General features: G+C 31.3%; 7 protein-coding genes across 11 annotated transcripts in view; 3 read left to right on the top strand and 4 right to left on the bottom strand.

Moving 5' to 3' along the window:
- Nucleotides 1-11,945: 11,945 nt before the first annotated feature.
- TK1A (Thymidine kinase) lies at nt 11,946-14,198 on the top strand. Its single transcript, XM_089718687.1, has 4 exons — nt 11,946-12,228; nt 12,314-12,458; nt 13,146-13,267; nt 13,723-14,198. The coding sequence occupies exons 1-4, from the start codon at nt 12,071-12,073 to the stop codon at nt 13,994-13,996; spliced, it is 699 nt and encodes a 232-aa protein (XP_089574813.1). The 5' UTR covers nt 11,946-12,070; the 3' UTR covers nt 13,997-14,198.
- A 1,382-nt stretch (nt 14,199-15,580) lies between these two features.
- Nucleotides 15,581-20,158, top strand: LOC105641479 (Aminotransferase-like, plant mobile domain family protein). Of its 3 annotated transcripts, none has more exons than XM_012226029.4 (7): nt 15,581-15,701; nt 16,270-16,378; nt 16,643-17,287; nt 17,468-17,635; nt 17,747-18,136; nt 18,230-19,591; nt 19,756-20,158. In XM_012226029.4, the coding sequence occupies exons 2-6, from the start codon at nt 16,295-16,297 to the stop codon at nt 19,562-19,564; spliced, it is 2,622 nt and encodes an 873-aa protein (XP_012081419.1). In that variant the 5' UTR covers nt 15,581-15,701; nt 16,270-16,294; the 3' UTR covers nt 19,565-19,591; nt 19,756-20,158. The 3 variants fall into 3 exon arrangements, with proteins under 3 accessions (XP_012081419.1, XP_089575202.1, XP_012081420.1); XM_089719076.1 differs by having other exon boundaries at nt 15,605-15,697; XM_012226030.4 differs by lacking the exon at nt 15,581-15,701 and adding an exon at nt 15,718-16,178.
- A 636-nt stretch (nt 20,159-20,794) lies between these two features.
- LOC105641480 (Phototropic-responsive NPH3 family protein) lies at nt 20,795-23,330 on the bottom strand. The gene is made up of 4 exons (XM_012226031.4): nt 23,051-23,330; nt 22,897-22,966; nt 21,649-22,800; nt 20,795-21,571 (listed from the first exon to the last, which is right to left on the bottom strand). Exons 1-4 carry the CDS (start codon nt 23,143-23,145, stop codon nt 20,930-20,932), a joined length of 1,959 nt encoding a protein of 652 aa, XP_012081421.1. The 5' UTR covers nt 23,146-23,330; the 3' UTR covers nt 20,795-20,929.
- A 5,605-nt stretch (nt 23,331-28,935) lies between these two features.
- LOC105641482 (putative serine/threonine-protein kinase WNK11) lies at nt 28,936-31,845 on the bottom strand. 3 transcript variants are annotated; one of them, XM_020682250.3, is made up of 4 exons: nt 31,707-31,797; nt 31,250-31,320; nt 30,252-30,755; nt 28,936-29,655 (listed from the first exon to the last, which is right to left on the bottom strand). In XM_020682250.3, the coding sequence occupies exons 2-4, from the start codon at nt 31,259-31,261 to the stop codon at nt 29,227-29,229; spliced, it is 945 nt and encodes a 314-aa protein (XP_020537909.1). In that variant the 5' UTR covers nt 31,262-31,320; nt 31,707-31,797; the 3' UTR covers nt 28,936-29,226. The 3 variants fall into 3 exon arrangements, with proteins under 3 accessions (XP_020537909.1, XP_012081423.1, XP_012081422.1); XM_012226033.4 differs by lacking the exon at nt 31,250-31,320 and having other exon boundaries at nt 31,707-31,845; XM_012226032.4 differs by lacking the exon at nt 31,250-31,320 and having other exon boundaries at nt 30,252-30,816; nt 31,707-31,815.
- Nucleotides 31,846-42,276: 10,431 nt separating this feature from the next.
- LOC105641483 (DGCR14-like protein) lies at nt 42,277-44,266 on the bottom strand. Its single transcript, XM_012226034.4, has one exon. It carries the CDS (start codon nt 44,010-44,012, stop codon nt 42,498-42,500), a length of 1,515 nt encoding a protein of 504 aa, XP_012081424.1. The 5' UTR covers nt 44,013-44,266; the 3' UTR covers nt 42,277-42,497.
- A 2,891-nt stretch (nt 44,267-47,157) lies between these two features.
- On the top strand, nt 47,158-51,308 carry ZAP1 (zinc-dependent activator protein-1). The gene is made up of 5 exons (XM_012226036.4): nt 47,158-47,480; nt 48,832-49,522; nt 49,617-49,764; nt 49,853-50,011; nt 50,635-51,308. Exons 2-5 carry the CDS (start codon nt 48,940-48,942, stop codon nt 51,173-51,175), a joined length of 1,431 nt encoding a protein of 476 aa, XP_012081426.1. The 5' UTR covers nt 47,158-47,480; nt 48,832-48,939; the 3' UTR covers nt 51,176-51,308.
- A 746-nt stretch (nt 51,309-52,054) lies between these two features.
- Nucleotides 52,055-53,904, bottom strand: part of LOC105641485 (scarecrow-like protein 21) — a 3,433-nt gene continuing 1,583 nt past the window's right edge. The window contains exon 2 of the mRNA XM_089719841.1: nt 52,055-53,904. This exon is cut by the window's right edge and continues 253 nt beyond it. Within this exon, the coding sequence (XP_089575967.1) occupies nt 52,236-53,879 (1,644 nt within the window). The 5' untranslated portion in view covers nt 53,880-53,904 and the 3' untranslated portion in view covers nt 52,055-52,235.

Raw genomic sequence — 53,904 nt, 5'->3', positions numbered from 1 at the left:
AATCTCATAATTTTAGTATTGTCAAAATCGAAATCTCTTCGGCTCCGGTAAAAAGTCTTGTTATTAAAAAGAATTAAAACTTTGTGACGATCAATTTCTTAATTTTAGTGTTTTTAATATCAAAATCTCATTGCCTCTGATATAAAATCTTTTTATTGAAAAGAAGACGGTCAATCTCTTAATTTTAGCATAATGATTAAACCTAATCAATTCAATTTATTACATGAAAAGTAAAAAAGAGTTTATGCTGATTTTCAAATCGCTTAGTTTATTTGTAGATTATAAAATGATAGTTCTTTTAACGAGTGACTTTAATTTCTTTTTAGATACAAAAGGGAGAACAAAGCTCAAGAAAAAACTATAAATCTTATGATATAAAATCCACCAATGTCATGCATCAACCACCACTAACCAAAATTAATAGAGGAAGTTTTAGACTGTGCATATCTACAGGATAACTCCCGACCATCTTGGCCAGTCTATCTACTGAAAAATCAAGAGATGAAGAAAAAACTTATTGCAAAAAAAAAATCTCATTAGTGTTGTCATAATTAAAATCTCATTAGCTCTGCTAAAAAATTTTGATATAAAAAAGAATTGAAAGTTTTGACTGTGAATCACTACAATAATGAAATTTCATTATTAAAAAGAACTGAAAGTTTTTAACTGTTAATCTCTTAATTTAGTGTTGTCAAAATTAGAATCTCATCGATTATGTTATAAAATCTTGTTATTAAAAAGAACTGAAAGTTTTTACTGTTAATCTCTTAATTTTAGTGTTGTCAAATTCAAAATCAAAATCTCATCAGCTCGATAAAAAATCTTGTTATAAAAAAGAGTTTGAAGCTTTTGATTGTCAATCCTTAATTTTATTGTTATTAAAATTAAAACTTATTAGCTCAGGTATAAAACTTTTTCATTAAAAAGAATTAAAAGTTTTTAACTGTCATTCTCTTAATCTTAGTATTACCAAAATCAAAATTTCATCGACTCCAATAACTTATTATTAAAAAGAGTTAAAATTTTTTTACTATCAATCTCTTAAATTTAATATTCTCGGAATCGAAATATCATCAGCTCGGGTAAAAATTTTGTTATTAAAAAGAATTGGGAGATTGTGACGATCAATTTCTTAATTTTAGTATTTTTAATATCAAAACCTCATCAGCTCCGATATAAATCCTTTTTATTAAAAAGAATTAAAAGTTTTTAACTGTGAATCTCTTAATTTTAGTATAATAATTAAACTTAATTCAGTTCAATTTATTGCATGAAAAGAAAATTGATTATGTTGATTTTAAAATTGCTAAGTTCACTTATAGATTATAGAATGACAGTTCCTACTGCTCGTGAATGTTTAATGATTAATGAGTGATTTTAATTTATTTTTAAATACAAAAGGGAGAGTAAAGTTGTCACGATCCAAAATCGTGGCCGGACCAGCACTAGGGCCAAATAAGTTTAAGGCCCCCGAAGCCCATAGTAAGCGTAACTCATATTAATTCACTTCTTTAAAACCGATTCTAAGAACAATAAGCTTATAATACGACGATATTAAATCATACCATCAAATTATATCTCTGTCCAGCTTCCATTTTTCAAATAATTCATAGCTTGGGCATGTATTCCATATGCAATTCACGTCATCCATAATATGAGCAAATTGGTCAATCGTACTTTTAGAGAGTCAATTAGAAAATTCCACAGGTTTATTAAACAACACATTGATAACTTTTATATGGTGAATTGTAATACATGACTCTCTATCTGCGAAGTTTAGTATAAAGATGAATATATTCTTATACACAATACTGAATACTCAAATGTTATCAAAAACCGGCCATGTCTAGTAGACACTGTGCTGGTCCAATGAACCGCTGGTTCTGGTTCATTGAACCGCTCGTTCTAGATGTTTAAAATTTTGAACCGGAACCGACCCTTGAACCTCTGGTTCCGGTTCAGGCACGGTTCCGATGAACCGACGGTTCGAATTACGGTTCCGGTATTACACAAATTTTTTTTAAAAAAATAAAATTTTGATTCTGAATTCGTAAATAAATAATAATTTTAAAATGTCTAGTTTTATTAACTAAATAAATTGTTATAAAATTTTAAAAGAAAAACTTCTATTAACTTAGAACTATTATTACATTAAATTTATAAATTTTGCTAATTCACTCATATAGAAAATTATAATTTTTTATTTTGGGCTTGAATTAAATTGAAATAATTTAATTGCCTATGTATCCTCTTGGGAATTAGAGGAAATCAAAATTCACGTAGTTCTTTTTTTTTTATTATTACAATAGAAAATAACCTCTCAATTATTACAATTAATTTTAGTCATCGATGCCACTAGTCCATATTAATGAACCGGAATCATCATTATCGCTTGAATTTTGTTGGTCTTGAGTTCTCAATGCCGCTCTAGTCCAATCGTCAACAACATTCTTGCATTTTCACATTATTTAGCGATAATTTTGACCGTGTTGGATCTAAAATTTGTCCACCCGCACAAAAAACTTGTTCCACTGCAACAGTAGAAATTGGACAAGCAAGAATATCTTTTGCAATTGAAGCGAAGAGTGAAAAGCGATTTGCATGCTTTTTCCACCAATCCAAAATGTCAAATTTTGTTGAGTCTTCATCCGCATCATCACTTAAAAACTCAAAATCTGTGCTAATATATATCTCAATTTCTGTGTATGAATGTGGACCCTCCCCTGGTTTTTTTGAAACGTTTGAATCAATTTATTCCACGCTTTGAGCAACTCGCTTTCCCTTGAAGTTTTGTGAATTGTGTGCCATGTTTTTAAATGGAATTATGGAAAAAAAAATGAATAAATGGAATATGAAATTAATGGAATGAGTTGGAAATTATTATTTCCAAATACTAAGAAAATTATTTTAAAAAATCAAATGAAGTAAATTTAGGAATGAAAAAAATTGAGATTAGAAGAAATTTTGAATCGGATGTATGAAAATAAAAAATAAACAATAGATAATTCCAATATTAAGGAAAATAAAGCAATAGAAAAAATAATGAACTATGTAAATTTGAAAGAATTTTGATTGAGAATAAGAGGAGAGTTATAATATAATTGGTTGTGAAAAAAAAAATCAACTCATCATATTTATACATATTTTTCATTTATTAGTTTTCCAAATTGTCCCTTATGACAGAAAATAATAACTATATTTTTGGATAATTTAGTAAATTATAATAAATAAATAAATAATTGATTAAAAATGAATAAAATTTATTTACTAAAAATAAAAAAAAAATTAAAAGTCACCTATCAAGTATCAACTAGCCGTCTGTACCTTTTTTTGTACACATAAAATTATTTTTTTTTTACAAATAAACTATTCATGTATCATTTTTTTTTATACAAACTGAGTGAAATTGTGTACTTTTTTTCACCACTTTTTATAAATTATGTACCATTGTGTACTTCTCTTCGCCATACATCAAATCAGCTACAATCAAATCAAGTGAAATAAATTTTTTTATAAAAAATTTTAAGCAACAAATAATTTTGTTTGTGCATCCGGTTCAAACAGGACTGGAACCGCCGGTTAATGTTCCGGGCCGGTTCAGGTTTATTTTTTAACATTCACATGAACTTTAACCGGCCCTTGAACCGCCGGTTCCGATTCGTCTACAGTACGGTTCGGTTTCGATTATAACCAAACCGGCGGTCATGCCTAGTGTCTACCTCCTGAGAAAAATTTAAGGAAGATGTGAGTTTCACAAACTCGGTAATAATAATAAATAATGCATATCCCAAATGGGCACACAGGATGCTTTCCACATTTATTATGATGAACACTCGACCAGTCAAGTACATGTCACAACATCAGCAGCCAAAAATAGTATCACCTTCAGATAATCACATCAAATGGAGATTGGTCAGTGTCTCCAACAAGTGGTCTTCACATATGGCATGTCATCTCATACGTATGCACCAGGGAGCCGATCCCTCATACCCGGCCAACCGGTCTAATCCTCACTTGACCAGTCCTCTCATTTTTTTTTTTTCATTCTCTCTTTCTTTTCCATTACCATCAAGAGGTCACCCTGTGGTTTTACCATATCATATTTCATTAGATGCACACGAGGGCGTCGATCTCCCATACATGGCCAATAGTCCCGGACCATATCACAATCAAGATTATTAATTTCCTTTCTTTTAAGAAAATGGAAATTTTTTAAAAAAATATTTATTTATCTGAAGATCTTCTTTTTGTATTTGTAAGAATATTCTAAACTAAAATGTAGAAGAATAATGAGTTAAGTCTCTCATAAACTGTTTAAGACTCAATCAAAAAAAATTCATTCAATAAATTTAACAAATTGAATTGGAGTCTGCTTATTAGGTTCTTTTGAAAAATGAGTTTGAGTTTAAAACCCTTAAGATAATCTTTTAGCAATAAATTGTAGATGCGTGGAGCTCTAATTGTTTACCACCTTACCAAATTGAGAAGAAACAGAGTGAAATTGTAATTTTTTTTTTTAATGTGACAGAAAGCTCAACAAAAATGTCATACCAAAATTAGGATAAAAGAATGTAAATTAGAAAATGAGCATCTTTAATTTCTTCGTGCTTCCCACGAAAGGAACTTTGGTCTTTCCACTAGCTAGCTGGCTTAATAGCTCACACAAACAAAATATAGAATGCCTATGATAACCCTAGTTCATCTAACAAAGGTCCATGACTAAATCACACTGTAAGAAAGGTCATTATGGTAATTCAGCACCGAGGAGTACAAAGGTAATTTGATTATCCATTGGCTTGGGTTAGTGGGTAACATGGTCGGTCTCCAGCCTGCCACTAGTTGGATTGGAGATGATGATAATAGAGAGAGAAAACTGAATCACATGGGATTTGTGTATTAGCATAATATTAAATCATAAAAATAAATTAATCTTGATTAATGGTGTTTATTCCCTTTATTGTAATCGCCCAATCATCTTCGTGGCTTGGGTTTACTTTTTAGGTTGCAAGAATATGGCACATGTACTTTGATGAATGTCTACTGCCTTGGAACTTTTGCATGATTTTTGGAAGAAGCAAAACTTTGCATTTTCTACATTAAACTCTTTTCTTTTTATTCTTCATTTTTTTTTCATATAATATGCATTAATATATAATATAAATTGTCTAGGTAAATGTATGTTGGTCTATGGGCAATAAAATTAGTTGTTAGTTATTTTAGTAGTATTTAGCTGTTTTTGTAACTTTTCATAAGATACTAAAAGTTAAACGTTATAGGAGATTAACTTTTTATAAAACGCTACCTTAACCTCTAAAAGCTAATTCATAAACTGTGTTACCAAATACCATAAAAAACAGTATTTAGCGTTTTAAAACTAGTTCAAAAATTATGTTACCAAATACGATAAAAAATAGTGTTTAACATTTTAACCGGTCAAAACATTAAAACTACTTAAAAAGTTCACATTAATCTTACAGCTACTACGTAAGTACAATTTTTAAAGAAAACCTAGTTGAAAATAATATTGCATTATATTTAATAAATCTTTCAAACAAATTCATTTGAATATATCATTACTTAAACTATTATACTGGCATTTAATTAATATAAAATTTTCAAGTGAACTCAAATTTGAAACTAATTAAGTAGCAATATATGTTGAAAAAAAAAAGGCCTCATACATACACTCTGCCCATTATTTTTAATTTCACATTTACTTTTAGTCGAGTACCGCTAAATACTTAAATGCACCCGTAAATTTTGTTACTTTAATCTTGTGGCACCCTTAATTTTTATTTTAATCTATCAAATACTTCAACTTTTAAAATTATACATGTTAAATACTTCAACTTCCAGAATTATTTTATTGAATATTTCAACTTGCAACATTAGATCAATTAAACACTTATTACATAATTAAAAATTGTAAAAATTATTATTTCAAAAGTTATGTTAATTACATATCAAATGAATATTTTGCATATAAAAATCAAAAAATCCTAAAAACTATTACTAATAGTATGAAAAAATATGCAATGTTATTAAAATTTATAAGTTAAAATGTACGGTAGGTCATTGATAAAGTTTAGGATGCCACAATATTAAAATTACAAAGTTTGAAGTGAATTTATGTATTTAGCCATTGGAGTTCTATATTAGAGAATTATCATTTAACTAGATTGGATAGATAAACTCATTTAGCTCTCAAATTAGACAAAATGATTGTTCTTTTATTAAAGAATTACCCAAATATCCCTATTTAATTATCCTAATACACATTTGAAGTTTGTTTTTTTTTTTTTTTTTTTTTTTTTTTTGGCGTTTGTGTTGCAATTAGTAGCTTTTGTCTCTTTCGTACAATTAAAATTGGAATAATGTATAATTTGATATCTCAATTTGTTTAGTAGGATTAAACAACTTAGATTTAATTTTTTAGGTTAATTTAGTTACTGAATTTATTTAAATCAGATTTAATTTTTTAGATTAATTTAGACGTTCAACTTATTTTAAAATTATAAATTAATGAAATGATTCAATTAAATAAAATTGACTTTTATTCCTTCTTGTTCTGTACTAAAAAACACATTGATCAAACTTTTCCAACACTTTTGAATAGAAATTTAAAATCCATAAAAGCATTATTTCTTCAAATACAATAAATTTATAACACATATAACATAATTTTAATATGTTCAATATGAGAAAGGCATGGATTTCATATGCAATAACTCAATAATAAAAGTCAATTTTAAAATATTCAAATTAATATGTATTTGTAAACTCAAAATCATTAGTCAAGGTAAAAGTCAATGTGAAGATGGATACAATATATATCGTTTTTCTCTATTTCGTATTTAATCAATTAGTTTTAATAAATTATAAAGTTTGATCCCAATTATAGCATTAAATGTCTACAAGTACAATGAAAAATTAGCGGCTAAATTAATCTAAAATGTTATATGTTATGTTTTTAATCATTTTAAATAAGTTTGAATATTAAATTGACCTAAAATGTTAAATATGATCTTTTTAATCATTCAAGCAAATTCAGGGGATTAAATTGACTGAAAATATCAAATCTTGATGCCCATAAAACTTTAGTAAAAGGTAAAAAAAAAAAAAAATTAAAATCATAAGATGTTTTAAAATAATCATTAATGTATTGATAAAAAAATAGGTATCTATAATATATTAATTATCATATAGGTATCTATTTATAATATATAGTTAAACATCCCATAAATTAATAATCTCTCTAAAATATATTTTTTTTTTCCATTCCCGACTTGGGGCCAGTTTATAAAATTAATAATTTTGATAAATTAATAAGATAATAATTTTTAGGAAGATCTTTATATAAACCTATAGTATTGTCAATATCATAAATTACTAATTCTCTATAATTACAAACATAAATAGGATAATTTATTAAAATATGAATCTTTTTTTTTTTTTTGAAATTTAAATCTAGGCTAGGTGGATTTCATCTCTAATTTTCCTTATTATATATGTGGTATTAAGTATGAACTGTCTTTTTAAATTAATTCACGAAATATGATAATTATATTAGTGATAACGTATAATCATCTTTTATATAATTAATTTATATTCACTGAATCAAGAAAACACTCTTTAAATTGATAAATTATTAATTTATTGATTAATGAATTTCTTTCTAAATTAATAAAATTTTATGGTCCAAACATTATTAATTTATAGAGGTTTTATTGTATAATATCCGTAATATAAATTTAAAATGTAAGGAGTTAAGTCAAGCTAATTCTGATTTTAAGAAAATTTTATCTTATTTTCAATTTTTTTTTATTTTCAGTTATTTATTTATTTTATTACTTTATACTTTTAAATAACATTATTTCAGAAATTAATTATTTTTTACTTTATTTATGTTGTTATTTCCCTATTCATCTCAACCTCAATGAAACAATGATAATGCATAAATAACGGGCCTATTCTTCATGCTTTTATAAATGGAAAAATTATTGATATATGATTACATATTTATTTTATTTTATTTTTTAAAACTAATGTAATAATAAAAATTTATTATTTATATTGACAAAATATGAAAATTAATATTAGTTTTTAGCATTTTAGTAATATAGACAGATATAATATTATATCATATGCAAAAATATTAAGTTAACCTTCATTCCATAGGCGTCAACACTTGCTTTTCCCTCTCTCTTCCCCTCCCATAACTTTCATCAAGTGTACAGAAGAAGCAAAACGGAACTAGCAAAGATAGTCTATTCCTCCAACGGTTTTGCTACCATCACCGTCGCTATCATCTTCTTTCTTTTGTAAGTTCAACTCGCACGTTATGTACCATTTTTTCCATAAAAATTAAGAAGGAAGAAAAAGTAAATAAATTAAGAAAATACAATAATATTATTCTTTATATATAATATTCATTTTAAGATGTACGAGATACGTTTGTACTGAAAGTGACTCTTCTCCTTGAGCAACATTCATCGAATTGGTAATAACTATTATGGCGAATAAGATCAACCTCGAGAGTTTGCACTCCTTATATCTTCTAGAATATGTGAGAAGACCATCTAAACTATAATTGGTTGACTTAAGAGAAAATAAAATTATATTCTCTTTTTGAAAGGAAAATATAATTATATTTAAGACTTTTAAATTGGTGTAAAATATTTAATTTTATTAAAGTTTATATAATTACTACAAAATGCAATTATAAATTGGGTAATAAAAAATGGTTAGACTTTTATGAATAAGTAATCCATTAGTCAATTTGTGTTGCTTCTAAATGGAAGATAAAATGGCTTTATATCTAAGACTTCATCTCATTTGTCTGTACTATATTGGTCAAAATATTTATCTCATAATATAAAAGTCAAATTTTATTTTCAGCTCTTTGAAGAGATCACCATCATGCTTTTAGAGAACCTAATTTTAATGAGATTAGCTTGCAAGTGTCGCTTCTTCTTTTTTTTTTTTTGGGTTCACATATTCTTGATCAACCTTCGACTGACATCCTCCTTTAACTGCCGCACAATGTTACAAGCATAACTTATTCTAAATGGTGTAGTTTTTAGTGTTTTTTCTTTTCAAAATAAAATAAAATAAAATCAAATCAAAAATAAAAAATTCAATTCTTATCGACTTATATCTCCTTTAAGACTCATCTAAAAAACAATAAGAATTGTAACATTTAGTTTGCAGTAACTTAGTTAATGGTTAGAGAATTCCAAGTTCCTTAGTGTAAAATTGATTTTTTTTATATATATATATATATATTCTTTGAAACATGTATTGGGCGAAAATAATACTAGACAGCGTGAAAACTCTTGTAATTGAAAAGATTTGAACATAAAAATTTTTACTCTTAATATAAATGAAAAGAGTAATTAAACCACACTTGATTGAGTTCTGAATTGCTACGTTGAATCCAACGAGTTCTTACTTTCGGTTATATGCATAAACTAAATAACTAATCTGAAATCTCATAAAGGCCAAGTGAAATTGGGTCTGGCGTGAATGGATTAGTCATAGGCCCAAGTCGAAGGATCCATATTAACTCAGAAATTGGGCCTCATAACCAACGGCCCAATTATAGGAGATTATAAATCGACATTCACCAAAAGAATATTCACCACCCGAAAAATCCTCATTGGATTATGTGAACTGTGAACATCTCACAAGAAAATGAAACCTTTCGTAGTTTCTAAGGAAAAATTTTTAGGTAGACTTAATTTACCACATTAGCTATAAATTTATCTAATGCTTTTTCTTTTTTTTTTAATTCCCATAATAGTGACTCTTAAATTAACGCAACTATGTTTCTTAACTATAATTAAACGGAAAATATGAAAAAATTAATAAGAAATAAGTTAGAAAAAAGCATACTGTTGATGTTGTTTTATTTTATTGAAGCTATTGATGTGATTTTATTCGATGGGGTGGATCTATAGATGATGTGTAGACTAAATCTACCTAATAATTTTTCGTTTCCTATAGATCCCATAAAAGCAATAATCTTAGCAAACCCCCTCCCCCCTCTCTCTTTTTCTTTTTTCAAAAATTATATTTTACCCCCTATATTTTAGCATGATTAATTACTTTATCTTTATATTTTTTTTTATTGGCTTTTTCCTTATATTTTAAAAGTTACATCATTTGAGATTTAAGCCGTAATCCAAATTACAGAGAAAAAAATCACAAAGCTACCGAGCTGCCAGGTTGCCATCAACAATGACAACTTTACACTAAGAACAATAAAAATATATAGAGATAGAAAGAGACAACTAGACTTTATCCATTCAATGAACACGAAATCTAATGGAATCAAAAAATTTACATTAAACAAATGAAAATTTACATAATAATCTTTTCTTCCATTTTAATAACAACATTTGCTATTTTTTAATAATTAAAAAATGAATAAAATTCATTGATTTTCTAAAAATACATAATATAATATCTAAATTATATTTTTTAAATGTAAATATAAAAATAACTACACTTAATAAATATAAATAGAATTAAAGAAAAATTAATATAGTCTCAAAATTTTAAATAAGCACTTAAAGTGGAACAAGATAAAATGTCTATTTATTACTATTAAAATAAAATGAAGTGAGTAAGTTAATAAAGAATCAAATAATTTCCGATCATGATAAGAAAAAAAAATGTGATGCCTTATAAATATTTATTATAATTTGATTTTCTCATATTTATTCTTTATTTTTTTAAATGATATTTATTCTTTATTTTTAAAAAATGTAAGAGCGTGCCAAACATTAAGAGCTTGTAAATTAATCATAATTTAAAAAAAATGGAAGAAAAGTGGTATTTTATTTATTACTCATTTCAATTACAATATATATGTATATATAGCATCAAAGATCACACATAAAATGGAATAAATAAATAAATAAATAAAACTAAAAATATTAATTTTTGTTAGTATTAGAGAGGAGAATGAGTCAGATGAGAATTTGAAGCTGAATTTAATTTTAAATATTAATTATCAATTTAAAGTTAGAATAATTATTTATTGAGTTTTTCGTAAAGAAAGGATAATCCTATACTAATAATTATCATCACGATATAGAAGCACATATGCAGACAAAAAGAAAAAAGAAATTATAATTTTTGCTTTTATATATATATATATATATATAGGCTGAAATAAAGAGGAGATTTAAAGCTTCTCTCTACAATCACCATTGTATTTCTCTTTTTTTTGAAATTTTTGAAATTTTTTTTGAATTTTTATACAATTTGATTGGATGTATATTTTTTATAAATTAATTTATTATTATTATTTTTTAAATCAACATATAAATAATTAGATCTTTTTAGAATTTTAAAATTTAATTTTCATTCAGATAAATACTAACCAAGAAAATATTAATTTCAATACAACATAAATTATTTTCTAATCTAACTTATTTACTCTTTTTTGTTCAATGAATTTAAATTTTTTATCTCTCGTTTTGAAATATCATTCTTGTTTTCATTTTATAAAGTCCATTAATTAAAAAAGAGAAAAATATTTTACGTGATTAAGTTTTGAATAAAAAAAATGTATGTTAATTATCAATTTGATTAATATTAAAATAAATAATAATAATATTTAAACAATAACCGCACTAGAAGCACGGAACTGGCCAGTAATAAAATACTAGTCAAACATAAGAGGCGTTGTTAAAGTAAATTAAAATTTCGTGGACCTACGATTTATAGGGTGCAACCCACCATATGGAATTACAAATTTCCACACGTGATATAAAGATTTAAAAAGGAAAAGATATGCCGACCAGTTGATCACTGATCGTACAGCTCCGCCAAACCTTTATTTTGGAGCTTTCCCTCCAAAATTCCAATTTCTTCAAATCCAATTCCTTTCCCTCCATTTGTTTAAAATAACTCTGAAACGCCAAAATTCGAAAACCAATTCTCATGCTATTTATTTGAAAGAAGAAATCCACTTCTCCCACCACCAGTTCTTCCTTCCTTAAATCCCCAAATTCTCAATCTCCTCTCTGTAAACCCTAATCTTCGACCTATTAAATACTCAATGACTTCTTTCAGGTCATCTATTTCATTGACATCTATAGATGGACAACACAAGGCATTAGCAGAAGTTGGTGAGATTCATGTCATTGTGGGCCCTATGTTCGCCGGAAAAACCACTGCTCTCCTCCGTCGGATTAAGTCTGAAAGCAGCAAGGGCAGGTGTGTTATTTTGGTTAAACTGTGGGTCAATTTTCCTTTTTATATTTTGCTGGTTCAAGTTGGGTCTTGATAAAACTCTGTGCAGAAATGTGGCAATGATAAAATCAGCCAAGGATACAAGATATGCTAAGGATTCAGTTGTTACACACGATGGCTTGAAGTTTCCTTGTTGGGCGTTGCCTGATCTAACATCCTTTCAACATAAGTTTGGGGATGACGCTTATCAAAAGGTGCTTGCTTTCCCCGATCCAAAATTTTAACTTTTCTTAAGCAGCCTCTGATGTTGTTGTTATTTGATTGCTCGTTTATTTATCACTGATTCATAATAACGCTGGAATTTGTTTTTGGTAGTTAAATTTTATTTAATTGTTATTTTTAACTTTTAATGATCTAGTTGGGGCCATGAGAAATTGAAATAGGTTTCGTTTACTTGTTTGTTTAATTATGGATGAATATAAGAACTAAATTATAATTTTTAATTCAATAAATGCCAGCCCATATGTTGTGGGAACTGGAAAGTTTAATACATAATGCTTTTATGAGTTGGAAGATGCTGGAAATTCGTTTGATTTGGTTGATTTAGGGGTTTTTAATTGTTTGGTTTATTTCAGGAAAGGGGAAAAAAAGTCAAGAAATAAAGATTTGGAGGAATAAACTCAAACCCAGAACTTTTAGCAGTAGGCCAATTAGGTTTCTGAAGGAACAATAATAGCCCACTTCTGATTCCACTTTTTGCTAAATTTTGGGTTAAGTGGAAGAGAGTTAGAAATACTGCTCATCCAGTTATTGCACAAAAAAGAAAAAAAAAAAAAATCTGAAATTAGTTATTTGTAGAACGAGTTCTGCATGTTCTGATAAATTGGCAAAAATGATTTATTTATTTTGTGTCTTATCAAATTACCGCTTCTTGTTGACAGCTTGATGTCATTGGTATTGATGAAGCTCAATTTTTTGAAGATCTTTATGATTTCTGCTGCAAGGCTGTTGATCATGATGGAAAAACTGTAATTGTGGCAGGCCTTGACGGAGATTATTTGAGGTGCTGCTTAACATATGAACTTTAGTTAGTATTCTTACTAGTGTTCAAATATTCGATCTGTTTCTATTGATTTGGTACATGTTTCTGGATATTTGTCTTTTAAATTGTATGATATATTGATAATATGTTACTATTGACCAATATTGATTGCTATGAAATATTTGCAACTTGGTGAAATGGCTGTTTGCTGTTTCAAAATATTTTTGCCGGCAGCAGCTTGCAAATCAAAGGTTCTAAACTTCTTTTTGGCTTCCAAGAGACATTTACTTGATCCCTTTGACTTCAGGCCTCCATAACTTGGTTTTCAAATCAGTAACTTTTTGTTAGTTTTTTCACAAATCTTCAATTTACAAGAGTTGGTTCCTCTGCTTTTGACTTGTGGTCTTTCTTTCACTATGTACAATACACATAAGCATTAGCATTCCTATTAACGGGAAAACCACTTTGATTGGCAGGAGAAGCTTCGGTTCTGTGCTTGACATAATTCCTCTTGCTGATACTGTAACCAAGTTGACTGCAAGATGTGAACTCTGCGGCAAACGAGCCTTCTTTACCTTAAGGAAGACTGCAGAGACCCAAACAGAACTGATTGGTGGTGCTGATGTCTATATGCCAGTTTGCCGGCAACATTATATGAATGGACAAGTAGTCAAGGAAGCTGCAAGAAATGTCTTGGAATCATGTAAAGTTCAAGCCAACTCACATTCTGAGATAACTACAGTTGTGTAGTTAAACTGCTCAGTTCCTAACAAGCTAATTGTGCTTTATTATTTGCCTATAGTTTTTTTTCCCTTTTTTTTTTTTTTTTTTTGGAAGTAAGTTATCTATAGTTTTTATGCTATGTTGCAACTTTGTTGAATTTACTGAACAGCCAATGCTACTCTCAGTATATGTATATTGTTATTATATATAGAATGGGTTTTCTGGTAAATGTGTTGCTAGTTTATTTTATTTATTCATTCAATACTTGGTTTCTCTAAATTATGAGGATCTCTGAGTGTTACATCATTGTCTTCCATATGCTATGCTATGCCTGATTTACAACAATGGTTGCATCTTATTAGATGGGCATTTTTGTCCTTATTTGATAATCTATGCTTTTGCAACTGATTTAGTATAAATTGCATCAATTGGAGTTGATAGTTAGGAGAATTGAGAAAAGTTTAGGATTAAATTTATGCATTAAGTTGATAATTATCATATTTTTCACTGGTTGATATTTAATATTGTTGTAAGATAAGGTCTTTAATGAAATGATTTCATAAGTTGAAGTGTTAACATGTGTAATTTATAAATTAAAGTGATCAATGTGTTAAAATAAAATTTGAGGGTGTTATAAAATTAAAATAATAAACTTTAAATTTATATATTCAATTTATAAATATTATTACTTTTGTATATGAAATTAACAATATTATTCTTTGATTATTTAATATTTTATTTATATAATGTATATGATAAATTTGTAAAAAGTAATTCATTGATAATAAAATTATGTTACTTAATAGGTATAAGTTAAGAAATTTAAAAACACAACAAAGAAGTATGTTTTTATATATTAATAATTTTATAGTAAAAATTTGTAAAAATAAAAAATACTAAATAAGTTTATACTATTAAAAATAGAAATAAAAATTTGAGAGAACAATGAGAAATAAAAAAAATACATCAGTTTAATAGGTTTAAGATGATTAAAATAAAATATTTATATTATTAAAATATACATAGTCTTCTAGATATCATATCATATTTAATATATTTTTTGTAATTAGTTAAAGTGTTTAAAATACAATTTTTTTATATCTAATAATTTTCTAAAATATCCTTAACATTTACAATAATTTTATTTTAAATCCTACAACTCAAATAGCCTCTAGAATAATAAAAAAATCCAAATATTTAGAGTTTTAGGAAAAAATTATATTTATTCAATATAGTTTTTATATACTTAAGAATTCATTTCAATTTTCATCATTTCTTTGAAAAAAATCAAATATAATTTCTTTAATTTTTTTATTTTATTATTTTTTTTAAAAAAATTTGGCAAATTGTGCCAGCAACAAGCTCATATATCCTAAGATAGGCGGATCAAGTAATTAATTAGGATTTTAAGGATTGAAAAAAGATAATTAAATAGGTCAAACTTATATGCCTAGTTTAATTCAAATATTCTTTTTGAAAATTTTATGAGATTTAAAAAAAATTAGGTTAGGTTATTCTAAAAAAAATAAAAAAATAGGTTAGGGCCATCAAACGATGCCACGTGCACCCATAAGTTAGATAAACAGAACCCAAAAAAGAGATCTGGTCTTTGCCTTTACATAAACGGTGGGCATTTCAGTCGCTACGACTCCTTACCCGTCGTTTTGGGTTTTTGGTATTTGCTGATCTTCTTCACGGTGGAGGAAGTCTAATTCCGTCGTCGTTTTAGTTCGTAATTTCTCTTCTCCCCTTGCTCGTTCTTCGTTCTTTCATGTTTTCTCATCTTCTCCGTCGTCGTTTTACTGGTTTTTTAATTTCTGTTTGTTAAGTAATTCTTTCCCTTCCCTGTTTTCGCGCGCAAGAGAATGGAAGGAGAATTAGTTTCTTTGTTTCTAGTTAGGGTTTTGAGTTCTTTTGCTGTAATTTCAACTGATAAGATTTCTAGGGTTAATAATGTATATTTGATTTATTGCATTTATGCAAATATCGATTTTGGCAATGTAAATGGATTCTAGTGCTTGATTATTATTCCATGCAAGTTTGTGGTGAATAATGGAGATGCACCAGGCAACTATTAAATTAACGAAGTTTCAGTTTGGAACTTTTTTTGTCAAGTGATATGCAAAAGCTTGCTAAGTACTAAACTTTTAATCCCTTCTGAATTGTGGTCTCTACATACTTTGTGCATTGTCTGTTCAGTCCTTTCTTGGTAATGGCATCAGAAATGGGATTTCTTGAAATTAAAAATTTATTTGCTTTGTGGAGCTAAATTTTTACTCTTTTTTTTTTTTTTTTGGCAGTTGTTTCTTTTTTGTATAATTAGGAATGGATGCCAATCCTGGACCTGTTGATGACTCTGTACTGTACGATCAAGACAAACATGTTTCTGCTGCTGTTTGGGATGGCCAGGTGACATACAATCAAACGAGTTCTCCTATCTATATATTCACTCATACATGACTTTTTTGGATTGAGTTTCCAGCAATGATTTTGCCCTAAAAATACTATGGTTAGCCAAAGATACAAATGTATGTTTTGTTTTTAAATTATAAACTAGGTGTTTAGAAAGGTACATGATGGAGAATTGACATTTATGAATGGACGCATACTATTTAACTATTAAAGTAGCTTAATGGTCTTTTTAACAAGAAGTTTATGTGAAAATTTCTATAGGAACGTGGTGCACTAAGATGCCATGAGCACACCTCCAAGTTGGGAGAATGGAAGCTTACTCCAAAACAGATAGAGTTGGTAGAGAGGGCTGGATTTGGGTACTTGAGAAAGATTCCTGCTATTAGTTTAGATAATCCTCTCATCTCTGCACTAGTTGAGAGGTGGAGGAGGGAAACGAATACATTTCACTTTACTGTTGGTGAAATGACAGTGACTCTTCAAGATGTTGCATTATTACTAGGATTGGCAATTGATGGGAAGCCTGTTATTGGAATAACGCATACAACTTGCAGCTCCATCTGTGAAAGGCTTCTAGGGAAAGCACCTGATTCAAACTATGCAAGTGGTGGAATGGTGAAGCTAAGTTGGTTGAAGGAGTTCTTTTCTCAATGTCCTGAAGATGCTCTGACTGAGGAGGTTGAGCGCTGCACACGTGCTTATCTTCTGTATCTTGTGGGAAGTACAATATTCTCTACGACAACCGGGAATAAAGTTCCTGTTATGTACCTTCCATTGTTTGAAAATTTTGAAGAAGCTGGAAATTACGCCTGGGGGGCAGCAGCACTGGCCTTCTTATATAGAGCGCTTGGCAATGCATGTGTTAAATCTCAAAGTACCATCTGTGGCTGTTTAACCCTGCTACAGGTTATATGCACTTTCACTTTATTTGTTTATTTATTGCCTTGGAAATTGGTGTAACCTTTATTTTTCGAATTGAATGGGATAGAATGGTGGAAGGATTTATTTTTGAGGCTACTAATCTCAATTCTGTGGTAGTAGCCTTAAATTATAGTCCTGGCTTTGACTCATTCTTACTCCCTGCAGTGTTGGAGTTACTTTCATCTGAATATTGGTCGACCAAAGCTCAATCGGGATCCCATCCACGATCATTTTCCATTTGTACTTAGGTGGAAGGGAAAACAAAGTGGGCCAACAACAAACCGTGATGTTGTTTTTTACCGCAAGGCATTGGATTCGTTGAAGCCAAGTGATGTAGGTTTATCATGCTGATTGTTCAGTACTTGTTCTGTTTACTTTTAATTTCTTGTTCCTCTTTTACTGGCCACAGTAAGATAATGCAATTGGTATGATGATGATATGTAGGTGGAGTGGCTTCCATATAAAAGTATGGACAGTACAGTTATACCAGAAAAAATCAGAGATACTTTGATTTTGGGAAGATCAAAGACAATGCTTATATGCTTTGATAAGGCAGAGAGACACCTACCTGATCGCTGTCTACGGCAATATGGCATGCTTCAATCAATTCCTGAAGATGTGGTTCGATGGGTGAGAAAGAGTCGAGGAGTTGATGGTGGGGTAGACTTGTCTGGGAAAATGGAGTCAGAACTTACTGAATGGTTGGACCGTCGGATCCATATTGTGGATGGAGATGATGGTGTAGATGAAAGTGAATACATGCAATGGTACGCTAAAATTACCCGTAAAGTTGTAGGGAGGCCTATATCTCTATCATCTGAGTTCCAAAGAACGGTAGGGTATTCTCAAAATTTATTGCACATTTTTCTAGTTATTGTAGTTTGTAAATGATGCATTCTCTAATGGTTTATGTTTTAACTGTTTTAGATATCCGGTTTAAGGGAAATTGCCTACTTAGCAGATTCATTCTCAACAAAAGGGTTGGATGGACAACAATTTGAGTCAATTACAAGGATCAGGTTTATAGCACAGGACTGTTTAAGGGACCAGACTGGAAGTCCAGTCACACCATCAGCTGTTCCACAAATAGAACTTGGGAAAAGGACTAGGGGGAAGGAGAGGGTAAGAAGAAAGGGAACCATAAAACGCAGGAGAAAGGATGATGCCATGGAATATTATGAAGCTAGTGAAGATGACCAATCTCAGTTTTATGGTGCAATTATTGAGGTTGATCAGTTACAGTTACGTCGGGCAGAGGATGAAGTTGGTGAATTACATCAGGAAGATGATGATGTTGATGCACAACAGTTGTACCTAACACCTGGTGATGGAAATACCACAGAGCTACATGTTGTGGTGAACAGGGTTGATGATTCATTGCTCAATGCATCTAATGACATTAGTAACTCTCAGCCTTGTAATTCTGCTGATGAGATCAAGGATTCACAAGCCTGTGATGCAGCAACCAAAGAGGTTGATGATTCTGAGACTTGTGATCAAACTAATAAGATGAATGATGTCCAGGTTTCTAGGAAAGAAACCAATGAGGTTCATGGCTCTAAGCCTCATGACACAACAAACAAGATCAATGGCAATCAGCTGCATGATACAACAATTAAAGAAACAAATGACACAGAGCTCCCTGATGCAACTAAAGAGGCAAATGATATGGAACCCCTTGACGCGACTAAAGAGATAAATGATGTGGAAATTCCTGATGCAAGTGAAGGGGCGAAGGACTTGCAGCTCCCTGATGCAACTAAAGACGGAAGGGACTCGCAGCTTCCTAATGCAACTAAAGAAGGAAATTATTCACAAGTCACTGATGCAACCAAAGAGGGGATGGCCTCACTGCTTCCAGATGCAACTACAGATGGGAATAATTTGCAACTTCCTGATTCAACTAAAGGAGAAAAGGACTCACAGCTTCCAGATGCAACTGAAAAGGGGAAGGACTCGCAGCTGCCAGGTGCAACTGAAAAGGTGAAGGGCTCACAGCTTCAAGATGCAACTGAAGAGGGGAAGGGATCACAGCTTCAAGATGCAACTGAAGGGGGGAAGGACTCGCAGCTTTCTGATGCAACTGAGCAGGGGAAGGACTCACAACGTAACACAACTGATGAGGCAAATGACTCAAAGCTCTCTCATTCAGATGATGGAAAAGACTCTTCAGCAACCAAAATAAAGGATGTTTCAGGGTCATCTCTTGAAAGTTTTGACGATGTTGCAGAGCAAGCTGATAAATGCGTTAGTGTAAAGTGAAGGGCGTTATCATGTCAATTCTTTCAGGTACTTATTGTGCAGTTTAGCATGTGATTATCATGTGATTATGCTCACTATGTGAGCACAACTCTTAGTGATAATTATATTAGCTCTATTCTTGGTCATTTGTTTTCCCTGCGTTTCTTTGCATAATTCTTAAAAAGGATAAATTTTCTATTTTCTTACCACAGGTATCTGAGGACTAACATAATCAATGTTCTAATGCTTGGCCGGACAATCAGCAGTACTAGAAGAATCTCATCATATAAATTTCTAGGTTTTAATGTCTGGCATCATGTCGCTTATAGACAGTTTATTTAATGTCTTGTTTCTTCTGAAACTGAAGGTTATTTTCTGGGATGCTTACCTAGCATTCACATCCTGTGCATTCAGTAATTTACTGATTGTCTCTATGCTTCGAAATATTCGAGTTGCCTGCTTGCATATATTAAGTTGGGTGTCAACTAGCTTTCATATGCACATGGAAAAGGAGTTGATGGAGTATAGTTTTTCCTGCTCTTATAAGACTGCTACCAACTTTTCTTAATTAGGCAGATTATCATCTATAGAAATTCTATCATTATTGTGGTAGCATATTTTGATTGCAGGGGCATTTCATTCTAAATCTTGTCTTCTGATTTGTGTTTTTATCACATGACTCCGGCATTTGAAAGAGTGTATGATTGCTCGTTTGAGATAGTATTGAGTGGCATATAGTCCCTTTTGACAAAAAAAGTCAAAAAGGTGAACTGTACTATACTGCTTGGGATAGTCTCTGTTTTATGCTGACGGATTGGCATGGTCGGCTTGGTGAATTGATAGTTAAGATGTTGGGTGTATTGTGCTGCTCCCCCTTCTCCTTGGTTCATCTCGAGTGAGGAAAATAGCATCTAGGCTTAAACTGGTTCCTAATTATTGTCATCAAGTGCTCGTGGTTTATTCATAGCAAGCCTCATCTTTCATTATGTCTGTCATATTTCAAATGTTGCTGTACTTTTTATTTTTAGGGTCTCCTTTTTTTATTTTATTATTTGTTTTTACCTAATTTGAAGGTACCAAATTTTATTGTACTTTTAATTTGACAGTCCCTTTTTTTCTTTTAAACCTAATTTTAGCAAATGTTGCCATCTGATAACAGTACAATACATTCTTTTGAGTCCAAAGAGCAAGTATACTTGAAAATTGAACTAATGGCTTCTGTCAATAGCTACTTTATGTTTCTCAGCTTTCCTGAATTATTTCTCTTTAACTTTTGTACAAGGCAATAACTTTAATTTAATATATTTTATATGGCATTTGCACAAATGTAATTTTCATTTACTTTTTCTTGATTATCATCCATATTTTTCGCCTGAGATTTTCCTGCTACACCGTTTTGGCCGACTGGCCAGATTTCCCTGGCTTTGTCTTTGATTTTCTATTTCCGAACAAGGTGATTCGGCGGAAGACTTTCAGTAGCCTACTAGCATACCTTCTTTGTGAAGCAAAATTCACGGAACTGATGCAACCTGTAACTTGTCCAACTGGGTTCCTCTTCTTGCTTAATGATCTACTTTCCATGCCATATGGTTTCATGCTTTGTTTCAAGGACAAGAGCTCTTGTTCAAGGTTCTGAATTCTAAAACTTGTAGACTCATATTCCTTCCTTGATAACTCATATCTTTGAGCTGCAATGTCATTTTGCAGCAAGAAATTCAATGTTTTACTTACTGGCTCTGCTCCATCACTGTATGGGCTCTCAGCTAGATTTTGGCTCTTGGAGTTAGGACACCTTGAGCTTGAGAGGCTTCCGGAGAATTCTCCACAGTGTGCAAATCTTGATGAGTCTGAGCATTCTTTGAAAACTTGGTGTGTATTCAGCTGTTGAACAAAAAGAGCCTGGACAATCAAACGTAAAGGCATCAATTCATTTTGAACTGCTTCAATGCATGCCTCTTGTGACAGTTTCTGGCAATTGAGGTATTTACATGCTGCCCCCTTCTCTTCTTGTGTCACATCTAGGTGTGCCTGAAGAAATGAGTAGGATTAGTGAGAATTTAGAGGAAGTGAGAAACAGTAAATTTTAGTTTCTGAAGACTAACTACCTGCAGGAAAGTGTCCACTGCTCTGTACAGTTGGTCATGATTCTGTCTGCAAGATATTGGTACTGTTTCAACAAGTTCTATGAACCTTTTAGGCTCCATTTTGGGATCAGAAGCGATAAGAGAGAGGTATGTATCCCATAATTCTGCAACGATTGAGTTGCTGGATGAAGGGATATGGTTCGACTCCATGTTAAAAGACAAATATGTGGAGAATATGCTTTCCATTGTAGCTAACTCCATAGTGGAAGAAATGGAGTCTATACCACTGTTTGGAATGAGAAAATCTTCAACTTGAGCCATGTGTAACTGAGATGCAATCTGATCTTGTAACTTTGCTCTGCTTTCACTTTTCAACCCAACTTCAAAAGACTTAGAAAGCAATGCAAAGTAAAATCCTACAGGTATTACTCTCCTAGCCTTCTCTCTCACTGGAAACAAATCAAGAATACCTTTTAGAATTATTGAAGCTCTGTTACTAGCATCAATATCCCCAATTTTGTTGCCAGAATTCTCCCAGAATTGTCTTGTCTTCTTAGAAAGTACCCATTTGTTTGCATACAGAACTATGATTGGACTCACATACTTTTCCTTCATTCCCTGCCTCCTCAAAGATCCTATTATTCTTCTGAAGAATCCAAATGGTAGGGCAATGAGATCTTTGATCCAAAGATCATGAATCACAATCTCTTTTGCCATTTCACAACTCCAAGCTTGGCCTGCTAATGAATCCAACGTAACAACTGGTTTGTCCCTCCTCCTTTCCGGGTCAAGAATCTCCATACAAGCCATGAAAGCTAAAGACTCGATGCATCGTCCAACTATTAGTAGCTCTTCAGACCATGGAAGCAGAGTTTGACATCTCTGGAGAACAATTAAGGTATCATCCCAACTCTGCAACACAACTTGGTTCAAATAAAGATCGAAACGCTGGCAAAGATTGCCAGAGCAGTGCTCCTCTGTCATTTCGAGGAACTCTGCTGCACATCTAAGAGCTGCTATGTTAAAAGGATCGATCAATGTGGAAGAACCATAAATGAATAAAGCAATCATCTCAAAGGTTTCTGGCCCTCCAGGGAATTCTTTTGGCAGTTCAAGCTCAGTTGTTTCAATCAATTGTTTCTTGAAATATCCGCTCTTCAAAGACAAGGGATTCTACAAATAACAAAAACAAAGAAAAGAATTCCATAGTAAGCTTTTAACCTGAAGTAGCTATATAAGTTAGCTCTTTTTTGCTTCCTTCGTTCTTACCTTGTGAAGGTTGAATGTTCTCTCTCCAACTCGAACTCGAACTGTAACAGGCAAACCAGTCTCTTGGCTCCTAAAAGAAGATCCTAAACAGTTCAGTTCAACATTTAAAGGATACAGAAACGATGTGCGGAATTGTCATATTTATATTCGTTACCATGAAATGATCTTTATCTTTAGGAGGACTCCAATACTAGGCGACGGGAAAGGACTCGAGGCCACTGAACTATCTTTAGAGCTTGCAGCTTCCATTAAAATAGCTCATGAAAATAATCTGAAGTTTCTTTTGTTACCAGAAGTGAAAGTAGAGAAGTTAAACAAAAGCACAGGTGATTTTACTGCAACTACAGACATGTGCTTCTGGTTTCATTTCTCTCGTCGAATGGCCATAAATGCTCCATACCCATCGCGAAAATCGAAGCAGAAATTGCAGTATTAGGGCCTCTAGAATCCAGGACAAAAAAAAAAGAACCAGTGGGAACGGAATGGAAAGTATGAAAGTGCACAAAGAGGTGGTTTGATCAGTTGTAGTTAGTCTACAGCAAACGCAGACACTCGTGCACTTTATTTAATTCATAAGGTAAATTACTATTTAGTCTCTGTGATTTGGCAAAATTGACTATTTTATCCACGTTTTATGAAAAATATATTATTTAATCCCCATAGTTTGCAATCTTTGGAATAATAAGTCCTTTCATCCAAAACTTATACTTTTTTTCTATCAAATGCCTAGTAAGAGCAAAGTACTGTATTTGTAACCCTATTTATAAATTCACTTTTTTTATATAGATTTTATTAAATTATGATGTAATTTTTATAGTTTATGATCATGGATTTGTCGTAGGATTCTAAAAGAATATTTTAGCAAAATCATTAGAAAGTTATGTTTATCTTTTCATTAGGTAGGCATTTAACGGAAAAGAGTATAAAATTGGAATGAAGGACCTGTTAGTCCAACAACTCTAAATCACATGAACTAAATAGTGTATTTTTCAAAAGGAAAGGACTAGATAAATCGATTTCTCTAAACTACAGGGACTAATATGTAATATACCGTAATGTATAGTATTATTTTGGTATTTTACTTTTATATTAGTAGTAGTCAAAAGTAAAAAATATGCACACGAATGAACAACTCAAAAATCCAAAAATTAAGGCTTAAACAACGTTCCTCGAGTGGTGAGTGGTTGAATTCTAATGCCACTCCTCAGCCTCGGCCACTGCATTATGCTAAAGAGTTTGCTAACCAACTCTCTCTCTCTCTCTCTCTCTCTCTCTACATATATATATATATATATGATTTGTTTGGATGAAGAGAGGGAGGGATCGTTAAAGTAATATATTGTAAAATATGGTATGAAAAAGTATGGTAAATGTTTTTTTTTTTTTTTTTTTTTTTGTTTGTGGGGAAGGTATGGTGAACGAAGGTTTTAATAACATTGTTTTATTTGGTTTAACGGTAGAGGAAGGTAGTGTTAAATATAAATATTACGAAAATATCCTTGTCATGAAAGATTTACAAATATAATTATGGATAATTTTGAAAATTAAATTTTTAACCATGCTTACACCCCCACACGGGTTTTTAACCCCTTAAATAATCTTTAAAAACCCGCACTCTCTCTCAAACTCTCTTTCCAAACGATTAAATAACCCCCTCTATCTTACTTTACTCTCCAAGTCTATCAAATAACCTCCATCTAAACAATCTGTAACCGAGTTATAGGATTTCTTTTTCCATCAAATTATTCCCTCCCATTTATGAGTATAACAAAGATTAGCAGCAAATTTTGTATTTATTTATTATTTACATTAATGTTCTTCTTTTTCTAATACTAATGTCTAATGGTAATGTTGCTAGGAATATATCACTTTACCTTCAAGGATATTTTCGTCCATTTGATTATTCCCTCGTTCACATACATACATCCATCCTCTTGCTAAAATTAAATGTATATACCCATAGCTTATACACTTAGTCAATTATTGACTGTCATTTTTTTTTAAAAAAAAATCCTTATATTTTATTAAAATTAATAGTCTATCTATGCATTTTTTAAAATATACTAATTTTTCTTTAATGTTTATTTTTTAAAATATACTAATTTTTCTTTAATGTTTAATTCAAGTTGAACTAGTATGTCTTTTTGTTAAGTTTTTGCATTTTTTTTTCCGTTCATTAATTTAAAAAGATGAAAATGTCATTTTACTTACATTGGAATCAACAAAATTTCATTGAAGAATTACTATTTTATCCATTAATTTTGTCCAAATTAACTGGTCTATCCTAGTATTTTATGAAAAAAGTAGGAAAAAATTGACTAAAATATAAGAAAAAATTAATATATTATCCAAAATGTAGGAAAAGATTAGTTAATTTTGCTAAAATAAAAGAACAAAAAGTACTAATTTTTGCAAATTACAATATCATTATTTACTACTCATTACGTCCGTACTTTACGATTTTATTTTATTGCTATTTAATATGCATTTAATCAAGAAATACACTACTATTCTATTTCTATAAATCAAATTATAAAACAAATATTGTAACTATTGCCACCTATTTATCTAAATCCATAACTTTGAAATATGAGTCATTACTATTTGAAAAAATATTAAAAATTATAATTTAACCATATTAATTATATATTTTTTAATCTTCATAAAAGTAAAATTAAATTTATTATTTAGAAAAAAAAAGAGTGTATTGTGTTACTTTTACTTTTTGTCTCCGGTGAGAAGATAGTCATACTTTAACTAGCAAAATTATATTTATTTATTTGTTTATTGAAAGAGAGTATGGGGAAATGAGAAGGTAAAAAGTGAATAAAGTAAAGTTGAAGTGTAGGTAAAGTTTTGTTTGCTTTGGAGCATACGCTATATATGTACATGTGTTAACTCCCAAGACGGCACGGCCTCTCAAACTTAGGGTTTTGCTTTTGGATGGTTTTTTGTTTGCGACCTCCCAACAAATCTCAATCCCAAAAAAGTTTACTATTTTCACAAGGATATATTTTAAGTTTTGTATACACTAATAATACATTTTTGTATGTTTATCTACAAAATACGTATACTTGATAGGGTTAATTCTCTTCTGTTTTTTTATTTAATAAATAAATATGAACATGTTATATATATATAACTATCTAGTATTCGAAACTCACGCTGGCCCGATCGACTAATATAAATTCAAGCCGAAAAGGCTCAAAAAAGGGCAAAGCACTCCTCAAGTGTTTAAAGGGATTCCTTTTTTAGAGGTCGAATTGAATACCTCTGAATTAAAAGAGAATGGATCTCTGTCGTCATTTCTCACTTCTCGGGATTATGATACTATATTATTCTTTGACCATTGACATGTAAAAGTTAAAAAAAAAAAAAAAACAATAATCATACCAAATAACCTCATTTTATTAAACTTTTCAATATAAGAAATAAGGGGTTTTGGATTAATTTATGGAGGCAGGTGTGTGGGTGTTTATATAATGGGTGGAAGACCAAATTCTCAGCAACAATAATGCCTACAGCTATGGGTTTCTTAGATTTGAAGTCATTTCTTCCTTTAAACCCGCATAAGAAGCTACTTTTTCTGCAGTTTAGATAACCTGAGGAGATTGAGAATTCATTCTTCAATCCCAATTAGTCAACTCAATTTTCAAAGTCAATTAACTTCTTTATGATACCGTTTAATTTTATAATAATAAAATGACGTTCATTTCAATTGATTCATATAACTGATAGTGATTCGTATCCAATATAAAGTTTTAATTATTTGATAAATTTTATGATGAACAGATAGTTAATAGAAATCTCAATCAACTGTTAATTCTATCTGTTACCTTTTGGAGATTAGTTTATAGTTGTTTTGTATTTATATAATATTTGGACTTATTAATCTCGTAAAAATAATTGCTAATTAAAATTATTTTTTTCAAATTAATATGTTTTATGATAATTTTGTTTATGGTTATTCAAAATAAAAAAATTTTGTACTATTTTTTAAAGAAAATTTAATTAATATTTTTTATTTATATTATATATTAAAATAAAAAATAATATATTCATATTAACAAATTATAAGAAATATGTACATCATACATCATAATATATAAAATTAATTATATTCTTAATGGTAATTTTACATTTTAACAACAGTCGCTATCAAAATTTTTACCAAACACCACGTTTATCAGCTAACTGCTATTAGCCACCGGCTATAAGTACACAGGAACAACTAGACCAAATGAACCCTTATTAATATTTTAATGACTTTTTGATTAATAAATATTTTATTCAATTACAAATTCCAATCCATTTAAGATTATTTGGCTTCCAAAAAAGAAAAAAAAAAATACATTATCGATCAATTTGATTTAATTTACATCGAGCAATTGAAAAAAAATAAAGGATTAAGCGCATAAAATTGTTGTAGATCTTCCATTTTTCATGAAGATTTTCTTTTCCTTCTTTGTAACTAGTTCAATTGAGAATTATACTTTCTCCTCAAGAAGTGCTTTAACCGAATTGCAGTGTGACAAGTGGCAGCTTATTTTCTTGCCAGCAACACAAAGACTTTCTTACTCTATGCAATTTTTACCAACAAATGGAAAATGTTTGTAATCTTGATAGTTGTGCATGAAATCAAATGAACATTGTCCCTTTGAATAACTCTCGTGTTTATGAAATTATTTTGAGACAGATAAAAATTTTATATATATATATATTATAGATTAATTAATCATATTTGAGTTAAAAAATACCTTATATTACTTTACACATTTTTGCTATTGCACCCATCAACTAATTTTTTCTCCCGATTTCAATCAAATTTTAGAATATTGTTGCCTATTAGACCAAGCTTATTCGATTATAAAAAGGGTGAAATGAAAATCAAATCGTTTTTAGGTGATTTCTAAAATGGTTTTATAATTACCGATTTCAATTTTATTTTGGTTTGAAAATAAAATTAGATAATTCTTTTCGAGCCTTTTGAAAACAGAAGTTCCAATTTTATAATTTGAATAAATACTAATAATGGATATTATTATTAAAAATGACTAACACATAAAACTCTATATCGATTTAATAAAATCTTTAATTTTTTTAAAAAATATGATAAAACAAAAAAGTTAAATGAAAATTTCTTTAAAAATATTTCTTTTCACAGTGTCAATTACAATTTGAAGTCGAGAATTGTTAACCCTGATTTAACATTTGACTGATCTAAAATCTCCTAATAGGAGAAAATAAAAAGATAATTACGAAATCCAAAAGCTTTGTTTTTTTATCTTTTCTTTTCTTGGAAATTCATAAGCGTTGATGATTTTGATCGAGTTAATTTACTGATGGATTGATGCTCATATTTCAAGCTGCCATTAAACAATGTGTCGTCCAGTGTCCAGTCATTTTGGTTTATAACCTTCCTTAAGTTTCTTTTTAATTATTAAATTCATTGTATATCCAAACTGCAATAATCTAAAAGCACAAATCATATGATTTGATTGAAGAAAATGAACCATTCGCAATACTTTTCCACTTGATAAGATTGTAATCAGGCGATGGAAAGATAAGTTGTTTAAAAAAAAGAAAAAAAGAAAAAAAGAAAAAAGATTCAAAGTTACATTTTAACAAACACCTATAATGCAATTGCTGATCAAGAAAAATAGTGTAGAACATTAAAGGGAAGCTTTTCTTTCTTTGTTTAGAATTGCAAGAGCTTAACACATAACAGTGAAGGAGTAGAGACTTACAAAACAGAAGAAAAAGAATACAACTTAGATAGAGCACTGTAATGTAATGGTAGACTCAATAATTAATTTTTCTGCTCTTAATTATTTGCAGATACTAATATTATGTGCTTATATTGAATCAGTCAAACAATCATAACTGAACTGCTCTCATCAGTTCTCATCTATACAACAATTAGATGAAACAAGGAAAACAGTTGGTTGATCTTGCAGGAATTAGAGAAAAGAAAACTGAGAACGAAAATTAATTGATCTTGCTGGAATTAGTGAAATAAAGTTATTAATATCATGAAGATACTTCAGAAAAAAATTTGAGAATTACTGCAAATACTCATACGTGAAACGATTTACAATAAACTCCAATTAGCAAGAGAATTCACTCTCTAAACAGACACTACTACCACAGTGCACACTATTTATTTACATGATAAAAATGCTGAATGGGAAATGCATACTATAAGGTATATTATAGGAGGAGAATATAGATTTAGGTTCACATTTTGACTAGAAAACCTATTTACGAGTGACTTTGATTCAAAGAAATGTTAAAGATCAATTTCAGGCATATGATTCACCAGAAAAGTTTTCAAGCCTCCGGCTCTGGCTCTGGCTCGGGCTCTGGCTCGGGCTCTGTCTCAGGCTCTGTCTCATCATCATTGACATCAGAAAAGAAGGGATCCTTCAGAAGTTCAGTAGCTGAAGGTCTTGCCTTTGGCTCAGCTATGCACTTTTCGATAAAAGCCTTCACTTCTGGATCTGTCACCATGTTCATGGCTTGGGGCTTTACTCCACTAGTCACTTTCTTGTATATTTTGGCAACACTGTCACATTCACTGTATGGTATCTCTGTTGTCACCATCTCTAGCAAGCACATTCCAAAAGAGTATATGTCTACTATTTCCGTGTAATCTTCCTCATAAAGCTCTGGTGCCATGTACTCTGGTGTGCCTATAATCGAATGCGCTATATGGCTCTTCCCCACTATTGTTGCAAAGCCAAGATCACCAATTTTCACCTATATGGAAGATTAATGGTTCATCAAGTCTAAGAAATCATAGAAGGGAACCAATAAAAGAAAAGGATAACAAATTGATTAATTGAGAAGTGCTAGTTCTAACTCGACAGGGGGACCATATACCCCTTCCCCTTTTTTTCCCCTTTTCTTTTCTATATATTTGTCATTTTTGAATCCTAAACTAGAGAATACAACATTTTATTCAAGTTAAAAACACCTGGATCCTAGAGCATAAAGATAAATTCCAAAACAGCAGTGAAACAGCAAATTGACTTCTGTGGCAATCATAGACCATCTTAACTTGAGAGAATGGTAAGTGAATTCCAACTCTGGTATCTAATGCGCTGATTTGAAGATCTGTTTTCTGGCAAAACAAACTGAAGCCTACAGGTTAATCCTTGCCAAAAATAGCTATTATTTGTATGGTTCGCTGGAAATTAAGATCTGATAACCAAAAAGAAAACTTAAAGGCTGCTATATGTCACTAATTAAGATAGACTAACAAAATCACAGACTCGATCAAATTAAAAAAGCATGAAGTGATAAAAAGGAAAACCAACTCATAAAGCAGTCAAAGCAATGTCCATCTTAATTACCTGACCAATGTTCCCATTGACGAAGATGTTGCTGCAATTCAAGTCTCTGTGAATAATGCATGGGTCATGTGTATGTAGATACTCTAACCCCTCAAGTACCTGCTTTGACCACTTCTTCAAGGCCTTCAGAGAGACATGGCGATGCTTCTTCCTGTAGTTTCTTAAATTTCCAGACGTGCACACCTCAGTAATAAAATTCAGTTTACTATGTTCTTCATCCAGCCATACGCTGTAGCAGACAATGATATACTTGTTCTTTAGTGATCTCAACAACTTAACCTCTGAATGGAGCCTGTTGATGAGTATTGGATCTTCAATAAAATTCCTCAATCGCACCTGATTCCAAGCCACCTCGATCCCTTCTTCTTGATCAAATGCTCTATAAACCTTCTTCACAGCACCAGCACCAAGCAGATCATCATACCGTCCAAACCTTCCAGTAGGGTCAACTTCAACAAATGGCTCACCATCTTTATCAGACGTATTGGGCATGGCAGCCGGCATCTTTTAGTAATAAGACAAGGGCAGATGCAATTATGAGAAATGCTTGAAAGAATCACAGAAACTGAAAAAAAAACAACAAAATTCATACACAGAACAATGACTGCTGCTGCAATTTATTCATTGGAGGAATAATATTATATATGTTCATTAACCCAAATTAAATCTCTCTAGTTATATTCAAGGGAAACTCCATCTATCTAAGAATCAAATGTCTGAGTGGGAAAACCAAATGCAATGACCAACAAAAAGATCTAATGAAGTCTAATGAGGGCATTGATTTTTGCCATAATGATAAAAAGTAAAAACTAACAAGGTAAGTCAGGTGCATCAGAAATAAAAATCTGAAATCACGGGTCGGATTAATAATATGTTTTCTATCTGCAGGGGTTGAAAATGCCCAAGTTTTAGTATTAATCTTTCTATTCCATACAAAAATTGAAAAAAAAAAAAAAAATCGTTGTCAAGAAAGGAAGAAACCTAATTATGATTAGTACCGCAATAATCATCCCAACCAATGAACAATCTGCAAAACGTGCTTGGCATTCAACATTTCCATTTTCTTTTCCTATGGAAACAAAATTCACAGTTTATTAAAGGATGATACTTTCTTATTATTCTATTCCAGAAAAACGAGGCCTAATGCATGTAAAAGTCAAATCAAATGAAAAGTTTGCAAGATGGGACAGAAGAAACAAGTATCAGAAGACATAAATGCGCCAAAATTGAATTGAAAGTAAAGCTATAATCAATGTACAATATAGCAAGCAATTCAAACACACACAAAAGTTTTAAGTATCAGATTCAGTTTTTAAATTTAAGCGCAAAATGAAAGGAAAAACAATTTGGATTATCAAATTAAAGGAGCTGATATTGAAAATCATATTGAATATCTGCTCACATCTACGAATTAAAAAAGAACCAGTTCACGTATCCTCCGACGGTATCAGTTACCTGAGATTATGAAGAGAGATTTGTGTTATTGCGATGAAGAGAGAGAGGAAAAAGTTTGGCTGAGCAACGAAACACAGAGCGAGGCTCTGGAATCTGGAGGAGTAACTATTGTAGAAGACTGCGATATTTATACCCAGCGCTGTTGTTTAGGCGGGTGTACAGAGTACCGTACAGTTTGCCAAAAAACGACGTCGTTGTAAATTAGAGATTGACAGTTTTTTTCTTCACGTGCTGAATAGTGACGGTATCATGTTCGGTAGGCCACGTGGAAGGTCCTCAGCTGAGAATTGTTAGGCTTTTGACACCAAGGCTTTGTTTTGTTTACAGTTATAGATTAGAACAAGCAAGGAATAGAATCGAATACTTGCATAATTCTCGTAATTAAAAATAATAGTTGGAATTTTTGCTGTAAGTATATATATATATATATATATATATATATATATATATATATATATATATTAATTAATTAATGTTATTCACATAATTTTTTATTTAGGTAGACTTCTGTAATAAGATCATAAACTTAATTGCAATTAAACTTTTTCCATATGTATAATAATAATAATAATAAAATGCTAATATGGTCTGGTTGCTCTTCTCGTAAGGAGTAGGAAATCTTGAATTCGAATTTTCTCGATCACAAATATTTTTATTAATTTAATGAGTACAAGGAAAACTACTTATATTATATAGCTCGGAATATTATTTTGACTCGTTAAGTCTTCCAAATAAATAAAAAAAATAACAATAATAAATTTAATTAATCAACGCAACTAAATACAAGATTATAAGCATATATATCATTAAGATAATAAATTAATAGTTTAATATTTACTTCTTAGTACGTGATAAAATTAGATGTTCGAATCATTATATAATTTTCTTCTTTAAAAATTTCATATCTAAATAATTTAGCAAAGAAAAGAAAAAGTATAATTCTTTCAAAATCTATAGCTATCACTTAGATCTTAGATCTATGCTATTTACATATCTAGCCTATATGCCTAAAACCTAACCTAATTAAATATTAATATAAATACAATAAACTCAATAATAACGATTATAATTTGAATACATCATAATATTCTTATAGGAATAAAAAATGCTATATAGAAAATTAAAATCGTTTGGAGATGATTTTGATTTCAGTAGAGAATGTTAATCTTTCGGGCAAAAACTAGTCCATTTTCAATTGAGACGACAAAAACAAAAAAAAAAATTTCTGCAATATATATTGTTTTTTCAAACTGATCCATTCTCATGTACTAAGAAAACAATTGCATAACTAAATTGGATATATAAAAGTCCTTTCTTATCTATAATTAAAGGTGGTTCAAGTGATAATACATATTTGAGTTCAATGTACTATTTTTATAATATTAGAGTCAATGAACTCTAAAATAAAATAAGCTTTATACCCAAATAAAGCGTGAAAATGCTTATAATAAGACAATGTATATAGTAATTACGTTTTCTAATTTTTATTTTTAAAATTGGTTTAATTTACGTCTCAAACAAGAAGACAATTTCAGTATGAGAAAATTGATGGATTTTATATATTTTTTTTTTGTAACTATTATCATTTTATGTTATTGACCAATTTGAGGCAAGAGAGCAATTTTTAATCAAAGTCAAAAAGCCTTTGGCTGGTATACAGCGAAGCACAATGGGCAAGGCACATGAGCTTTACAGGCTAAATATGTGAAGCTTGTGAATTCATCAAAGGCCAACTGGTTCTACATTTTTAGAAAGCCTGAGTAGGCAAAATCTTGATTTTGAAGAGTAGAAACACATGATGCTTGTGGGTTGATTGATGAATCAGATAAAAAAAAAAAAAAAAAGATGATGGATGGAGTACGTTAGACTTACACTAGAGTCTCTTTCAATAAAAAGAGGGTTCAGGTGGTACTCGTGCCAGAATCAGAAACCTTGAATCAGGTCATAGCCTGTTCTTGCTCATCACCCAATATTAAATGTGATGTTGCGTATGGGTTTCCCTTTATTTCTAATATCCAATCCATCACTCATTTGCAGGTTTTCACTTAATGCTAAATGAGGATCTTACCTTGCAAATGCCAAGTTTGAGTCCTCTTTCTCTATTGTCAAAAACAAAATAACAAGGGCTACTCTTATTTTTTTAATCAGGGCTAAATTTCTTTAAAATGTTGAATATGATTTTAAAAAAAAAAACAAATTCAAGGGTTAAATTGACCAAATATCAAATATAATCTTTTTGATCCAGCTAAACAAGTTCAAGGGCGTGTTCGGCAATAGGTTTAGAGTAGCATTTAGTGTTTCTTTTAAATTATTGTGTTTGGTAACTTGATACATAATGTAGATTATGAAGTGTTTTCTAAAATGTTATCTCACATAACGTTTATTATTTCACTCTTTTTACTGAAATTTTTTTTTTACAACCTTATCTTTATCCTTAATTAATGTCAAAACTTTTTGTTATCACATTACATGATTTATTATCTTTATGTTAATTTGGCTTATTTATAATTGATAGTAAAAAAAAAAAAAACTTTCTTTATATATTTATTTTTAAACTCAAACAAATATTAAAAATTAAAAATGTTAATCCTCTAAAATATTAAAAATTTTCAATTTTATTTATCAAATAGTGAACTTTTTAATTTTTACTCCCTTAAAATTTGAAAATTTAAGTTTAGTGAAATCATTTTTTTATAAGGAATTTAATTGAAACTCCTATGTGAATATTTTAATGTCCTATTTGTCATTATAAATTTATTACAAGTCAAACGACTGTTTTTACCAAACACTTTCGCTTTTAACCACTATTTAAACAGCTAATAGCTAACTGCTTAACAGTTACTAAAACAGTTAACAACTATTAGAACAACTAATAACTACTAGAACCACTAGTATCTCTGAACATGCCTCGAGAGTCAAAATGAAAATTATTCCACTTAAAGCCGTGTTCGATAACAGGTTTTTAAGTAGCTTTTAGCGTTTTAACTGAACGCTATTTTTTATAGTGTTTGGTAACATATGAACTGTCTCTTAGAAATTAAGGTAGTGTTTTATAAAAAATTAACTCATATAATACTTAACTTTTTAGCGTTTTATAAAATGCGGTTTATAAAATTTTGTATGTTTATTGTGAGGCTAATGGTCGTGCGAATTGGATGGCTCATTATGCGTCCACATCAAGCATTGGGAATCATAGTTTGGACAGGCCTCCTAAAGGCATTCTCAGTATGCTTCTTCGTGATATTTGTGGGGTATCTTATCCTAGGAACGGCCTCATGTAATTTTTGGCTCCTTTTTCTTTTCAATCCAAACAAAAAAAAAAAAAAAAAAAAGCATATTGTCTCCCTACAACAATTCTTATATTGTTCAAATTATTGAGAGAGATTAGAGGAAAAAAAATGAATTGATTCATCAAATTAATGTGTAAAAAATTAAAAAAATACTTTGTACTATGCACATTGCAGCACCCCTAATTAATATCTAAATTTCATTTTAGGATGCAATCGTAAAAATAAAATGAAACAAATTATATCATCGTAATAATATGCAAAGTTCAGGATATTATTCCTTAGTAGACCATTACGCCTTGCAAATTAATAAAAAGCCTTAATTAACTTCCTTTCGCTTTAGGCTTAATGACTCCTAAATAGGGAAAATAAAACGATAGGTATTTCTTGCAAATTCATAAACGATGATGATTTTTATCAAGTTACTTTATCAATTAGCTTGTGATATTAACTTCACTCGGTGACAAAAATCACTTACGAGGTTGATTACTATGGCTTAAGTAATAGGTTCGATTCTCTGCAATGTAAATTTCTCCGGACCAGCCCCTTTGTCTTCAAGGACAAGCGGGAATTAGTTGGATTTGTGGATCGTTAAAACGAACAAAACTGACACGACCTAAAAACCTCGTGCAAGCATAAAAAAAAAAAAATGAGGTCGTGACATTTTAGGCTACTAATGGATGATAATATTATGATTTATACCTTCCGAAAGTTTTTTATTACTCCCTCCTATTCATGTATATAGACAAAGTTTCCACTTTCGGTGTTCTATTTATATAGACAAAATTATTTAATTTGGACTATAGCCAGAGTGCAAAGTTTATATTATCCTTGATTTGCTTTATTTAGAGTACTAATTTTTTAGAAAAATAAAAAAAGTGACAGATGAAGTTGAAATATTACATTAAAACTAATTTATAGCTGTATTATTTTTATCTCTCTGTTCCAAGTAAAATTGCACACATTTACAAATTTTGCGCATTTACTTAATAAAAACTATCGCCTATTTTTTTTAGATACAATTAGAAATAAAAAATGCATGTAATAATAATATAGGTGCATTACTTAGACATAAAAATACCCACATTTGTAATATTTGAGCACATATTTTTATTATCCAGAAGATGATTTGAAGTAACGTTTTACAAAGACAATTAGTGCATTTTTTAAATAAAAAGACCACATTTTTGAACTACTAAATGTCATTTATCTTTTAAAGCATATGAAACTACTATCACATGGTAAATATGTTCGCAACAGGATGTTGCACTCTTATTGTTGCTTCCTTCACTATTTTGCATTAACTTCAGTTACCATTCGTCCCATGGCAAATTTGTTCGCAAGGACCATTCATCCTATTTGTAACTAATGCACTATTTTTTGTAATATGCCAGATTTTATAAACTGACCTTTTTGAAGTAGACAATGTGTGCACAACTTTCTCGATAAAGCGTGAATTTAACACTCCTTGCATTTCAGAAAGAAGCATGTTTTTTACTAAATTTTTGATTTCTTCTGTCATGTTTTTTTTTCTTCGCTCCCTTCTTTGTACTCACACCAGAAGGCAATGTGTGAATTCAAGCTCTTCATCATGATTTGGTGATTGTGTATTTTCTTATGCATTTGAATCGATCAAGTCCAAGGGACTAACCGTCAGAGTGAGCACATCTTCTGAGGTTATGGCTGAATCAGGAGGTTGTAAATTCAAATCAAATGGATATGACATGGTTGTAGGCATTGGGCTTTTGGATTTTTGTTGTAATTCGTGCGCAGTGATTGTTAGCTATTGAATTGACATTATTTATAAGTGAGTATTTGGGAAGAATTTGAAGAAACAATTGATGCTATCAAAATTTTTATTCCAAAAAGATTATTTGCACATGATTCCTTTATTAAGTGTTTATATTTTTAAATGAAAATTAAATTTTAATTTTCCACCAAAATTTTACACTAAAAATTGAGACAACCAATTTTAAAATTTTGATTAGCAGGTAAAACTTGACGTTAATTAGAAGAAATGAGTGGATTTTAATCGTGATTCATCCTTTAATTATAGGTATAAGTCATTAATTGTGTTTATAAGAATAAATTGGCATGACATATTTGACTTTCAAAGTAAATATTTAATTAATGAAATGTTGAAGCAATAGAAAAGATTTAGACAAAAATTATAGTTTAATTAACTTCTTAATCCATGTGCAAAATTAGTCGTGTCTATATAAAAATATCTGAGGGAGTATTAAATTTTTGTAGATCTATACAATTTAAAAGCATAAACAATGATTTGATTTTGTTAATATGATGGAAGAAAACGAATGATTTGCAAATAACTTTGAAGATTGTAAACAGAATGGAAAGAAAAGTTTTCCTTTATAAAAAGAAGAGATCCTCCAAACAATTGAAGGAGAGGTAAAACTTTTTGTTCAAAATAAATAAAATTTTAAACCTCCTCGATAGAAAAGATTTTATTAAATTCTACAAATTCAATTATAACCAAAAAAAATTACAATAAAATAAAAACCCACATTAAGCATGAAAAAAGATTCAAAGCTATATCTCAACAATCGGAAAGGAAACCATGAATCAAACTTAAGAGCAAAAAATTTTTTTTAACAAAAATTTAGGGGAACTAAATAAAAAAATAATTTTTTTAAGAAATAAATTAAACATAAAAATAATTTCATGGTAAAAATAAAAGAAAAATGGGCGCCATGGCCACTCCCCTCCCTCCCCCTCTTTCACAGACATCCACTATGAATCATTTCAATGATGTACTTATGTTTTTTGTTTTAATTTTTCGGTGTCCGAAAATTCACTGGCCATATTTAAAGGAGATCTATACCAAGGGCTCAAACTCAAAAATTCTAATTAAGGAAAAAGAAATCTTCGTCATCTCACCTCACCCTACTATCATTTATTGTTAAGTGAAATATGCCGAATAATTAAAAAAATTAATTGTCCAGCTATTGAACTTGAAACCTCAATCCAATTTCAATATATCATCAAGTATAATGCCTAATGCATAAACTTATTATTTCTAAACATTGATAAATTATAACCTACCATTTTAGCATTTCTAAATTTTAATTCATCACTTAAACAAAGAGCGAAAATAAGTCTGATTTATCCTAAGGTAATAAAAAAATTTTGTAAAAGTTAAAATGTTCAATAGATGCAATTTTATAAGTTCTAAGTATTCAAAATGGTCAAATTAAAAGTTGAAAGCGTCACAAAATTATTTGCATATACAAAAGTGAATTTATAGGATTAGCCTTAAGTAAATATATATATATATATCTAATAATTAGGAAGGTTAATTTACTGACTTCAATGAGAATGAATAAAAACAATAATTAAAAGAAATGAGGACAAGAGTCAGTTAATCTTGCTGAAATTAGACAAAAGAAAATGAATGTTACAGTGATAGAAGTTATTAATATTACAGTGCTTACATGGAAAACTTAAAGTGCTTCGAGTCTATGAAATCATATTTAGAAGGTAACCAAAGAAAAGGAAAAAGATCAACAAAATGATTAATGAGAAGTTCTATTTCCAACTCTATCTGTTTTCTGGCAAAACAAACTGAAGCCTAGAAGCTAATCCTTCCCACAAATAACTATTATTTATGTGGTTCTGCTGGAAATTAAGATATGATATCATTAATTGAGATAGACTAACTCAATCAAATTATAAACATGAATTGATAAAAAAAGAAGAACATCGTAATCTTTGTAGCTTTAACTCAAAAAGCAGTCAAAGCAATGTAAATTTTAATTACCTGACAGATATTCCTACTGACGAAGTGTTTCTGCATTTCAGATCACTGTGAATAAGCATGGGTCATTCATATCGACAGACTCTAACTCCTCAAGCACCTGCTTTGACCACTACTACAAATTTTCAGGCCTTCAGGGAGACATGGAGATGCTTCTTCCTGTAGTTTCTTAAATTTCCAGACGTGCAAACTTGAGTGACAAAATTCAGTGTAGCAAACAATGATATACTTGATCCTTAATGATTTCAATGACTTGACTTCTGACTGGAGCCTGTTGATGAGTATTGGATCTTTTAAAATTCCTCAAACGTACCTGATACCAAGCCACCTCGATACCTTCCTCTCGATAACATGGCCCCTCTAAACCTTCTTCACAGCACCAGCACCAAGCAAATCATCCACCCAAACCTTCCAGTAGGATCAACTTCAACAAACGGTTCACCACCTTTATAAGCTGTATTGTACCTTACAGCCGACATCTTCTAGTATAAGACAATGAGAAAACCTTAAAAGAATCACAGAATCTTCAAAGAACAACAAAATCCATACACAGAACAACGCCTGCTGCTAGAGTAATATATATTCTATATGTGCATAAATCCAAAATAAATCTCTCTAGTTATATTCAAGCATAACTCCATCCTAGAATCAAATTGGTAAAACCAAATGCAATGACAAACATAAAAGATCTAATGAGGTCTAATGACGGTAATGATTTTCGCTATCACGGCAACAAAGTAAATCAGGTGCATCAGAAATAAAAATCTGGAATGCGTTAACCTTTCTATTCCAATTCAAAAACTAAAAACTCATTGTCAAGAAGAGTCCTAAGTATGGTTACCACAGTAATCATCCCAACCAATGACCAATCTGCAAAATGTTTTTTTTGCATTCAGAATTTAAAATTATTTTTTTACTTCAAAACTTATGAGACAAATTTAATCCTCAAGAATGACCAAATCCAAATCAAGCCAAAACATGATTAAAAAAAAAAAAAGCACACTTGCTACGTTCTAGCATTTAGTGTACCATCTATTCATTCAAGTTGCAAAACCAACACATACAGTTTAAATTTAAACACAGAGGAACAAAATGTAAAAGAGAAGGCTCATATTTTGCTTTTCTGGAAGCAAAAGCAATGCTTGCTTAAAAACTATTTCTTATTGTCATTGAAGCAAAATTCATAGATAAGTAGTACTTCTCAAGAGGCTAATGTAAAAATTTAAATCAAATGGAAAGTTAAGAATTAACAACACTAATATAGATGTAACAGAAATCAAACAGGACAGGGAAAAAAATAGCAGAACTGGCAAAATTTAACAATTATATAGATAAAATCAAAGCCCCAAAATTTAAAACCTAACTCATCAAATCAATCAGGTTTCAAGTATCAAATGTCACATAAAATTTTTTGAAAACAAAAGGTCCAAACTACACAGTAGCAGAATCTCAACTTCATCAAAAACTCAAAAAAAAAAAAGAAAAAAGAAAAAAACAACCTAATTAAAAATATAACTATAATCACTATAGTATTTATTATATAGAAATTCAAAGACATACAAAAGTTTCAAGTATCAGATTCAATTTTCAAATTGAAACATAAAATGAAAGGAAAAACAATTTGGAATATCAAATTAAAGGGAGCTGAAATTGAAGCTCCAATCACAACTCAATCCATATATAAGGTTATCAAATTAAATATCAGCCCAAATCTACAAATTAAACAAAAACCATTTCACATATCCTCTGAAGGCATCATTTACTTTGAGATTATTAAGTTGAAGAGTTTTAAGAAGCAGCAAATACAGTAGAGAGATTTGTGTTATTACAATGATCAGGGAAGAAGAGAGTTTGGCAGAGGAATAAAACGCAGATGACAGAGAAAGACTGGAAGCCAGAGGAGAAACTATCACAGAAAATGGTGATATTTATACCCAACGACAGTTTGAGCAGGTGTACAGTTTTCCAAAAGGACATCGTTCTTAAATGAAGAGATGAAGGGGAGAGAGGGGGAAGAGAGAGAGAGATTCAATTTGTTTATTTTCATTTTTCTTAAATTCATACATTCAATTTGTTTATTTTCATTTTGTTCAAGTTAAAGACCAGCATAAGAATAACTCTAAAACAGGAGTGCAAGAGAAAGTTGATGTCTTCAGCAATCATAGACCATCTTAACTTGAGAGAATGGTAAGTGGATTCCCACTCTGGTGTCTAACATGCTGCTTTCAAGCCGTTGGCTAGAAGGACAAAGCATAACCAATCGCAGAGTTATTCCTAAAATCATCCTTCCTCAACCTACAGCAAAGACAACTCTGAACCAGATCTGTCTTCAGGCAAAACAAACTGAAGTCTAAAGGCTAATCCTTGCCACAAATAGCTATTATTTGTGTGGTTCTGCTGGAAATTAAGATCTGATAACCAAATATACAGTCAAAGCATAATGTCACTAATTGAGATAGACTAACTCAATCAAACTAAACAAGCATGAACTGATAAAAAAAGGAACACCACCAAAATCTAAGTTTAACTCGTAAAGTAGTCAAAGCAAAGTCAATTTTAATCACCTGACCAATATTCCCATTGACAAGAATGTTACTGCAATTCAGATCTTTGTGAATGATGCATGGGCCATAAGAATGTCGATACCCTTCAATTACCTGTTTTGACCACTTCTTCAGGGCCTTCAGGAAGACATGGCTTCTTCCTGCAATTTCCTAAATTTCCATACATACATGCCTCAGTAATAAAATTCAGTTTACTATGCTCTTAATGTGCATTGGTTTGATTAAATGTCCTCAAATTGCTTGGATCAACTAAAACGAGAATCTCCACTCTACAAATGCAGTGATGATAAATCTAGTCGAATATTTGACAGCAAGCAAGTCAAACTATGCCACACATACCCTAACTTTAGAATTAAAAAGTAGGTTGTTTTATGCCATGCTAAAGCAGCAGTAAGGGACATATTGGAACAAGAAGTTGAACTTCTATTTATTGGTGTTTTAGGATCTTCAATGCGTCGCTCAATAAAAGGTATGAACATTACTTCCAATCTTAAAACAAGAATTTCATTGCAATCTACTTCAAAATGTCACTAAAACTAGAAGAGAACTAGTGTTACAAAAGAGCATTAAACAGGTAATAACAGAAAAAAAAAAAAAAAAAACTAAGATAGTAGATATATGATCCAGAATCACACAAAACCAAGAACGAAAATAGATATCAGTCAGTCTAAAATTCTCAGAAATGGACCACACATGCAATTTGCAGTTTCCATCAACTCAGAATAGAACTTCAAATCACCTAAATATAGTCAATTTGCTAATCCTCTAATATACTTGTGAAATCTAGTTTCATACAAAAGAGTCCTAAAATGTCATGTATATCCAGAATTTAGTTCTACCTAGCAAAAGCTCAGAATTCCAAGCATCAATGTTTGACAAATAGCTTTCACCAACATTACAAAGCAATTCTGGAAATCATAATTACAAAGTAGAAGAGTGAGAGATGAAAATATTAAGCATCAATCGGATGCTCCTCTTAAACATTAGCAACTCTTTATGATCCAATATTTGGAATAGGCTTGCCCATCATATAAACAATACAAAAGGGGAACAGTGAAATCATACATGCATCCTTGAAAGAAACTATTAGTTGATCGTAAACATATACTACTAAAACCACCAATTGCTAACATTGGCATGAAAAGTACATTTTTTTACTAGGGGATTAATCCTCTCTTACAGACGGTGACCTGGAACTCATGGTTCCATCTCTTTCAAACCTTGAGACACTCCTTATGCTCTTTGGAGTAGCAACACCGGGGCTTGCACCTCTATAACTAGCACGAAGAGATTCATCGACAGAAGATGAAGACTTAGAAATTGCATTCCTCATAAACTTCTGTGCAGCAGGTGAAAGTGTGCGCACACTTGGACTCGCACTCCCCCCCCTTCCGGGAGAAGGCAATGGTGGCTTTTGAAACATCTTTGATCTCTCCCTAATCTTTCGTGCAGCCTCCCTGGATAAAGAATGAGCCTTCACATCCCTTGCAGGTGGATTTGGCATTTTAAAATGAGGCCCATCGCCATTACCACCAATATCAATCGGTGTGTCTTCAGGCTCCAATCTCAATGGTGTCCCCTCAATCTCACCCCATGTAATAAATGGTGATTCATCAACTCCTGGAGCCGGTGAAGGAGTCCTAACAAAACTATATCCATTTTCTGCTTTCTTCCCTGATTCCACATAAAACCTGTTTGGTGTCTTCCTCAAATCCTCCAAATCATACTTCTTTGCTCTATCCCCATCTCTGTCAGATACAGGAAGGGGGGTAGCCCCTACTACTGGAGTGTAAAGCACTTCAACGGCACCATCATCTGTAGGCCTAGAGTCCAATATTTTACCATGAAACCGTGTGTTTGACCTATTAATTTCTTTCGTTAAACCCTTCAATCTAACAGCCCGTTCCTCTTCGGTCAAAGGAGCCTCACCCCTATCCGCAGGATGGTACATTAACAAGTTCTTAGCAGTGTAATTCCACCCCTCCAGTGTGCTCGGTGGCTGATAAGATGTCCCATAACCATCTGTAATCCTATCCCTTTTCACATCCCCAATCAGTTTAACATCCTCCTTTTCACCTTCTAACAAATGCCCATATCTCTCCTTTCTCTTCCTATTCACTTTCTCCAGTATCTTTGAAAAACTCTCATTATCCTCGCTCGTATACCTCCTAAAGAACTCATCTAAACTCAACGAATCATCAATAGCACTATCATTCTCCCTAGACTCAGCATCACCAAAAAATTCCCTATTTACAGCGCTAGGTGTTTTATTATCAAATTCATCAAAAGGAGTGAAATTACCCATAAAAGTAGAACCTGGGGTTTGCGTTCGGTTTCTGGTTTGAGTACTGCCATCCGCGTTGGAAATATTTACTCTTTTGCCACGCCGCTCGATGATCTTCAATTGGGCATCTCGTATCAGAACCGGATCGCCGGATTTTACTGCTTCAAGCCAATCGAGACGGTCACGGAGTTTGGAGATATCGGGAAAGAAGTCTCTTTCGATGATTTTCTCGATAGCTTCAACGTATGTGTCCTCATCAAGGACTTTAGTATGTTTTCTTGGGTTTGCAGGTGTAGTGATCGAGGATTTATTAGAGGTTTGGAGAGAATTTTCGGGATTATGAGACGGAGATGGGGATGAGAGCTGCCGTGGTGAGTGTCCTGGAGACAAAAGCATGGCGGATTAGGATTAAGGTTTTGGACAGAAGGTGAGATTGAAAGAAATTTAGTAACTAGAGCTTCTCTGTCAAGATAAAGTAAACTTATGGTTTGGGGTTAGGGTTCCGCTGCCTCTCGTGGTGGCGGTTGCGACGGGGCAGTTACAGTATTGGCTTGGATTATGAAGACACTAGAAAAGATATATGTATATAGAGAGAGAGAGAGAGAGATACTAGAAAGAATTGAAAGAGGGGAAAAATTAAAATTCGTCCCAATTTTTATTTTTCAAATAAAGTATCTTAACTTATAATTTTATTAACAGTTAAAAAAAAAGCCTCTTTTAATTGTAAATTTAAAAATTAATTCCTAAAATTATAATCAAACGCGTTCTGTAATGTATAATTTCCGTAACAGTTTCACGTTTTTGATGGAAAGATTAAAATCTTAATAAAATTATAATTTAAAAATTTTATAATTATTTTTTTTAAGAAATAGAAAATATTCATGAACTAATTTAATTAAGGCCTAATTTATTTTTGCCCCTTCAAAGATAACGGTACACGCGTAGGTGGACGGCTGAAAATAGTAAATTGCAAATTGCAAATAAGACAGAAGGGAAGGAATATGTAAATTATTGATTGCAAAAAAAAAAAAAAAAAATTGTCACTTTAAACTTTAAAATTGGATTTGTGAGATCTTGAATTTTATTTTTTTAATAGTCTAGCAATAATAATTTTTAAAAATTTTAAATATTATATGTGTTTGATATATGATATTATATGTATTTGATATATGATTAGTATAATTTTTAAAATAATAATTTTTACATTATTCAGCTATCAAATAAATATTTAAATAATCTAATTTTAGAAATTGAGATGTGAAATAAATCAATTAAAATTTTTAATAAATATAATTTTATAAATTAAAATATTTAATAAATTAAAATGAAAATTGAGGTTGCATCGTATTTCCGTTACAATTCATTCCTCAAGGCAGCAAGTGAACCTTACACGGTTTGTCTAGATCCTTTGATTTTCTCTCAAAGCTCCAGTAGAAGAGCCCTATACGAACTACATCGATATTTTAAAATTGATGAAATAAGCAAGAAACAAAAGAGGTCATAATTGATAGAGGGTTAATAAAATTATAATTTAAGAATTTTATATTTAATTTTTAAAAATTAAATCTCCGTATATTAACTTAACTATAATTTAGGGACCATTTATTTTTTTACTAAATATAATTCCCTTCCATGCTAAATTTTGATTAAATCCATGGGCTGTGATGAAGTCTCTATGGAAATAAGTAAATACTACATCTGTTGGTTAATTTTGACATTTTTTTTTTTACCTTTTTTATATTTATATAACAAATTTACAAAATTAAGATAAAAATAATTATTTTATTTTCATTTTTTTTTAATTACAGAATTTAATAAGAGGATATTTAGTCAATTACACTTATTTATTTTTTGGATTGAATTACACTTATATATTTATTGAGATGATTCAATATTTTTTTAATTATTGTCAAAAAAGTTAAAAAGTGGTAAAATTATTAAATTAAGGTAGTAATAAGGCATGTTTGGTCGTGAAACTGTTATTTGACGTTCAATTACCAATGAGTTGTTAAAACCTGGGGGAATAAGGAGCAGGGGTTGGGCGTGTTTAGATATACTAATTAGAAATAATATATTATATTCTTTTAAATTAATATTATTTATTTATTCCAATATAATCTTAAATTTAATAGGTTGCTTATAAATTATAACTGACAAATAAAAATCAATCTGAAAATGTTAATTAATTATTTATTATAACAAAAAAAAAGAGAGTATTCAATTCAATCAAATCAAATCAAATTAAATTTTCTCTAGCTGAAATAATGGACCGAAATAAAACTAAATATTCTAATTTATTTATAGATAATCGAACCAAATTTAAATAACCAAATTCAAAATGATTACCTTGCTGAAAGAATCAATTTAGCTGGAAAATAAAATAAAATAAATCAAAATACAATCAAATTGATTCAAACCAAAAATTTTATGATTTTGATCTATTGGGTTTTTTTTTTACAGAAAATTGAATTAAAATTGAAAATTCAAATTTTGATTTTTAATTAATCAAACCAAATTGATTTTAATAAATAATCGGAACGAATCAAACTAAATAATATGGGTTGAATTTGATTTTATTGAGTTAAAACTGAAGTTTGATCACTTTTACATTTTGGCTAGCTTTTAGCGTCCCGAGCAATTATTTTATTAATTATGTTGTTGGTATATTTATAATAGCATTCTAACAGCTATATATGAATAACTATTAACTAAAAACTAGTCTATTTGTCCCAAAATATAAATCTTTTATTGTCCCAAAATATAAGTTTTTAAAGGTTTTTGCATATAGACCAAAAAAGCAATTAATTCTCCTAAATTATAACAAAATTAAGCATAATTTGACTAAATTATCTCTTATCTCAAACTAAGAGTTATTTTATGAAGGTAGTGATTGTATTTAAAAATAAATAAGGGTAATATTAGAAAAACATCATTTATTACTTTTTTGCAATACTCAAAATGACTTATATTTTGCGACAAAATAAATATAAAAAAAAACTTATATTTTGAAACGGAGGAAATAATACCTAACATCTAATAACTACTGACAGCTAATATTGTCGAACAAATAACAACCGCTACAACAACTAAAAACAGCTAGGTAGGTTGTTTCGGCAACAATAACTGTTCAAGTAGTTTTTAGTCAAAACGCTCGATCGATAACATAATATTTAAACTAGTTTTTAGAAATTAATATAGTGTTTTATGAAAAATAATATATATAATATTTAATTTTTAATATTATACGAAAAACTACAGATAAAGTTAGTAAAACAGTTATTTTTACTCAATAAATTTAATGTGCAGAAACTATCAAAATAAATAAATTTAGTTTACCAGGCCCCCTGCTACGGTGATACAAAGCCACCTTGGAATCAAAATGGATTTTACCAAAAACGAGAAACCCATATTCCGAACTCGTGGCCTTTAACCCGCAACTTGATTGGGTACTGATTCCCAATCCAACGGCTGATATGAAAGATGAACAACAGGAAAAATGCACGCAACTTTTTTGTACACCCCAATCAAAACCAAACAACAGAGAGCACAAATTCTCAACTGTTACCTCATCGCATTCAATCATTTTCCCCAGCTCTTCTTCTCCTTTCGCCACTCTCTGATTTTTTTTTTTTTTTTTTAAATAAAAACTATTCGGTAACCTTAAATTCTCCAACTCACCTAAACTTCTACTCTCTCACTAACAAGAAAAACTTACTCAAACATTTCACGCGCCGGCTTGGATCCCGAGACCGGCGTGATCTACGGCCCTGATTCAGAGTCAAAATTCAATCAGTTTCACATGGAAGCGAGAGCACCTGATTATCCCTATCCTGAAGTTTTCTCCACTCCAGCTCATAAATGAAGGTTTGGTTTCTTTTTGCTACTTCCGTAAATTCAGATGGTTGTTTCCTGTAATTAATTAAATTTTTTTTTGGAGTGAGTTATGGATTTATTGATGAGTTTCTGTTGATTGTTTTGAATTCTCTGCTTATTTAATACGGAAATTGGGAAATTGGGGCTCTGAGTGAGTTTGTGGTGTTTGGCTGTTGAGAAATACGGTTAAAAAAGAGGGAGAAAATGAATTTTTAAGCCTAACACTAGCTTTGGTGTTCATGGAATTGAATTGATTTATTAGAAGTAACCTTGGAAAATAAAGTAATTTGATTTTGAATTTCCCTACTGCTTTCTTTTTCATCTTAAAAATTTTCTTGGGAACCAAACACTGTTCAACTTCTTTTCTTGTAATTCTTAGTAATTCAGAGAAATGGATGGAATTTATTCACGAGGCTGATAGCTGAATAATTTGTTTTGACTTTTGTTATCCATTGATGTTTTTCGTTGTAGTACAGGTGAACCTATCTTGAAAATTGGCTATTATTTGAAGTGTAGGGAAGTGTTCTCTATAATAATAAAATAAAAAAAAAAAAAGGAAAAAGGGAAAAAATATTTTCAATATTTCAACCAAACTTAGTATGTCTAAGCAAATTCTCAACATGACATTTCATTGCACTCACAAGCTATGCCCAGTTCAATTACCGTATATGAGTTTTGGCATAGTCTTAGGTTCAAAACCCACCTTCCCAATACTAAACGAAACCCTATTGATTTGTATTATTCTAGTAGGACTGCTCTTAAATCTTAATGTGATTATATTTGGTTTCTCGAGTGAAAAAGCCTGGTATCAATGAAATAAATGGATCTTTAATGACCGGCCTGAAATTTAGCTTTAAATTTGAGCGACTGATGATTTAATTTCCCCCATTCATATAGTTTTCTTGATGGATACCGTATAAGTCGATAGCCATGTAGTTTATTTAAAAAACTTAACAGTAGGCAGTAGCCATTTGCTGGTTAAACTGGAGGAGTGGAGACTGTTAAGTAAATTGGTTGTAGTTTGAGAGAAAACATCTCGAAATAAACTAGTAATAATGGAAAAAAAGGCATTCGTACTACTTACTACTTTTTGCATTCTTAAACATACTTGAAGTTATGATCAAGAAAGCAACTGGGAAACTAACACGAAATAGATGATAGATTATGAGTAAAAAGTAGAACTATTATAATGTGAAGTCTGACATAAGTCTTAATATTTGTGTTATCCATATTTGTCTCTCATTTTTCCTCTGAAATTTGAACCTTTGTTGGCTGAAAAATCCCAATTATCCATTTATATGGTTATCTGGTACATAGTTTAACTTATTGCATGCTTTTTCAGGTATGGATGATCAGCAGCATGTAACATTAGTTCAAGTTTGTGATCAATTGCAGTAACTGCACCTTGAGTTGATCTCTTTGTGTTTCTGCTACAACTTTGAAAGTTCACATGGTTTCTTCAGGGGAAGATCTGGATAAATTTGCGTCTGACGAATCAGAAAAAAGACTGCACCCAGATAAAAGTCACACTGTACAACAGATTGATGGTAGTGGAATTCACAAGTCAGAAAATCAAGAAGAAGCTACTACTGTTACCCCTGAGAAATCTCAGCAGGATCACAATGCTGGAATCCATATATCACAGTTAGATAAAGAAGGAAGTATCTCTTCTATAATACCACATAAAGTCCCACAGACAGCTGCCACTAGTTCCAGTGCCTTGCGATCTGGTCAGGAAGGAAAAACTCCTATTATACGTGAAAAAGTTTTAGAGGATGGATATCATTGGCGAAAATATGGGCAGAAACTTGTTAAGGGAAATGAATTCATACGGAGCTATTACAAATGTACACATCCAAACTGTCAAGTGAAGAAGCAGTTGGAGCGTTCACATGATGGCCAAATTGCAGATATTGTCTACTTTGGTCAGCATGATCATCCTAAACCTGAACTTAATCCCCCACTTGCTGTTGGCTTTGTGTTATCTGTTGTTGATGAAAAAGCTGATAAGCCATTATCAACTGGCACTGAAGGTAAGGGGAAAAACCATTGATATATAGTTTTGGCTCTTTATTAGTAAGTGGTGTATTTTAATCTCTTATCCAAAATAAAAATAATAAAATGCAGAAGATCGTGCATCACATCTATTGAAGTCAAAGAGCACCTCTCGGATTTCAGTTGCTACATCAAGTGATGATGTTAAGGGTGTGCCATCAGAATCAAACAAGATACAAGATGAGGTTGATATTGATGATGAACCACACTCAAAACGACAGTACGTTAATGAAGTAATTATGTATAATTTTTTACTTTACCAGAATATTTGTGAGCTAATTCTGTTCTGCTGTACACCAATAAAACAGGAAGAAAGGTAACCGTAGTGTTGAACCTACTTCTTTAGATAAGCTAACAAACGAACCGCGGCTTGTTGTTCAAACTTTAAGTGAGGTAGATATTGTGAATGACGGGTACCGTTGGCGAAAATATGGGCAGAAATTGGTTAAAGGCAATCCAAATCCAAGGTAAATATCATTTATCTAACTTTTATGATCATACACTGGGTTAGGCACTTGGCAAATCAGTTACATTAGAAGTCTTGAGAATTTGTAGTATTCTTCAATTAAATTTGATGCTTTATCAATTAATCAAGTCATCATTAAGCGGATAGAATTTTGTTAACTAGTTCCATGTGGAAAAGTACCAATATGCAGCATGTACCTGGAACTAGTTATTCCACTCAAAACAGTTTGAATTACTTTGTACTAGTTTTTTTTTTTTTTTTAATTAAATGTATCAGGGCTTGATTAAACAAAATAAGTTTTGAATCCATTGAAAATATTGTATAATTATTAGGACTAATTATATAGTTGATTCAGAGCTTGCATTTAGTTTACACCTGCATTTACCCTTTTTCTCATTTCTTACGGATACAATTCCAAAGAAGTTTCCTTATACTAATTACATACTCAGAAGTTCTCTGGCTTTTCAGGGCTTCTCTAAAACCAGAGCAAGAACCACTTTGTAGTTAACTGGATTCTTATTGTAGCTCCTTGGTGATTCCATGCAGAAAAATCAGTACCTTATTTGACATCTTATTGCCTTTGGGCATTACTCTTACCTTTGTTCTGCCCTTCTATCGTTGCAGGAGCTACTATAGGTGCTCAAGTCCAGGATGCCCAGTTAAGAAACACGTAGAGAGAGCATCTCATGACCCGAAAGTGGTTATAACGAGTTATGAGGGACAGCACGATCATAACATGCCTCCTTCAAGGACAGTAACTCATAATGCAACTGCTCTGGACATTTATACAACCGCGATCCACGGTGGTGAGTCAGGCGCTAAATCAGGAGAAAGCGATGGGTTTGTTCATAATAGTTCAGGACCCAATGGAAACTTGAACGGACAACTGAATGTTAGTGGCTCCGATATGGTCGCCCATTCGAGCTCAGGTCACGCCAGGAAATCAAATAAGCTGCAGAATGGCAAGTCAAGTGATACAAAAGGAACTGATTCCGTTGTCAAGGATACAGTTCCTGAGGGCAGATCAAATGAAAAACGTGATGGTGAATCGAAAACTGAATCGAAAGTAAATTGTGCTGCTTACAGTGTTCATGCCATTACTCCTGGTCCAGAGAATAATCCAAGCGAGCAACATTTACCTAATGCAGAGCCTGTCCAAAGTTAATTGCAACAGTTTGATTTTTAGGAGATGGGAGAACTTAATTCAGCTATGTAAATTATTACAATAGATCAAATAATCCTCACAGATGTATAGGGTATCAGAGATATCTAATATATAACAAACTTCATTTTTGACATATTTGTACCTCTTTTGTTTATTTGCTCTTGTTGAGTCGCACCTGTTAATCTACTGAAGGAAATTTATATTCTTTGCGGCTTTCCGTTTGTTAGGGTTTGGTTGTGATACTAAATACCCATAAAATTTAACTGATTATAGGCCAAGTGTGTTAGACTTGTCGAAAATAATGATAGTAATTAGTAAAATTATTACCAAAGGATTTTGAAAGATTATGCGAGGAGTGGGGGTTTTGAGTTTAAGTCCTTTCGACTACGAGTTCCAATTCTTTTAACCGGTTGTTTTCATCAATTTAATGAGATGAGCCAAGGGGTTATCCCTATTGTGTAATCTGCAATATTATAAATTAAACTATCCCTATTGTGTAATCTGCAATATTATAAATTAAAAAAGATTTTTAAGGAAAAATACAATGAGGGTTACCCCTTTAGTATAGTCTGCAGTGTTGTGAATTAAAAAAAAAAAAAAGGAGTTCAAAGGAAAAATACAACGGGATTAATTGCCAGAGGATGAAATTTTGGAATCTAGCACCTATTCTTCAAGAATGTGAATATATCCTGACCATGCAAAACCACCAACTTGGTTTCTCTTTAGGCCAGACAAAATATATTCGGGAACTTTGCTTCTGCGGTACTGGAGTTATCTCCATATTGTGGCGTTCAATTTGAGTCAAATTAATACCCATTCAGAAAAAAAAGAAAAAAGAAAAAAGAAAAAAAGGCAACAGGTTGCATTGAAATGTCGGTCTCAGAAAAAAAAATGGTCAATTTTCCATACTTTAGAAGAAAATTACACAGATGAGGCCAACACCTACCTCCTAAAATCCCTCAAAGAGCAAAAAGGGTGAAAAAGAAAATATTGAAGTACTAAAAGTTCTGCCTCAGCTGGCTGCACACATGCTGAAGTAAGAGTAAATTATACTCGGCTTTCATTTCCATGCACAAGATGCCACCAAATCTCTGTTCATCCAACCAAGATATAGAGCTCCATCTCTCTCTTGAAGCCTATATTTATCACAATAATTCTCTAGAAGAGTTTTAATGGTGGCATTTACCAAGGAGCTTAAAGGGTAAGGAGCAAAACCTGCCATTCTGAACCGTGACCGCCACTTCCCAAGAAGTTCATGTCGTTCCACTCTCTCAGTTTCTTCACATGCTATTATGTTAACAACATCCCTTGCCAGGCAGTGCTGCTCAACATTGATCCTCTCCTTATGCTCTCTTGGGAGCGTTACATCAATTGATTCAAACATAGCCATATAATAATCTAATGTCTCAAGGAACCGAGGGAAGAATGCAGCAGTATTTGTGTTAGATTCCTGCTCAACAAGGGTCACCACTTTTGGAGACAGGCTCTTAACCAGCCTCAATAGCCGGTCCCTATGGTTCTTGGTGCTGACACTTTCATCAGGCATGTGGTGAAGCACAAATGCAAAATTCACAGCTAGAGCCTCCCCTGGCCGAACACCAAGGTTCTCTACTTGAACCTCACAACCAGACATGGCAGCAGCATGGAATTCAAATGGCACCTTAACCAACTCTGCAAGCTTCGACAGCCTCTTTCCCACAATATTCAGTCCTCCTCCACGGGCATATGCTGATGTAGAATCATCAATGCCAGTAATACGGATGTGCGGTGGGCCACCAGGTCTAGCAGCAAAAGCTTGGATTAAAGTGATCCACTGGCTCCCCTGACCAATTTGGAAATCAATGATGTGAACCCTGTTTTCATCTTTCATAGCTTCTGCAATGGCGCCATTGGCAGACATGTACCCAAACTTGAAATAAGGGCACACCTCATAAAGAATGTGCATGTAAGAAAGCAGATCATCGCAGGCTGGTTCTTTGCATTTCAAAGCTCTATAGATGGAGCTCCCTGAGGAGGCCAGCCGGGCAACAAGCCCTTCCAACATGTATGCTCCCAATCGTTGAATTGGTTCGCCAGAAACTGACACCATCTGCCGCAATTCATCCATCAACCACTGTGCCATTAAAAGATCATTATCTGACACTGCTTTTGCACAGGCAATAAGTACATGCTTCAGGTCCCCTCTTGAAATTGCCTCCACTATTTGTCTCAAGCTTTCCATTTCTGGCGACTCAATGCTTGTCCCATTCTGAAATGTACTTTCAATGCTGTCAATAATATCAGAATCAGGTCCCAACATTACAGTTTCTAATTCTCTCAACTTGTTCCTGAAGTCATTCACATCATCAGTTATGCACGAACCACTTATAGGCGAACCATAGTTATGGTCAGGGGAGTGGTGCGGATCAGATGGATATGACTGAGACTCTTGCTGTGATACAGGGCTTCCATTTGGTGAAAAACTAAGAGTTGATGGAGAGTTATACACAGCAAAACTGCCATTTGCCAAAGATGACTCTTGCGTGCAGTTGTGTTCACAGGAATTCAGAATGGAGGAATGGATTCCTTGGCTGCTGCCACCATAGCATAGTTGCTTGTCTAAAGTTGGGAACTGAGGCATATAGTAGGCCTCAATTTCTGGCATTGGCTGATAGTACAATCTGCTAGACATGCCTCTGCTTCTGAGTTTTTGTGATGCTTGCATCAAACTCCTAATCAGTTTACCTGGT

The sequence above is a fragment of the Jatropha curcas genome, chromosome 3, assembly GCF_041381405.1.
Source record: "Jatropha curcas cultivar XTBG-Jc1 chromosome 3, XTBG_Jcur_1.0, whole genome shotgun sequence".
In the NCBI taxonomy this organism is placed as follows: Eukaryota; Viridiplantae; Streptophyta; class Magnoliopsida; order Malpighiales; family Euphorbiaceae; genus Jatropha; species Jatropha curcas.
The sequence above is the reverse complement of the archived record's forward strand: the minus strand, read 5'-3'. Positions and strand labels throughout refer to the sequence as shown.

Bases quoted from the DNA above. Each gene is read 5' to 3' on its own strand.
- TK1A (XM_089718687.1), top strand. From the start codon at position 12,071: ATGACTTCTTTCAGGTCATCTATTTCATTGACATCTATAGATGGACAA. The intron at 12,459-13,145 runs GTGCTTGCTTTC...TCTTGTTGACAG, and splicing joins GGGATGACGCTTATCAAAAG to CTTGATGTCATTGGTATTGA. The intron at 13,268-13,722 runs GTGCTGCTTAAC...TTTGATTGGCAG, and splicing joins CTTGACGGAGATTATTTGAG to GAGAAGCTTCGGTTCTGTGC.
- LOC105641479 (XM_012226029.4), top strand. From the start codon at position 16,295: ATGGATGCCAATCCTGGACCTGTTGATGACTCTGTACTGTACGATCAA. The intron at 16,379-16,642 runs GTGACATACAAT...AAATTTCTATAG, and splicing joins CTGCTGTTTGGGATGGCCAG to GAACGTGGTGCACTAAGATG. The intron at 17,288-17,467 runs GTTATATGCACT...TACTCCCTGCAG, and splicing joins GCTGTTTAACCCTGCTACAG to TGTTGGAGTTACTTTCATCT.
- LOC105641480 (XM_012226031.4), bottom strand. From the start codon at position 23,145: ATGGAAGCTGCAAGCTCTAAAGATAGTTCAGTGGCCTCGAGTCCTTTC. The intron at 22,801-22,896 runs GTAAGAACGAAG...TGTTATTTGTAG, and splicing joins GAACATTCAACCTTCACAAG to AATCCCTTGTCTTTGAAGAG. The intron at 21,572-21,648 runs GTAGTTAGTCTT...TCATTTCTTCAG, and splicing joins CAGTGGACACTTTCCTGCAG to GCACACCTAGATGTGACACA.
- LOC105641482 (XM_020682250.3), bottom strand. The intron at 29,656-30,251 runs GTAATTAAGATG...TCTTCCATATAG, and splicing joins TCAATGGGAACATTGGTCAG to GTGAAAATTGGTGATCTTGG.
- LOC105641483 (XM_012226034.4), bottom strand. From the start codon at position 44,012: ATGCTTTTGTCTCCAGGACACTCACCACGGCAGCTCTCATCCCCATCT.
- ZAP1 (XM_012226036.4), top strand. From the start codon at position 48,940: ATGGTTTCTTCAGGGGAAGATCTGGATAAATTTGCGTCTGACGAATCA. The intron at 49,765-49,852 runs GTACGTTAATGA...CCAATAAAACAG, and splicing joins GAACCACACTCAAAACGACA to GAAGAAAGGTAACCGTAGTG. The intron at 50,012-50,634 runs GTAAATATCATT...CTATCGTTGCAG, and splicing joins AAAGGCAATCCAAATCCAAG to GAGCTACTATAGGTGCTCAA.